Below are 72089 nucleotides of genomic sequence, written 5' to 3' on the forward strand. Positions count from 1 at the left end.
CCTCTTGACAGATTTATTTCTTTTCAGATCAGAAATATTTCTTCTGAGGAAAAAATATATAGCTCTCGTATGTTTTCTGATACTGAAAATTACCAGATGCCAAGCTGTGAACATAAGGAAATTGAAGACCCTTTCAGGTGACCTTAAGGACCACGAAGGTGGAGAATTGTGATATAGCAGCTTAGGCAATCTCATTGTGGCTGCTTAGTTCGTGAAAAATGAGAAATAGGTTTTCTATTACTAAATATAATGAATTTCCTTTCTGTCCTGTCACAAATTGTCAAACTTCATTGAGTGGAAGAAAGATCTGGATGAAACATTTATAGAGGGGTGGTATGAATACCCATGTGGTGCAGAGGGCGAAAGCTCAATGAGGTTACACCATTTTATCCGGGCATAAAATTTTAAATTAATATAGTTAGTGGGTGAAGTCATGCTGGACAATCTGTGACCTATAAGTAAAAATGTTTTTAAATGTCATATAGAAAAATAGGATATGTATTATCTAAAATCTGTAACTGTATTTGCATCTGTATAGCAAGCTAGCTGTATATACATTGCTACATTTATTAAAAATCACATCTAAGTGGCCATGAAGAGGTTAATCATTTTCTAGAAACCCAGAGGATTTATGCCTGTCATTAAACAACATCAACAATTGCAGGCAATTACATAAGAGCCAGTGATCTGTAATACAATGAGGGGAAAGCGATGACAGCAGAGGTGCCAGACACCACAGGATGTCTCCTAAGAGGAAGGACGGACTGGAATTGGATGACCAGCCCCCCTTCCCAGCATGTCTGTGTCACTACGCAGGCCAGCTGTTCAGAGTTCTCCCCTGAGACGTGAGGGAACACTGCTCCTTTCAGTTATGTGAGGAGAAAAGAAGAGGTCCATGAAGCTCCCACGAGGTACCTGGCACATAGGAAACACTCCAGAATTGTGGAACACATGCATTTTTAAATTGAAATCAGAAGAGAAAGGGCGACAATATCCAGTAAAATTGAAAATCGGGCTTAATGGAAGAAGGATAATAATTAGTAATTTTCAGAAATAATAAGCCAATTTGGGTCCAGCGGTGCGCCTCTGTATTTATAGCACTCCAGAAGACTGAGGCAGGAGGACCTGTGTGACAGTCATGGGAGACTCGGAAGAACTTGACGTGTTTCTCGAGAATTAGCTATGCAGTGGATGTAGCATGAAGAGAGTCTGCGAACACACTCATTCCTTCTTGAATAAAGAAGAACATAAGAAAACGTTCATTTGGCTCCACAACAATAGGCTTAGAAACAGAAAAATCCCAGAGTCACACAGAGGGAGAAGAGACAGAGAAAGGGAGAGATGAGTTACAAGGATCAAAACGTTGACATACAACCACAAGTGAATGCATGAGTGAGGAGAAACGGAGGAAGGTCCGGGGAAATCAGTACGGCAAAGAAGGACATCTCTGTTCATTGTATACGCACTTGTAAAAACCATATTTGAGAAACATGGTTTCCTCCAGTCCCCAAGGAACATTCGATATTTTATTGACAAATCGGAGATTCTGAAATTAAAGGCACATGGATCACTCACATGAAAACCAAGATGTAATCAGCTCATCTGCCACCAGGCCGAGCATCATTCAAGGTGTCATCTCTAAATTTCTAAGAAGGTGTAAAGAAAGGTATAGAATTAAAATATATTCCAAGGCTATACTACCATGTAAAGCAGGCCTGTCTCTCCTCCCTCCTAACCTCTGGGGACTCCAGAAGCTGCCAGCTCCACGGCGTCAGAACCTGGATCAGTGTGTGGTCCTTTGGCTCAAGACACAGTGAGAGTCTTCAGGTCTCCACAATGCAAATGGACTACTCAGGTTTTAGAAAATGTTTACTCATTTTATTTTATCACAGTTTCATCCATAGGACACTACGGGATTTGGCTTCTTTGGTCACAGCCTCATACCCAGAGCTCTGAAACTCATGGCTTCATGGCTCGAATTTTCATATTTCACCTTCCTACTTCATCTCTGCAAACTGCCCCATGGTACTCCACAGAATCTCTGCCTGCTTATCTCTGAGAACTTCATGTGCAAACCACAATCCTATCTCCCCTTGGTCCACAGTGTGTCTTTTATTTTTCCATTCAATGAGCTTTTATCAGTCAGCTACAGTGCCAGGAGTTGTTGTGGTATTTTACTATACTTTTTTGCTTTTGTTTTTTTGTACCAGGGATTGAACTCGCATCCTTGCGCTTGCGAAGCAAGTGCTGGAGCCACTGAGCTAAATCTCCGGCCCTTGTTGTGGTATTTTAGATGGTGACAAGTATTAAGGATAATATATAAGCAGGGAAGGGAAATAAAATTAAATAATTGGCACATGATGTATTTTAGATAGAGCTGTCTAAAAGAAACAAGGAAGCAAAGAAGGGAGGGAGAAAATACTGGATGTCTTGTACAATTGACACTGTTGAAAGAGTTCTCAGTGACTGCATAAACAGAAGAAATTTAATTAAAGATTGGAGGAAGTAAAAGCCTGTGTTAGGAGGCATTAGAGGTTGAGCTGCCAGAGCTCAGGAGTGACCCCTTTAAAAATTCTATATTTGTCACTTTCCCATCATTGGGGAAAAAATACCTAACATGCGTAATTTAAAGAGGTGAGGTTTACTTTGACTCACAGTTTCAGAGGGTTCAGTCTGAGGTTGCCTGGCTCCAAGGCAGAAACAGCATGATGGAAAAGCCTGGGCAGAGGTGAGCTATTCACTGCAGTACCTGAAGGAAGCAGAAAAAGAAGGGATAAGCTAGGGAGGAGAATATACCCTGCTGCCTCCAACCCACCTCCAGCCAAGACCCATCTCCTAACAGCACATTCAGCTACAGAAAGTGAACCCATCAATGGATTTAGCTTTTCAATGAGTATATCACCCCCATAATCCGATCATCTTCCAAAGTCCCACATCCGAACACATGAGATTTATAGGGGACATTTTGGATCTAAACCAAAACAGATGGAAACACTGGGATGGAAGCCAGTGAGGCAGCCACCCTGCCATTTCACACCCAGCCTGCAAGCCCTCACATTCACTTACCTCCTTCATATTCTTCTTCTTTTTTTTCCCCCTCAAGAAGAGTGTTTGCCATGGTGCAAAGTAGAGAAGAAGGAGTTACAGGTGGAAGCCTGGATAAGTAAGGAAAAAGAAAGAAATGATTTGACTGTTTTAAATTGGTTTTCTTGGAGGGTTTAGAAATGTGTGAGCTGCTAAATACCAGAAATTGTTGATATGATCCCAAAACACATTAGAAAGCTCTGAGGAACCATCAGAAAACCTTCTATCAGAAAATATCTGCCAAGAGTAAACACATTTTCTGAATGGGAAAAATGAACCCTGAAATTTATTGATTAATTACTCTAATTTAATCATGAGGATGCCCCCTGATCTTAGTAGTAAATGAAGTGTTTGTCAACAGTCATTGAGACACAGCTGGAGGAAAACATGACAAAACTCTCTTTGTCCAGAAAGCTAGACACCTGGTGGCATTTCCCTACTTCTCTTCTGTCTTCCCTGCTGTGATAATCCGAAGGAAACTCCCTTCCTCCAGGCTCTGGATCCCAATCCCTTTCACTTGCTCAGTGGTTCACTCCTGCTGCGTTGTCAGAGCCCACCATTCCATCTGATCTTCCCCAGGAGCAGAAGGCCTGCTCTCCTCCCTTTCTTCCTGGAAAGTGAGCAGAGACTCACCCTGTCACCTCTCCTCACACTCCAGTCCACCCCTTTCAAATTTGGTATAAGGTGATTTAGACTTTTATCTGCACCTTTACCAGCTCAGAAATCTTTTCTGTAATGCCACTTAAAAACAAGAAAGCCAAAATTTGTCGGAGGAATGTCCTATTGCCTTACCTACCGTATCCTGCTCTGGGATTCTTTTCTCTTCTTGTGGACCATCTCAAACTTTCACTGTCACAGTGACCCAGATCTAGAAGGTCTCCTCAAATGTTCCCATTAGGATCACATTCTCCCCCTGAAGATAATTGCTAAATATAGGCATTTTATCACTAGGAAAATATCTCTGGTAGAGGTGGTACACACGAATGCCTATAAGTACACAAAAGGAAGAAAACCATGTAAGTTTGATGAGGAGAGTCTCAAAGGGACACATCTTCTATGTACATTGGAAATTCAAACAGGAGAAGGTGCCCACCATCACAGTCAGCACATGCTAGGACTGCTAAAATTTGAATCACTGTGAATGTCAAGTCTAGGTGAAGAATTGGAGCAAGGAAATTCTTGTGAAGGGATAATGGGAAGTAAGAAACATAGTCATTGTGGAAACTGCTGGACACTCTCTGATGAAGTTAATATCCATTTCCTTAGGCCCAGATAATCCTTTCCTAGGTGTTAATCCAAGAAAAAAAAATTCCTAGTGTTAGTTTTCTGTCCCTGTGACCATACCAGAGAAAAAACAATTTAAAGGAGGAAGGGTTTTTTTTGGCTCAGAGTTTCAGAGGTTTCAGTCCATGGCAGCTGCCCCCATTGCTTTTAGGCCTGAGGTAAGACTGAACATCATGGCAGAAGTATGTGGAGAATGAGAGCTGCTTACCTCAGGACAGCTAGGAGACAGAGAGGAAGTGAGAACAAGGGAGCCCAGAAGCAGACAGGGACCAGATTTCCTACCATGCTTCCAGTGACCTGTGTCCTCCTAAGAGCCCATTCAGCTGTGAACTCATTCACAGATTAACTGATGAGGTTGACACCTCATGTCCAGGCCATACCTCTGAACACATTAGATGGTCAGGGGCCATTTTAGATGCAAACTATAACATATGTCCACAGAGTCTGGTGAAAGAATGTTCAAACAACAATGGACTAGAAACATCCTAATCATCCAACTGTTGGTAACTATATTAACAACCTATTATAAAGCCATGCCATATGATGGTCCTACACAATAAAAGGGGATAGACTACACCTGAGTGCAGCGTTATATGTGAATCTTGCAGACATCAAGGGAAAGAAGCCAGATCCCAAACATGACAAACCGTGCCTCATCTTTATCATGTTACAGTGTAGATAAAATTAATTTCTGATGAGAAAACTAGAATAATGGCTGCATCTAATCAGGGGGTACTTTTCCAAAGCAGAGCTCTAAGGGCCTTCTGGAATGAAAAAGTTGCTTTGTATTAGTTGATTGGGGTGTGATACACATGTACATTCATGTATCAAATTTAAATCTTGGGACAGAAGTATTAATTTATGAGCATTTTACCTAAAACAAAAATTAACAAAGGGAACTCTAAACAAATTTGAGCTCCAGTTAACTTTTCCTGAGGGCATGGGATACCAGTTCTGAAACTTGAACAATGAATAAACGGTGAAGGAATGGGGCCAGATTTCCCAGCACTAAGAAACATGGGAATTGGGAACGTGAGGATAAATTATGCAGGGCCAAGTTGGAATTTTACATATCACCCATCTAGAGAGGCCTAAAAGCCATAGTACATGTGCAAAAAGGAGCTCACTGAGTCACCTTGACATCCCAATGCTATCCCCACAAAAGTGATCCAGTAATCCTGGGAAAAGTACTGAAGTCTACAAGGGCCTAGGAAAACCACAATCAGCCTAAAACATCTCTCAGAAAGTAAAGAAGTGCCCTGGAAACCACAAAGACTTTCAAGAAGGTATGAAGCAGATTGAAAAGAGATCTAGCTGAATCATAAACAACCGAACATCGAACTGAGAATAATAAACTTTAACGCACTGAAAAAATACGTGCGTTAATATTGAAATGGATAAATGAATGAATAAATGAGGGAATGAAGGAATGAATGAATGAGGCAGAAAGGAAAATTCTTCCAAACACTAAAATACCTGCTGATAACAATGGGTAGAGTGATGAAATTAGAAAATCATCAATGAATGTTAAACTAGTGGGAGAAAGTTTAATGTGAACCACAATCTTTTGTATTCTTGAGACATTTTCCATCAAATTTCTCAATAATAACAAAAGGAAAATACTAAATCATGGGGAAACTTAACCAAATCTTTAGCGCTAAATTACTTCTGTTTGGCCAAAATCACCTTAGAAGTTCAGGGGCCTGCTGATCACATGACCAAGAAGGCCTCATATCTCTTCAAAGTATTTCTGCCAAATACACATACACACACAAATTAATGCTTACTTCTTTAAAATGTGGAGACTGATGGGGTCAAAAAGCACTGAGAAAATATATGAGCTTCAGCGATAATAAAGATATGAAACAACTAAATGTGACGTTTGACCTTGAATTTGATCTTGGATGAAGAAAAAACAAGGAGCTCTTAAAAGATAAAGTGAAAACTGGCAATATTTGAATATGGAGTGTATACCAAATGGTGGTATTGAAATTAGTACTACATTTTCTGATGTTGTTTGCTTGGTCGTTGTGTGAGCAAATCTCATCTTTCTTGGGAAGAACACTTAGAAGAGTAAAGGGCACAATAGATTCAAATTACCATTTCAATGATATGATCATATAAATTTAGACAGGAAGAAAGACATGGATGAGATCTGGATAAAGTATATGGAAATACTAGTCCAAGTGTGCCCTCATGATGGTTTTGTGTGTACACATATTTTCATTTCTCTTAAGTGTATAGCCTAAAATGGAATCGCTGGGTAGTATGGTGTCTCAACCGTAACCTTTCGAGGAAACATTTGTCTGGTTTTAAGGATGCTCTGATATTTTGCATTTCCATCATTCAATGTATAAGTATTCAGTTTCTCTAAAGTCCTGCCAAAAGTTTTTGTTTTATCTCCTGGTGATATACCTGCATGGGTTTGAAGTGACGTGTGTAATTTTGACTTGCATTTCTCTGAAAACTAATGGGGTTATGGTCTTTCAATGTGTAGATCGATCATCTGTGTATCTTCTGTAAAGACATATTAAGTCAGGCTCTTTGCCCGTTTCTCAATTGGGTTGTCTTTTTGTTACTGATTATTGTTTATTCTTCTTTCTCTCTGTTCTTTAGATTCTCAAATACCTGACTTTAAATTTGCTGAATCTTTTTTTGCTGGCTCAGGTCTATCAGTGAGCCACATGGTGAACATTTTATCTTCATTACTGTATTTTTGAAATACAGTGTTTCCTTTCACTTGCTTCTCATTTGAGTTCTAGCACTTTAGAGTCACATCCCCTGCTTTATTTCCATCATTACCCTCAGACTTTTAAACTACTTTAAGGATGCCTCCTGTCAGTTGAGCATGTAAGTCTTGCTTTGTGATCCTTGACTCTTAAAACTGCAGCATAAATAGTCTATATGATGTGCTTTTCCCTCAGTGTATGGGTTACACTTTCCATTTCTTTGCATTCCTCATAGTTTTGTGTTAGAAACTTGGCATTTTAGATAATATATTGAAGCAAAATTGGACACTGAATTCTCTCTCTTTCCTCTATGGCTCTTGTGAAATCCACAGGTAACCATGACAAAGTCTGATTGTTTAAGTGAAATTTTAAATATAGAGATGTGCAGCTGTTGTGAAAAGCTTTGTCCTTGATTTTTAAAATTGTATAAGAAGTAGCTGTTGTCACAATAGTGGAATTTGTCTGAGTAAATATAGATTTTTGTGTTATGATATTCTTATGCTTTTCAAAGTAATCTTAGAGCACATTAAATAATGAGAGAGCTGAAATTATATCTACGGCGCATCAGAGATTTCACATTTATAAATAAATATTACTTGTATGTACTATAGTGCCAACTAAAGTTCCTAATAAAAATAAAAGAATGATTCATTACAGAATAAATATTTCTTGGGACTACTGGCAATTAATCAATTACTTGGAAAAATATCTGAGGATATCAATTATACTGTTTTTAGTTTTATAAAAATAAGATATTTCAAACCAAATAAAAATTATCAAGATTTTGTAACTGGTCAAGGGACATGCCTTTGAAAGAGCTTTAAAACCTCTGATTTTAAGAAGTTTCTCTTATCTACAGAGCCCTCTAGTGGAGTAATGCTCATCAAAAATAAATCTGCTCAAAAGTAACGAAGTTTAGAAATTGTCATTTTTCTTTCACATGAATGTAAAATCCAGGCTTGGAACACTTCTTTAGAAGAGGTGTCTAACAATATAGTTGCTTAGAAAGAAAAGCCATTTGGGGAACACAGGGGTGTAAAATATATACATATATGTAATTAGTACATGTCTGAGGTGCAGAACGATTGCATTCATCATGGGAGTCCATATGTGTACATAACACATGTTAATTCTTTTTATCCTCTTTCCTTCCATACCCTCCCTCCATTTCTTGGTCCACTCTAAAATTTAAATAACAGTAAGTGGGGAGACAGAACTTTTGCAAAAGGAAATAGATTCATTTTAAAACAAGAGCTATATTTTATGAACATGTAACATTTTAAAACTACTTTACATGTTCAATTTTTCTATAAATTTCTAAGATGTTTATTAATGAGTTGCATTACTATCTTTCTTTTCTAGAAAAATCATATTAAAATCATTGAGGACATAACAAAGCATCTCTCCTACATTACTGGCTAATAAATATATACTTTTTAATGTTTACAAAACTATTTTAATTTTCTGTTAGATATTTTCTAGTAATTTTCCTTTATTTCTCCCTATTTATCTTAATCTATTTTGTCATATAAAAGTCTTATAAAAGTAGACCCAATTTTCATGTACCCATTACCCAGGTCCCACGGTTACCCACTCACAGCCTGCCTTGCTCCAGCTTTGCCTTCCTCCACTCAACCTTCCACATTAATTTGATGTCCTCCATGACTTGCTCATAAAAGAAGTAATGAAAAAGACTTACTATCTCCCTTAGTCTGTTCTTCACAGTTGAAAAGATAAGATTCACATGTGATTGCTTTGTTAGTTACCCACAGCCAGTTACTCACTATGCTCCCAAAGAGCTTTGTCCAACCTTCCATTGTATCGTGTGTCTTATTTAAAAATAGTAACAAGGGGCAACACTTCTAGAGCTTACTATTGCTAAACTCCACAAAGAGCAGGCAAGGAGTTCCAGGAAGCCCTGGTCTTAAAGTCAGGTTAGTACCCAGAACTTAACTTGAATCCACTTGCTTAAAACCACACCGTGAGGAACTGGGTTGTTTGAAACCATATGAGAACCATAAGAGCAAAACACATTGGCTTTAAATTGAAACTTTCTTGGATGCCAGATCCTGCTTTAATCCAGAAGCCAATCAAGGTAGTTCTTTATTTTGATGCAGTTATTCAAAATCTTCTATGCTTGCCCAGAATTGCAAATGAGAATATTTCAGATTTTGTTTAGAGGGTTGGTTTCCTGAATACAGGTCTAACTTGTCAGGTCTCCCTTGGCTTTGTACTTAGGTATATGCACAGACAAGCACTTTACTAATTTTTTTCAGGTAGTTTTCTAATTTTCTTATGATAAAATTGGCTGCTAAAATTGTTTTTTTATTTATTAAGTGTATAGGTACATTTTCGGTATACATATGATCACATTCATCGTTGGAAATTTGTACCTGCACATGATACATCTTGGTTCTTGTTTGTTTTCCCCTCCTTGTCCTTCCCTCCCTTCCACCTTTCTACCCCTCCCTATTTACAAGAACTTTCTTTCTGTTTTTTCTTCTTTTCTCATATTTTTTTCTTTCCCTTCTTTCCTTTCCCTGCCCCTTCCCTACTTCCCTTTCGGACTTTTTCTTCCTATTTCACATTATCTGTTATACATTTTTGTCCTCTTTTATACTTTCAATTTCTCACACCAGAGAAACTATTTCATACGTATACATGTGTGTCCTATTTATCACTTAAGAGTATGGCCTCAATGTGCATCCATTTAGCTATAAATGTCTCTAGCTTTTCATTCTTTGCTGCTGAGTAGCTCTTCATTTTATTAAAAAAACCACACATCTTCAGGACATTTGGTCTGTTTCCAAGATTTAGCTATTACAAACTGATATAAACATGAGTGATATATATCGCTACGGTATGATGCTTTTAATTCTTTTGGGAAGATACTCATCAGGGGAATAGCTTGGTCAAATGGGACTTCTAATCCTGGTGTTTTGAGAAATCTCCACAGTGATTATACTTGCACATGTAAGAGCCTTAAGAGCTTGAGTTTGATCCCCTGTACAAAAATAAATAAATTTAAAAAATATGGCCTCAATTTGCATCCATTCAGCTACAAACGTCTCTAGTTTCTCATTCGTTATGGCTGAGTAGTACTTCATTTTATTAAAAACACACATTTGCTTTATTCAGTCTCCTATTGATAGGCAATGGGCTGCTTCCAAGTTTTAGCTATTACAAATTGTGCTGCTATGAACATGGGTGCACATATATTACTGTGGTGTGATTCTTTTAATTTTGGGGAGAAGGTATCCAGCAGGAGAATAGCTCAATCAAATGGGACTTCCTAACCTAGTTCTTTGAGGTATCTCCATACTGATTTCCACAGTGGTTGCACCAGTCTACACTTTCACCATCAGTGGAGCAGGGTTTCTCTTTCCCCACAGCCCTGTCAGCACTTGTTATTGATTTCATGATAGGAGCCATTCTTTCTGGGGTGAGGAGGTATCTCAGTGTTGTTTCCATTTGAATCTCTTGAACGACCAGTGATGTTGAACATTTTTTCATATGTTCTTTCATATTGTTCATAGTAGTTTATTTATATCCCTAACAACAGTGTGCAAGGGTTTTCTTTTCTCCAAATTCTTGACAAATTCTTTCACTGGTCACCATTTTTATCGTAGCCATTCTAGCTGAAGTGAGAGGATAGCTCACTCTAGTTTGTTCTATATTTCCCTAATAGGAAGTAAATGCTGAGCATTTACCCCTGTCTGTTAGCTTTTTATATGTCTTCTTTTGAATAAAAGTCTGCTTAGGTATTTTGTCCATTTTTTATTGCATTATTTTGTTATATTGAGCTGAGTTCTTTACAAAGGCTGTGTATTATCCCCTTTATCTTCTGCATGACTTGCACAAATTTTCCCATTCTGCAGATTGTCTCTTTACTCTATGGATGCCTTCTTTTTCTGTGAAGACGGTTGTGATTTTCATACAGTCTCATTTCCTATTGTTGCATGAACATTTTTTTCTGTCATGTTCAAGAAAACATTTCCCAGGCCAGTGCCAACAAGTTTACCTCTATATTTTCTTCTAGTACTTTTACCCTTTCATATTTTACATTTAAGTTTGTATTAGTCTATTTTGAGTTTATTTCGTTTCTATGTGAAATGAATCAAGGGTCTGATTTAGCTTTTCTGAATATGAATAATACCCTGCTTTTCCAACACTATTGACTGAAAAAAATGATCTTTTCCCATTGTGAGTTCTTGGAACATTTGCTGAAAACCAATTGATCCTAAAGGCATAAATTTATATTTGGACTCTTTATTCTGCTCCATTAATCAATTTGTCCATTCTTATGTTAGTACCATCCTTATCTGAATACTGTAGTTTTGCAGTATGCTGGGAAAGTCAGGCAATGCAATGCTTTATATCTGGGTCTTGCTCTTCTTACCCATGATTGCTTTGATTATTCTGGGCCTTTATGATTTCACATGGATTTAGTATTTTTCTATTTCTGTGAAAAATGACACTTAGATTTGGTAAGAATTGAATTGAAACTATAAATCATTTTGGGGAATGTGAACATTTTAGCAATATTAATTCTTACAACCCATGAATACAGGTAATCTGTAAGTCATGTTTAATTTGTTTCATCATTATTTCATAGTTTTCAGTGTATAGATCATTTGCCTTTTGTTAATATTTTATTTTACTTTTTATTTGCTTGTAAATGGGATTTTCATTATTTTTATAGTTTGTTTTAACACAAAGAAAGACAATTGATAATACTGAATTGATTTTGCATCAGATTTTTACTGAGTTTCTATAAATGCCTCTTTTCTTTTCTACACTGTTGGATGAAGATGGCCTTATAGCCTCATCTTCATAAGCCTTATGTTCCTCACTCCTGGAGAATACCGAGTTTACAATGAATTATAAGTCACTTGCTATCAAATAAGCAGATTGTGAGGTGGATAACAGAATCTAGAATTATCCCAGAGTCTTGTTACTGCATCCAACCTCAGCCTATTCTGGAGAAAGTCCTGCAAACTAATGTAAGCCCACTAGATGGATTTCATCACATCTTATAGACTATTGACCATTTTCGATACACAGTGTGACTCAGTCATTCTTAATAAACTCTTCTCTTGTTTTCTTCCAATTGAAGATGAAGAGCATTTCAAGATTGTGGTATGTCAAAAACAGATAACAACAGATGCCAACTCAGACATTTTAGTGCTCATACTTACTGGGTGAACAAGGCAACTTTGCACCTTCAGGAGATGTTCGACTGATTTCTGTGTACATGCAGATGTTGCCAGAATCATGTTTCATATAACCACCACCTACCTGGGTAAGATGAATCAATGCTCCACTGCTCTCCTTTGCTCTTCTTATAAAATTCAAACATTATGGCTTTAAATATAGTTTCCTGAATAGTCACATTTCTGTTTCCTTCTCCACATTAATTTTATATATCTTAAGCAAATGTAATCTTTAGAACATACTCTTATCTGTAGTTTGAGAAGGACTGTCCTATGGGAAAGAACCTATCTTCCTGGGTGTCCTTAGTGGGGACCCACCCTGCTATCTTTCACCTTTCCATTCTTGAGAAAAATACATATTTTGCTTTAAAGCAACATGTCATAAGATCTCTACCCCAGCCTAAACTTACTGCTCAATATAATTAAAGGATTCAATAGTATTTTTGTCAATGGAAGATTTAAGTATATTGGGTTCTGAAATACTTTGCCAGGAGCTTCTAGAACTACATTTTTTTCCAACCCTCACACAATTAAATCATCTAAAAAATACTGAGTACTTAATAACCCAAAATTGTAGCTATTACTGATAGCTTGATCAGTGTAAGATAATTCCGACTAATATTGGTCTTCAAGTATCAAGTTAGGACCATACAAACTGGTTGCCTTGTTTCTCCCCAAACACAATTTTCCCTTTGCATTAATTTTCACTGTTAATTATCAAATACCAGTTACTCTAAATGGAAAACTGATAACATTGTGGATTTCTCTGTTTCTCTGACTCCTGATAATTAGTGACAAAATATTGTTTCCTAAGGTGCTTCTCAGACTGTCCTATCATTTGCATCTCTCCTCAGCTCTTCTTCTAATACTATCTTAGATCAAGTCAATAAATCGCATCTTGTCAGGGCTATGAGAAAAAAAAAAAAACAGTATTTGTTATGGCTCAGCCTCCTATCTTGCTCTTGAATTTTATCCCCAATATGCTGCTAAACTATATCTAACCATGACACTTTTCATTAAATGATTTAGAGTTTCCCTTACACTCCCCTTCTAGGGGCCACATATTGTTCATTAAACTTTGACACCATGGTTAGTCCAACTTACTCCTTCAGTTGCCCTCTCCTCCAAGACCTATTTATATCTGGCCCCAAGGATCATTTTGGGAACCCTGTTATTCTAAATGACTTCTTTCTCTGAAATCTGTACATGTGTTCTCTGGACTGTAGCTGTGTGTCTCTCACTAAGTGGGAATGGAGATGTAAGTAAGGTCAATGCAGATGGGTGCATTCCAGCCCTTTCAACACGTAAACAGAGGTGGTGGTGGTGGTGGTGTTTGTATTCCAGTGGAAGGGAACAGAACCTCTCACCAGAAAGCCCTGGCCAGTCTGGGCAGTTGGGAGCAGGCCACGTGGGAGCTGTGGCTCAGAAGCTTCAGTGGAAGAAGTCACTAAGCACACTAGATCTAGAGTTAAATTCATGGCACCTGGGTTACAGAGAGAGGAGTCCTTAGCAAGATGGAACCAGAGAACAAGGAGAGTTCAATTATAGAAAGACAAGGCCAAGAAGTTCACACTGTGGTCAGTGTCACAAAGGTAAGGAAGTTTGGGAGCTAATGTAAGCAGAAATCACATGCGTTGGATAGTGACTGCTGTAGATCATCACCCATTTCTCTCCCTCTCATACTCTGCCTTCAGGTGAAGATGCCAGGAGATACATCTTCTGGTGACACCGGTGGTCAGGCTTTATTATGAGAGCATGATTGTGTCGTCAGGTAGGTGAGTTCTTGGGGTGACCAGAACTTACAAATCCTGAGCTCCTGCCCTGCCATTCCCTACTGTTGGACTCTGGGGACCCATCTCTGGTCAGGGGAACAGCAGCTGTTTCCCCATTAGTGGGTCACAGCTGCAGCAGAATAACCCTGACTCCTGTATTCTAGCCCTTCCAACAAGCCTGAAAGAACTTAACCCCTTCTATTAAATATGTTTCCAACTTGAGTTGTTTATGCTTCCTGGAATGGATGCTAGTGAACATGTCATTGCTCAGATTTCATTTTAAGGATCACTGTGGCAACAGAGTGCCAAACAGATCAGAGGTGGGTGGGGAAGAAGAAAGGCCAATCAGGAAGTTAATGCTGGAGTCCCATAAAGGAAAATAATCACAACCTGGATCAAAGGTATGGCAGTGGAGCGGAGGAGGTAGATGGATTTCTGGGATGCTTGCAGACAAAATTAACACAAGTTAAGATTGACCAGATGTGAGAATTAAAGGAGCTCTCCTTCTCAAGAATGCTTCCTAATGACCCAAATTAAGACACCAGACAGGTGATATGACTGTCACTGAGATAAGATGGAGAGATAATGAGTTCAGTCTTTAAGTTATTAAGTAAAATATTCTCTTGGGTCTTGGAAGTAGAAATGTTATACAGATGGTACAATATGCCAATTTTTGTAGTTCAGTGGAAGGGTCAATACCTGATAAAAATCTGAGAGTTGTCAACAGTTAAGGGCTAGTCTAGGGGAAAGGACAAAAGCTGACAGAAAAATAGTGGCTGAGGAGCTGAACATGATCAATCAAAACCTATTATTCTCAACCTTTCCTACAGGTTGAGGCTTCCAAACTCCAGGTGGTCATATGAATGGAACCAATGACAAATGTGCTGGATTTCTTTTACTGGAATCCACCAGATCGACCTTGTAAACAGCTCATAACTGCTAAACTGTACAAAATGACTTCTGTGTTGGATTCTGAAGTACCCTGGACCTTCTCCTTTATCCTCTTTGTGAGCTATATTCATAACAATCCTGCTGACCTTATAATTTGGCCCATGCATTCTTACCTGTTTCTTTGGCTTTGTCTCCTCCAGGTTTAAAAGCTATGCAGCTACCAAGATGATAATGCCAGGGGCCTACTGAAGGCCTTTAGGTAGACCCTCTGTACAGTAACTCTAACTGTTGAGCTTAACTACGACCCTCTTCAGCTGGAAGTAGCCAGAGCTATCTTTGCCCTTTGCCCCCTCACAGCGGTTAGGGGTACTTCTTCAGAGGGGGGAATATTGCAGATAGGTAAGTTAATTAGATATCTTATAGGCAGTTAGACAGGGCCACCCTCAAGGACCCAACACAGCAAGGAGCCAACATGGAGGACAATCAAGGCACATTCACTGAAGGCCAGAATTGTAAAAGGAAACAAACTATTATACCCTTGTGCTTACCCTAGGGATTAAATAGCAGTGATTGACAATCGAAATAGGCATCAATCACCTGGGTGAGGAGCCAAGGTCTTAACGCTGCCTTTCAAGGAAATATCCCTGACCCCATCCCAACTGAAAATCCTTGTATAAATTTGCTATGTGACTTGCTCCCCCATTTGACCCCCATTCAATCAATATTACCTGGGAGACTGTATTTGTAATCTTATTGGTTGGTCATAGTTTTGCCCCACCTCATGCCCACCTTGTAATTTTCCATTGGGTTTTATAGTTTATCCCATTTTATACCCACCTCACCACATGGCTTTGCTATATAAAACATCTTTGAAAATTGGATAAGTGGGCAACCCACTTTCTGGGCCCCCTTCTGTCTCTCTTTCCCTCAATAAATTTTCCCTACCCTTAAAAGAAAACCAAACTTATTGCTCTGTTTTCATCTATCTTTATCTCTGCCATCAGCATTCCATACCATTGACCAATGACTGCCATGCTTCTTAAGATAGGTTTTTCCTCCTGTCTCTCCCAAACATCCATGAATACCAAACTTCACTGAGTTTTTGCTCACTCATTACTGAAATGCTGGTAGAGCTGCACTTGGGCTCTGCCTTTACCCAGGTGGAAAGAGGCTCCAAGCCACCAAAAGCACTGTCCCTAACCGAAGCTGGGCTTGTGAGTTTATTCCAACAATAAGAGACCTTGTATCAATGGGGAGACATCTCCTTGAGAAGTGGGCTTCATGCTGGGCTCTTTGATCCAGGGTCCAAGGAAGAATGAGGTCATTATGGACTGAGCATTAACAATAGCTGGGAAAATTATACAGCAAGAAGATCAGATCTGAGCTCCAGTGATGAAAAAGTCAGCACCATAACATGAGCTGGGAAAGATGTGCACCTGGCTATCTCTGTGGCCTGGACAGTGTCCTTGGCCAATCTTTTTCTGTTGTTATTACAGAGAGGCCATACCTGATGCTGAAGTTCTGTGAATGCACCTAGGTTTAACAGGAAAGCCCCAAACCTGGTAGAGACCTACCAGCCCCTAAGCCAAGCACAGGGCTATGTTTTCTTTCACAAGAGCTACAGACTTTCACTGGCTGATCTTATGCTGTGCAAGGCATAATTACCATCTGTATGCTGAAGTGCTTTACATTAAACTGGGATTGCTTTTATAACATCAATTTTGTAACTACCTTCCTACATGATATTCCAAATTTAGTAAGTCCCAAAAGATGGATCATCTGTCAAAGTATAACCCCCAGAACTCCCTTAGACCTGACACTTCTAGTTTTTGGAGTCTTTCAGATACCAGTTCTAATGAGCAACTTAGTTTCCTAGGCTTGATTCACACTTTCAGAACATCAGGGCTTTGTACCATCTTAAATGGCTTCCTGGCCTCCCTACCTGAACTCCTTTGTTTTTTTCTCCAACCTAGTCTGATGAACTTGTCCTATCAAGTTTTGCCACATTCCTAGTCAAAGAGGTACTTGATTCTTTCTCCCAAATTCTATCATGATTCTGAGTTCCTATTTCTTTAGAGCTTACAATATTTGTATGATAGCCTTGTCTACCTTCCCTGAGAATAGGGGCCCTACAGAAAGGGTTGTCTCTTATTTCTGTGTTCTTCCATTTAGAATATTGCCTAGGTCATAGGAAAGGCTGAGTAAAATAACACAAGTGTTCTCCAAAAAAAGTGTTTCTGGTTTCTCATCCAGGGGGTGTGGTTTGTGAATAGGTTGCCCTCTGTCCACAGGAGCCCCAACCTTATTTTGGAAGCTGCCTCAACTCTTAGCTCTGATTTTCAAGCTCCTCCATGAATTTGTCCTGACAGTGATCTGGTTTTGCTTCTCAAAACTTTCTTATATGAACCCTCTGTTTCAGCTACCTTGAACTCCTCTTTATTTCCTCACTCTTGGACTCCCTGAGTTTTCCCAGGATATATCCTCTTCCAAGCCGTCTCTGGCCCTCTGGTATTCCTTCCATTCCCAGGTTGAATGTATCCTGTGTGTCCTGTTCCCTTCTGCATGTGTGGGCACACTTATCTTGACAGCAGACTCCCTCTTAAGTCCTCTTTTCTAAGCAACAAAGAAATAAATTACACCTCATGAGTCCTATTATATTTTACGATGTTTAACCATAATACTTGAAATGCCCTAGCTACTCAAATGCACAAATCTTTGTATTAAAGACATCTCATGTTAAGAATCTTTATATAGCCAGGGATTTTGCTCAGTGGTTCCACCGCCTGCTTCGCAAGCTCAAGGTCTTGAGTTTGAGCCATGCTATCAAAAACAAAAACAATAAGAATCTCTATATAAATTTTACCATTTACATATCTTAAAATATGTTCCACCCTACTTTCTAGCAGGATTTCATGATGACCTTGAGTTCCCTGGAAGATACTGAGGTGTTTCTCAATTATCAGTGCAGTGCAATTATGGTCAGTATATGTGTGGCCTTTCATATTTTTGATGACAGAGTATAGTTATACATTCTTAGAAAAATTAATTAAGGCCCCACTGTCTGAAACTTGGGTGAAATTTTTATGAAACCTAAGTAAAACCCCGATGTCCATCTTTGAAGTGTCTGGGCCAGCAGGTGGCAGTATATTTACACAATTTTGGAACAAAGACCACATTTACATTTGTGTTCAGTTCTCAGTTTATATCGCCTGATGTTGCCTTTTTTTCCAGAAAGCTTCAGTGTTGTTTTTATACAAAGTACAGTAAATTGTCCTAATGTAATTGTGTGGTGGTAGATTATACCCCAGGAGCAGGCAAAGAACATGGTTGTTTGTTAATTGTTCAATTTCCATTTTCTGAGAACAAAATGAAGATTAAAACCGACTTGTACACTAACTTTACAATACTTACCTTTAGTGTCTTCATGAAATCATATTATCTATCAAGATAAACAATGGGACTCGTACATAGCAGGACCAAAGAGTCAGTTTCCACATCTACTTTTTCCATGGAGAAAGATAATAAAAAGCGACCTAGCTACGTGTCATATAAAATCTGGGAAAATAATCATAGACATACATCCTGAGAATCCCAAAAGATATAGATGGACAGTCTTTTTGCAATCATTTGTTATGCTAATGAGTTCTCAATGTCCACATAATCTTGACCAAATATATAATAGATCAGTGAACAAACATTTAAAATATTTTATAATAGTGATGCTGTATTCACAAAGAACTTGCCCCATTTAGACCATGAAATCATGGAATCAGAGAGTGCAGTTCTAGTCCTTCATAGTGGAAACTATATTTTTCTCAGAACTGTGTTGCTCAACTTCTGAGTTTCAGGCAGGGACAACTGTATGTCCATCCTTCTTTCTCAAGTGCTGAAATTGCTCACCCCTGAACAGAGGCTTATGTTCATCTTTCACTTCATATTTCCTCACTAACATGCCTTCCTTGGTAGAACATCTTCCTTGGTAGATTTTATTCACTCCTCTATACCTTGGTTTCCAGCCTAGCCCAAATTGAAAAACAATGTTTTAAAAATTTCCCCAATAAAGTGGTGCTGTTTGTATTGGGTAGGGTTTCTCTGTACTTCTGCTTTGTCCTGTGGTCAGGAACACAAAGTCATATAGTTTCTATCCTGTTATGCAGATCAAAAGCACAATCTGATCTAACTGTTCTAATGTTTCTCTTCCTTGGCTACCTAGCACTTAACAATTTCTCATGTGTTTGCTGAGTATCTATCTATCTATATGTGTATATGCATACATGTATTTCTGTCATATGGAAATTAAAACAATGGATGGAGTAGAATATTAGATACATTGTGGACTAGAAGATAAACCACAGTAAATTTCCAGGACTAAATGCAGATAAAATAAATGGGGAGGTGGGGAGGAGCAATACACAACTGAGGGGTAAGCAGGTCTCAGACCTATCAACCTACTGATGGAGCGAGAAATGGGAACAATGAGAAACAATTCCTAAATCCAAAATTTAGAATATTCCATAATTATTATGAATCTTAGTTTTCAGATTTCTACAAGAGTCTGTGTACTTTGGTACAGCAAAAGAAATCTATAAACAAGGCATTGTAATAAAACTTCAGAAGACACCAAACAGAAGTAAATATCTTAATAACAGCTTGCAAAAAGAATACAGAAGCCTGAGAGCTGTCTTCTCAATAGCAAACTAGGAAATCAGAGGATAGAATGATCCTTGTATCTTCATGACAGAGAGATAAAATAACTGTCAACCTCTAGTTCTGAATCCAAAGAGAAGTGATTTCAGTAAGAGAAAAACAAAACCATTTTCAGGCCACAAAAATGGAGATTGTGGGTGGGTCATTGTTGGCTTACAGAAAACAGGAAATGAGCCTCCAACAGCAAGCCCACGTGCTGGTGGGGCCCTGTCTGTCTGTCACACCAACTGGAAATTGTCAGGGACAGGAAGTGCCCTAGGCTGGCTGAGTGTCCTGCCACAGGAGAGGCAATTCAGATGGTGAGTGGTCACCTCTTCAATGCAAGCAATGCTGCCAAATAAGCCCTCATCAAAACAAACCATCCTGACTCAAACAGAGACGGTGATATTTAATTAGTGAGATAAGAGCAGTATTAATGCATAATTGAAAGTATATGTAGCAGAGGAGGAAAATTGTTTAAAGCTGTCCACTGTGTATACTTGAGAGAAAAGCAAAGGTGTTTTGTGGTACAGGAAAAAATCAGCTGTTACATTTTAAAATTTGCTTTCATGTAAGGCCTAAGAGAGACAGCTGTGTCAGATTTTGAACGGAAGAGAAGCTGTAGCCTGAGTGGGTAGCTGCAGCCAGATGTGTGAGTGGTTGTGGCATCAGACCTGCTTTTAAAAAGCAGGCAAGCAGAAGTAATCCTTCCTTTTAATAATCTTACTATTTTATGTCTTCCTTATAATCACATGTTACATACAGCTTGGGAGATTTATATATGATTTTTATGCTGAAGTTTCCATCTCATTATTTCTTTTAAATTCCCCACTCCTTCTAAGCAGAAGGTTTTGCAGCTTTTGTATTCTCAACAGTATCTCTATAGCACCTCACATGCTAAATACATGTTCTAAATACATGTTTTAGGAACTAACATTAATTTAGTGGAAAACTCTCCCAGAACACTCTCTCTTTTCATAGCAAAATGCTAGAAGTTTGGAGGACATTTAATGAGTGATAGATTTATGGATTATTAGTGTAAGACAAATGGCCTAATCTGTCATGTTCTTAAAAAAAGTGATATTATAGAAGATAAACCATGTGATATTTGAGCTCGTGTGCCTGACTTACTTCACTTAACATTATCTTCTCAAATTGCATCAGTTTTCCTGCAAATGCCCCAAGTTCATCTTTATGGCTGAATATTACTCTCTCATGAATAAATACCGCATTTTCCTTATCCATTCATCTGTTGGTGGACATATACACAGTTTCCAAGATCTAGCAATTATAAATTGTGCTGCTATAAACACATGTGTATGCATGTATTCCTGTAATATGCTGGTTTCAACTCTTTGGGGAAGATACATAGAAGGGGGATAGCTGAGTCACAATTTTTAAAAATTAAAATGATATTCTATCTTTAAGAAACAGTAATATCAATAAAAACATGTCATACTCACATACAACATCTTTGCTTTAAGGCAATCTCTATACGAAAGTGATGATGACAGCATGATGATGATGAGGTTGGTGAGTGCAGTAGACAAGCTGAGGATGACGAGGGTGCTAATAATGGTAAATGGAATAGGAACCCCATGGGCTAGTGGTTCTGGATGTTTCAGAAATAAAATGGGCTCCGTGTGAAGACATTTAGGCAAGCTCCTGCCCTACCACTTGCGCCACAGTTGGGGTGGCACAAAGGCTCTCATCAACCCTTTAATATCAGGCCCACAGAACTGTGGTAAATACATCTCCTTCTTTATAAGTTGCCCAGCTGTTATTCTGAGATGGCCTCACATGATGGATTCAAACAGAAAAAAAAAAAACTATTTCATTTGCTAATTTCATCTTTTCACCAGCTTTTCAGCTTGATAATCTTTGGAAGGAAATGACAAAAATCAGCAATCCCACCCATGTGTAACTGTGGATGAGTCTTCAAGTTTTTGTTTTATTCTTGTGTTGAATCATTGTCTGTTTCTCTTTAGTATTTTCTGCTACTTAGTCTAATGATGCCTTACAGCTATTAAGAGGATTGTTTGTATCTGGATGGGAGGGAACATGGCATCATCATTTTGCAGATGAGAAATCTATGATCGAAAAAAAATGTGATTTGCCTAAGGTCACAACCAAGCCAGAACTGGAATCTGAAAGCACATACATTCCTTGTCATAGAAGCTGCGCTGGGTCGTGGAAAATGGGAGGCCGCGCATTATAGCCCTTTGAACCTATTCGGGATGCATTCCCGCTCTTCTGTCTAGTCGGATCTGTAGCTCTGGGAGATAAACAAGCAATTTGCAAGATGCAGTGCTCTACAGAGATGAGTTTGAATGTCATTTCCTCACGCTCTCATTCTTTTCCGTGTTGAGTGGTTACCTACTTTGGTAATTTCATCTAATCATCTTAAAGTGTTCTTCATTTAGAAAAGAATTTAGAGTTTTGAAGAGAAAAAATTACCAGGTTTAAGGCTATAAACATCTGAGTTTCCTTTCAAAACTTTGCAGTGCTGGTATTTTAGAAATACAGTTGAAGATAAAACTCTATCTCTATATCAATCAATATTCTGTCTCTGGAGCTAAATTAGGTAGCTGGTTGGCATCAACACATCAGTAATTGAACTCAAGGGTCACACCTTCAGGTACCCAAACTCATACTACCCAATCCTAAACAAAAATAACAAGTAATACATAAATGTCAGTTCCACATGCCCAATGTGCCCAATTAAGTCCCAATTTCTATTCTGTTACATATTTCAACTCTGTCAGAGACAATAACAAGATGTCAAGGGTAGTCAAAAAGCAAAAGTAATTTGCCACTAAAAGATTGAGTTTAGTACTCGAATTTCAGTTGAGGCCACCTTTATTTGAATAAAATCATCAGAACTTCTGTCACTCATATAGGTTAGTATTAAAAAGCTTAAAACTATACAATTTCATAAAGTAAAAAATTTGTCTCATATTCTTATTTGAAGATACAAATTTCCAATTATAATTCAAGGCAAATAAAATGAGAAAGACAACCTACCTGGTGTGCTTCTGAACATGAATTCTTTAAAGTCAAAGGACTTTAAAGGATTTGGAAGTATATTTGTTATATATATTAAAAAACTAGCAAATAAGCAAACCAACAAACCCACTGTACAAACATAGATTAATGCACAAACATTAATCTTTTCCAATTTGTTAAAGTCTAAAATGGTTTTTGCCCTATTGCACTAATCTCATATATATTTAAAAACTTAAAGAGGACACATGTATTTATTCCTTTTAAATCTCACATTTGAAGAAGTAATTATTGAATGCATCAAGAAGTATTTGAACACTGCTGAATTCAAAAGTATAAGCACACTGAAACATTTTCTCTTATTTGAGCCAGAGTTTATCTGCATACCTTTTGGGAAGTTTTTCTCACAGTTCCTACTTAGCCAGAAGTAAATCTTACTTCTCTATCTTCAGGAAGACACAGTATCTACCCATCACCACTCATTTTTACTTTTCCAAGTGGTCACAGCTATGATAATCTCACCCTAGTTACAGCATGCATTCCTGAGAGTTTCCCTGTCTAACCCTGGCCCTCTACTGCCACATCTCAGGAGAGCAATGAGAATTGCTTTAGTAATAAGCAATTTACAATACCTTCCTTCCATCCATCCCAGAGGCAAAACAATTGTATGCTCAATGAGATCCAACGGGGTCTGCTCCCATCAATCACCTTTCCTTTTGCCCCTTTGTCTGCTCTGACCTAAAGAGGAAATTTCTCAAATACGCCAAGTACAAGCCTTTTGTTGGAACACTTATTGCCCAGATGTTTGTTTAATTCCTCCTCTTAATTTTAGCTCAAATTTCATGTGCCAGGCCAAGATGTGATCCTGTTTTACCTACTAATGTATTGTAACACCCATAACAATGCTTAGCACATGTAAATATCCAAGAAATATTTGTTCAATAGGAGACTGAGGTGTATATCAGAATAGTCTGTAAAGAGTACCAGTAGATTTTGGTAAAATCAGATTGTAGGATGTAAAATTTCTCATATTTCTTATTGTGCATAACATTTGTCTCTAAAGTATAAATTAAGGTAGAACCCCAAATAGAAAATTTGAGAAGTGTAGTTAAAATCTTTTTTTTGTTTGTTTTTCTGTTTTTTTGAGACAAGGTCTCACTATGTAGTTGAGACTGACTTGGAATTCACTGTGTAGCTCAGGCTGGTCTCGAACTCACAGTGATACTCCTGCCTCAGCCTCCCAAGTGCTGGGATTAAAGGTGTGAGGCACCACACCCAGCCTAAAATCATTATTAATTTCTGTATGTTAATGAGAGTATCACTACAGTGTTCTCTACTGAAAGCAAATTTTAAAAAAACCAGGCAAATAAAGGTTAAATCATGATAGCAAGAAACATGATCCAAGAAATCACACTGTATTTTTATTTCAAGCTCAAGGGATAGATGGATATGATAGTAATCAAATTAACCTCCATAAATATCCCTGGAGGTTGAGATTACAGCCTCTAGATTTGAACAGGACACAAACATTCAAACATAACAATGCAGAAATGCCTTAGGACTTCTGGAGTTGTTGGGATGGAGTGGATATATTTGGCACTCAAGAAGAAGATGGATCTTTGGAGGCCAATGGCAGAATTCTATGCACCAGGTGTCTTCCATGTGCAGTAAAGATGAGAGAAGGATATAAATGGAAAAAGAAAAAATCAAGATGTCTTTATGTGAGTAAATATGTGGGGAAATTAACAAAAAAACTCAAAACAATTACAGAATAGGATAAAGTAAAAAGAGTAAAATTAATGCAAAAATAAGCTTCTGTTTGGGGACATTGATGAAAAGTAAGAGGTATGCTCAGTGCTGAATGAAATGATTCAATAACTAATCATAATTTTAATGAACTGTGTAAACCATACAGTGACCATACAATGAAGAAAAGTTGTAAATGCATCTGAAAGACACAACAGTAATATGAATAAAAAAACAAAGCACGCTTTAGGAAAGAAGATTTATAAAAATATCAAATCTGGAGGAGGGGGTGAAGGGAGGGCAGAGGTAAGGGGAAAAAATGAGAATCAAGACTTGCCATGTAGAGGTACATGATCCCAACAATGAATGTAACTGTACTGTATCCCTAAAATGTACCAATAAACTCAATAAAATTAAAAAAAAATATCAAATCTTGAAACACAAAATATAAAGACAAAATAAAAAATAAAGAATGAGAAGTAGGAAGATTTCTTTTTTGAATGGGAAGAAAAATGAGAAATGGAAGGAGGAGAAAGGCAAGGAAGGGAAATGGATTTAAAAAGAGAAAATTGAAGGAAAAAAAATGAAAGTAGAGCTTTTTTGTATAAGGGGAAGGGGAACAAGAAATGAAGAAAGCAAAGACGAATGGAAGGAGTAGGGGGACAAGAAAAGACAGGTGTTATGTGCATGTACCAATTCCCCACAACGAATGTAATCATTATGTATCACAAATATGTACTACTGAAAAAATTTTTAAATAAAATTAAAAACAAAATCATCCTGGCAAAGTGATATCATATTTTTGTTCTGGAATTTCACAATCATTGAAAAACTCATTTGTAAACGTAAACAAGCATAGTTGCAATAACTTTGGCAATTCTGCTAAATATTGATAATAAAAGAAACCAGCAACCGATTAGAAAAATGTATCAAAGAGATGAGTAGGAAATTTATAGAACAAAGAAATGATACTACCCCTCAAAATTATAGAAACATTGCCAGCCAAATCATAAGACAAAGCAAATTAAAACTGTATTAGTATATAATTCTCACTTGACTGTCATAATCCCTAAACATTTGCTGTTTTAACCCCAAAACCTACCAGGAGGCTCCCTCATCTAAAGCTGCAGTGACTGTGAATGGTCTAGCCCATAGGTTTCAAATTCACAACATACCGCAAAAATACATATACATTGCACCTTTTTTCCAGCAACCTTGCTTTTGAATACCAATCTACAGGATACAGTAGAAAGAATAGGAAGTGACTTATAAAAAACCTACTAATTGTTAGATTGCTTTATTTTTAACAAAATATGAAAACACAGATGCCCACCAATAGGGAGCATGGAATGCTATGCAACTATAAAAAGGAAAAGCAGGAAAAATCTCTTCTCACTGATTGGGAATGACCTTCCAACAAGTTACTAATATAAGTAAAAGACTGGAAGATTATTTCCATCTATCTGTCTATCTATCTATTTACATTAATAATCACAAAAAAGGGGCCCTATCCACCTCGGGAAGGAGAGCCACGCCTGCTCCCGGCCCAGCCGCCATCGCTCAAGCACCAGGAAGGTAGCTGCACGGTGCCCCTGAACCCCCATAAGTCCCCCCCACCACACTCTCAGCCCTCCTGACTGTGCCAGTCTTTGGACCCACTCTGCAAAGGCAGAGGTGGTCATCAAGGGTATTTTTCTGAGTTCCCAACTTTGAACCTCTTTAAAGAAAGGGCGTGGGAAACCTGTAATAGAATGTTGCAGAGTTCAACCATTCAGAAGCATGGGGAACTCAATCTGGGCCTTGCAGCCCGAGGTCAGTCAGCATCATGGGGTTCAGCCATCAACTAACTGAGACCAGGGGACTTGCATCCTCGTTCTGTCTGAGCCATTAAATGGTAAATACACTATGTTGAAATTTTGTTCACTGCAGACATGTTCTGGATGGCTTCTTGATTTCAATTTAATTGAAGTGATTTAAGGGTGATAGACTAGTGACTACCACAGGTGGTCAGTGTTCAACTTGTGCTTGATCTTAATGTGTTGCTAATTCTATCAGTTGGGATAAAGCATTATGGTTGATTTGATGAGCTGTTTCTCTGATGTTATGAAGATGAGAATGTCTGTGGGTCATTAGAGACACAGAAGCTAGGGAGCAAATATATCAGGAAGATTTGGGTGATAACCCAGAGATTAAACCAAGGACAGTCCGACAACAAAAATAAAAATGAGAAAACACTTAAGCAAGACACTAGGACAGACTTCACCAATGGCAAACAGTAGGGCAAATGAGGATGAAAAGGCCGATAGTGAACCACCAGGACACCCTGACCTCAAAGCACAGGAAGTAACCAAACAGATCAATCAGAAAAATTCAAAACAGAACTAATTTCCCAGGTAACCACAGAGATAGTGAGCAAAATGGAAGTCATGATTCGAGACTCTAGAGCAGAAACTGACAAAAAAATAGACAAGCTCAGGACCATGATAGAAACCATGAAGGCCCAGCATAAGAAAGAAATGGAAAAAATAAATGCCCAACATAGGAAAGAAATGGAATCCATAAAACAGATTCAAACAGATATCCAGGAGATTAAACACTCCATAGAAAGTGTACACAACAGAATAAAAGAATGTGAAGATAGACTCTCAGATATAGAAGATAAGATTGCAGTCAGTGACCATGAAAAGAGAGGTCTCTTAAAAACAGTAAGGATCATGAGAAATTGATCCAACAACTCCTAGATGATGCAAAGAAGAATACATAAGACTGATAGGAATCCATGAAGTAGCAGAAGAAAATACAAATGACTTAAAAAAGCTGTTTGCAGAATTAATGACAGAAAAATTCCCAAACAGAGGGGAAGAATTTGACATTCAGATAACTGAGGCATATAGGATCCCAACTAGCTACAATCAAAAAAATCTACACCTAGACATATAATAAGATCCCAGAAATCCAACAGAAGAACAAAATACTACAAGCAGTAAGAGAAAAGAAACAAATCACGTATAAAGGAAAGCCCATCAGAATCAAAGCAGACTTTTCAACACAAACCCTTGGGGCAAGGAGAGCCTGGAATGAGATATTTCAGGTACTAAAATAGAACAACCTCCAACCTAGACTGATGTATCCGGCAAAACTCTCTTTCAAAATGGATGGGGAAATGAGACACTTCCACGACAAAGAACACCTGAGAAACTACATGAATACCAAACCAGCACTACAAATAATTCTAGACAAGATTCTAGTAAAAGACAATGAAGGCAACAACACCATGAGGCCCAACAGAGCAAATCAAATAGGCAAGTCAAGAAATTAAAAGGAAAAGGTGAAAAAGTAAAAAGAGTCAACAAAAGGCCAATAACATGTCAATAATAAGTCAGTACATATCAGTTATAACCAGCAATGTCAATGGCCTCAACTCACCAATCAAGAGAAATAGACTGGCAAAATGGAATAAGAAGCAAAATCCAACAATATGTTGTATACAAGAAACACACCTAGTGCAAAAAGAAGCCTATAGACTGAAAGTGAAAATATAGAAACAATTCTCCATGTGGCAGGAGCCCAGAAAAAAACAGGGGTAGCAATCTTATTTGCAGACAAAGTAAATTTCAAACCAAAACTGATTCTAGAATTATTGATGCAGGATGGTACTGTATCATACCTCTATGAATGTAAAATATCTTATACCTGCTTTGTAATACATAGTAGGGACCATGCTTTATCAGAGCTACATTTAATGATATTACTCTAGAATGTTCTCTTTCCAGATGATGATTAAGGTGCTAATAAAAAAATGGTTCCAGGTACCACAACAGCAACAGAACTTTGCTGTTTTCTGATATTATTCTTTTCTTTGTTTCTTTTTGTTTTGTTTTTTTTAATGGAATGTGCTGAATGTCTATAATTTTGTTCATATGACTGCAGAACCTGGAAAAGCTGTTGCTGCTATTGATGCATTACATACTGCTATTATTAGTCTTTTTATATAAATATAAATATATATATATAAATTGAATTTTGGGAAACTAACGGTGCTGCCAATTTTGCAAAAAATCATCCCAATTTACTGTGTTGACTTGGCATTGTACAGAAATGGACAGCCATATTGGTCTAGAAATGTTAATTTTTTAATTTTTATTTTTTGTTTTTTTTCTACGTATACAGGGGTAACACATCATATTAAATATGTAAGGTGATATCTACGTGGGTTTGATTACAGAAACTAATAAAGTATTGTCTAAATAATGAAAAAAAATAAGATAAGACTATAAGAGCAAGAAGCAATTTAAATATGTTCAGGGACCATTTTCGTCTCCAGAATTAAGGATTATTTTAATGTTACAACATTGCCTTTTCTCTTTTACTTTCATTTTTAGTTTTATTTTAGGATTCCCTTAATGTTCATACAGAGATTTCTTTAACTGAAATACCGAATAGTTTCTTTGGTGTGAAAAACTATAATAGTACACAGGATCCTAATGAGATAATTAATAATGTGAAATAGGAAGTAAAGGGCGAAAGGTGTAGGGAAAGTGGGAACGGTGGAGGAAAGATAATAAGGGAGAGGAAAATAATATGAGGAACTAAAAAAATGGAAATAAAGTGTTTGTAAATGGGGGGGGGGGGAAGGGAGGGCAGAGACCAGGGGAAAAAATGAGAATCAAGACCTATTATGTAAAGGTACAGAATCCCAATGATGAATGTAACTGTATTGTGTACCTAGATTGTACCAATAAACTCAATAAAAAGAAAAAAAATAGAAAAAAAACACAAAAGCAACTACTTAGATAAAGTGGTATATTGAGAAAATGAGTACAGAATACTATTGTTTGTTAGGGTATACACATTTAAGACTGAATAAAATAAATATTAGGAAAGGAAACCAAAACTGTACAGATGTTAATCTATAATGAAAAAGAAGAATGAACCAAACAAAAAACATTATTTATGTCTTTTAATATTTAGAACCACAAAAATTATTGATATATTTTTAGAAATTATAATGAATTAAAAATAAGAGTAAGTCCTAAATTGAAAATTAAACCTAAAACATTGACCAATGTATGGAGTTGGTTACATGATCAATACAAATGGACTACCCTCCAGTGGCCTTAGGACACAGGTTTTTTTGTTTTTTTGTTTTTTGTTTTTTGTTTTTTTTTTGGTAGCGGAGATCTAACTTGGGACCTTGTACCTGTAAGACAGGCAGCTGAACCACTGAGCTAAATCCCCAGCGCTGGACACAGTATTTTATGTGTATATCCATAGTGCAATGAATTCCAGAGCCACAGAGTTGCAAATACCTTTGAAATTTATGCAGTTTTTGTCATTTATAGCAATGGTGATGTATTAGAAGTTGTACACATTTTAAGCAACAAAATTAATATGAAATTATTATAATGCACATATTTAACAGCAAAGTTACTTTAAGAAGGTATAGATATCCACAATATAATTAATGAACACACTCTTAAAACTGTGATTCACAGTTAATGTCTCACACAGCTCTGGCCGTTAATGAGACTTCATCTTCCCATGTTCTTTTTTTTCAGGATGACTTAAAAATAAACACAGTCCACCTGGTCTGTCTCTTATGAGAACAGGGTTTGAATTCTAAAAAAATGTAATGAGCATTTTCCACTTTTCATTCTTCTACTAGTACTTTCATGGGATGCTAGGAACATTACATGATTAGGTGTGTTGCTGGGTATGATAACCAAGTATCCATCCCACTGCACACAAACTCAGCAAAAAGGGAGTCTTCACAGTTCCTACTTCTGCTACGCTCCTCTTCCCACTAGCATGTTCTTTCTCTACATTTGGGAAATAGCTTCAGAATTTCTCCAAGCAGATGACATATTTCTCTTTAGCCTCATTAAAACATTCCATTTTCTATGTTTAAAAGGCTTTCCTCTTAACAGTATCGGTGTCAAAATAGTTGCATGTTACAAAGTTGAGCAAGTTAGGCAAATACAAGTTTCCTGAGATGCAAAATTGGGCTACCACATCAATTAATCAGTGTGAAGTTATAAAACTCAAACACATGCTCATTATCCCAGACATGTGCAACAGGCATAGCCAAGTCAGAATTTACAGTTTAAACACTCAGAATGGGCTTGATCAATCCTAAGTAGATTAAGTTAATACCATCAGGAAATCAAATTTATGGGTAAATCACATTTATAATACTTTCTTTGTCACCTTGCTAAAAACCACCCCAGAAATAATCATGGTTTTAAGAAATAATCATATTCCACAATGCTTCAAGTTAAAATCTCTGAAAAGCACCATGGATGATTCAAATGTTACAGTCCAGTTGGATTTTATGCTGACTTGTGAACTGAGATGCAATTGTGTTTTCGTTCACATCGTAGAAGTTAAAAATTATTTTCTCTGGCCAGCAAACCAAAAATTGAGTAGGAATAAACGTTCTTAGAAGAATTGATTTTTTTTTTTAGAATTAAATCAGATTCTTGGTAATGATGGGGAAATTACCAAGTTGGAAGGAAAGTCAGGTGTAGACGTTTGAGGATTAGACAAAATCAGCTACAAATCTAAATCGATCGAGAGCTTGTGCGTGAGACTCTGTCGACTCGCCCATTTGCAGGCTTTCTGCGTGGTTCAGGTACCAGCGGCTCACGGCTCGCGTCAGAGGCCAAGACCTCAGAGTGAGATCTTCACGGCCTAGACATGCGTCCCTGGTGAATGTTTCAATTTCCTCAGGCAAAAGCAAGTTCAAAAGTAAGTGTTAAATTGGAACTGAAAGATGTACTTCCCCAGCTCGTTCAATTTTATTATTATTTTCAACATCATTTCCAATAAGTCCACTCTCTGGAAAGTGCCCATTAATCATCTGTTCTCTTCTGAGCAAGCTTAGAGCAGATGCCAGACCTCCTCTTATTTTCTCTTTATTTACTTTTTAAATGACACTGAGCCTGTTGCTTTTGTAGACATAGCACTAAGCAAAGGCTAAATTGCAGTAGTTTGATGTGTGTAAAACCTCTATATGTCAAACACACTAATGTCTAGGACACTAATAGCAAATGCACCGAAAAAGTCAAAACAAAGCACCTAATAAAGTAGGTGTTTGGGGAATCTTTGTCAAATTCCAAGTGCTATGAAAGTTTTTCTGTTACTACTTCAATACTATTCAAAAATGACTTTTCAATGCTACAGAAATGTTATATTTCTAATGATATATGTGAAGTTACATAAAACTCCTTTTATAAGTGATCTTTTTTGACAATAAATAAGTGTACTTTTCAGAAAATTTACAAAATTTAGGAAAGCATAAAGGAGAAAAATGTAAAAAATCTTCAGTAAGCATTATTAACATTTTCCGCCTGCCATTTTCCTATGCAAATACATATGTATCTTAATGATATGGTAATCCTGAGAAACAGTGATGAATCATGCATTTCTCATTAAACGCATCCATTTTGCACTGTCAACAAGAGAACATTTTTAGATGATTATTCAGTAAATCTGTATAAGATAAAGAGTCATGTATCTTAAAATAAAATAAAGATATGGTGACTTAACTTTAAATATTCCCATCACAGATGCATATTGGAGAAGTATTTAAGGGTGAAATGACACGATGCTTTGAATTTGTTTAACCAAAAGCATAAAACACAGAGAGGAGGATACATAGATGCGATTACCAGCATGTGTTTAATTGCTAAAGCTGGAAGGTCAGTACACACTCTGCATATTCATTTGCTGCATTTCTTATGGGGAAATAAAAAATCAAGTTTACCATAGGTGTAAGCATTCAACTATATTTACATTTAAAAAACAATCTTCCATTGTTGTTTTCACTTCTGTCTCTTTAATAATGCTCTCTATCCTTCCATATTCTCAAGGTAATTGCTGATTCTTCTCTTGGCTCCATTGAACTCTCCATGTTGGCAGCACTAGTGCAGGCTTGTAATGATTACAGGTTTTAGTCAAGGTTAATCAGATGAAATGAAGCCTCACACATCAATTGCCATTTGCTCTCGAGCTGGTTTCCATGGAGCACTTTCTCATCTTGCCTGTCTCAATTTCCATCTCAGCCAGTTCTTCAGTATGGATTTCTGCTCTTATTTCATATAGGTCGTGCCTTATTGCATTTAGTGTGATTGACGCTGTATCTCTAAAAGGTTCTTCTGGTTAGTGAAGCAAATTGTTTTCTGTTCCCTAGTTTCTTGCAAGCTTTTAGCATGGTGTTGCTTCCTCTTTTCAGCACGACGAGTGGCTGAACTGCTTGTTTTCAGTTTCCGCATAATTGAGTGAAGAGAGCGCCTCTCGTACCCAGGTTTGCTGAATAACAAGCTCTGCAGTTTGTATTCTGTCTAACCCTTCGAATCCTGTAGTTCCGGGCTACCTCTCTGCCCACCACTCACCCACCTGTTGGCCTAAGATGCTCCACAATTAAACCAAACCCCATGTCTCTTTTGACAGTGCTCCTGGCCTGCTGTCTCTGATTCCCACTAATTGGCTATTTCTTATTTCTGACTGGCAGATGACTTGCAACAACCAAATCTCCCAAACTCAATACTGCCAAGTTCTTTTCATTGACTAAACTCTGCTGAGGCTCTTCTGAGCTCTTTCCCAATAAGGCCTCATTTGGGGCTTCTGTGCTCATCCCTGCACTGTCCAGTTTAACTAAGAATCCTACTACATTACTTCAGCCAAAATCACCTACCCTTCATATCTGATCAGGTTATCGTTCTCTACTGATGATGTCGGATCATCCTTCATCACAAATCCTATTAGTTTGGGTTAGCCAGATTATTTCTGATGTTTCCTCCTAGAAATTTTCCAACCACTGACCGCACCAGCTCCTTAGCTAAAAACCCCACTTTCCCAGGCTGTATTTGGAGGCTGACTCCCTTTGTCCTCCCACTGCATGATAAGACATGTTGCAATGGTCCCTAGATCTAATGTGTAGCCACCCCCTGGAATAAAATCTTACTATGTTGTAACAAGATCATAGTGCTTTTTTTTTTTTAAGTATGTCCTTACATTTTTGCTGCAGAGTGTTTTCAAAGAAGCCAAAATTTTAATCAGTCAGAAGACATTTCAGCCACCATCCCGCCTTCCTCCTATTAGTTTCTGGGAGTTGCCATGTTCAGCGAGATTGTATTCATTTTATTTTGTTGTGTAATAGACTATCACAAATTCAACAGCTTTCCACAGCCATGATCTAGCCACCAGCTGTGTAGGTCAGCCCTCTACCCAGCACAGCTGTGGCCCATCAGTATGCTGCCAGGATGGGCCTAGGTGTCACTGGCCTACACCTCATCTGTGGCTGTCAGAAGAACTAGGCCTTGATGAGTGTGGGGCTCATATTTCTGGTCAGCTATCAGTGAGGCATTGCTATAAAAGTCTGGAGGTCACCACATTCCTTGTCCTGCAGCCTCTCCAACTTTGGGCCAGACCCCATAGAATCTTTCCTGTGCTTTTACACCCTTACTTTTGTTGTTTTATTATTATTTTTTTTTTACATCTCCATGAAGAGTTAAAGAAAAGCTATGGAGTAGTATATCCTCCCTAAGAAAAAAGCAGAACATTTACTACCATGTCCTTTTGCGTTTTTCAAGACACTTGAAGAAAACATCATGAGGAGGAAGGGAAGAGGAAATAAGAATAATAAAGATATTCCATGTACAGGAACCCAATAATCCCGATTAATGTAAGCATTTTATGCCATAACATGAGCTAAGGCACATAATACCAACAGGAATGAGAAATGGGATGGGGAAAGTGGAGGAGATGGGAGGGGGTGGGACCCCTGGGAAAGGGATTTTCAAAAAGGAAAGAAACATGCTATTATTTGTACATGCAACCATTCCCAAAGACGACTGTAAACTACATGAAATGAAAAATGTGCTAATAAAATAAAAAAATTTACAAAAAAGGAAAGCATCAGAAGTGTTCCTGGACCCAACTGTGCAGATAAGTGTTGTTTGAGGGACATTGGGAGCTAGGTAAACTAGAAACCAAAGAAAGTGCTTTTATGCCCACTTGAAGTCAGCTCTCCTTGGAATGCTGTCATCAAATGGAACAAAACAAGAGAATGTCACTGCCTGTGTAGTCTAATTTATAGCACCTGCTCCCCTCAGTACCAGGCGCAGAACAAAGAAGTCTAGTGGAGAAGACATTGTGATGGTCCAGCTGGCCACCCCGGGACCCCTGAGTACTTTCTGGCAAAGGCTTGTGTAGTTGTGTATTCTGTCACTCTGGATCTCTGAGCACTGCTGCTGTTGTTGAGCAGCCTTATTCCTGCCTGTTAGTAAGGCCCCATTACCCTGCCCCTCCTTGTTGGTCCCTGCTAGCAGCCTTAATAAACCTTATTCTTACAAGCCATCTCCAGGTGAACTAACACAGCTGGGCTAGGGAAGACATAAGTGGGCACAAGTGTAGGCAGTGAAACAAGTACTTTTTAACATTTTATTTTGAGGTCATTGAAGACATATACGAAGTTCTAAAAGATAATTCAAGAAGATCCCTCCTAATCCCTACAAACCACACCCTGGTCTCCTCATGGATATGGACTCTGACTGGTCTAGATACAGAACATTGCCCCCCAGAGGGTCGCTTGTGGTGGTTTATGTGGCCACACCTAGCTGTGTTCCACTCGGAACCTTTGTTAATGCTGGATACCACTGATCTACTTACTCTCTATATGTATGATTCTGTCATTTCAAGAGTGTGATGTGCATGGGATCACACAGATGTTTACTTTGGCAATTGTGTTTCTTCTCTCCGCAGAACCCTATGTAGAGTCAGCTAGATCCTTGTATGTACAACTAACTCATTGTTCATGACTGAGTATTCACAAAAATGTTTATTTTCACAAATCAAAATGCACCCTGCTTCAGTGGCACATTTGGCAAGCAGATCATTACACTGTTCTTTCATGGTCAGCAAGTAACCTGCATATCCCACAAGCTTCCAATTTAGCCATTGTCTTTATGCCTTCTGACCTCCTCCACCTCAGGATTAAGTTCTAAAGAATGAAGGCTGTTTTCACCTTGCAAACTGCCTCATGTTCAACTAGAACTAGAAGCATTATGCCTGGATAAATAGAATGTACAGCGAAATGGGGCCAGAAAAGACTACTTGAGGAGGGAAAATAATATATTCCTATAATCTGTATATTAATTCTTGCTGCAGCTGTAGCATTTTCAAGACACCCTTGCATTTTCAAGACACTTTTGCATTTTCAAGACCTTTGACAGGTGAGGCTGAGTTCTAAACTCCAGTCACAGACTGGAGTACAAAACCTGGAGAAGAATGCTGTACTGTTGTCACAGGTTAGGAGCTGTTTTGGGTAGCTACACAGAGTTCCTAGAATTCTTTCAATATATGAGTGTTAACATTGTGTTCTAATTATTATGCTAAATTTTACCAAGACTTCTAAAATTAAAGTGAATAAAATCTAACACAAAAGTTTCTTAAAATATGGTCATCTTCAAATCTATTATATCAAGAAAACAGCATATTCTTTTATATTTTTTGCATACAAAATTAAAAGATATGTAGTTATTGATGGTTTTAACATGGGGAATTTCAGCTATAGCATCCTGATGGCCTGTTTGGATTGTGCCTTACCCTGAAAACAGATCAAGCAATGTTCCCCCCTTTGGTCATGCCAGGCACCTTTATAGTGGACATTGATCACCACTGGACACATCTTTTTTAAAAATTTTTTTTCATTAATTTTATTGATACATTCTAGGTATACAATGTGCTGACACTGTACACATCTTGCAGAACAACTGGAGCTACTCACTTGTGGTTTACAGAAATGACCTTCAGCTAAACTTGGGAAATCGATAGTTGACTAATCATGCTGCAGAATTTAAAGATTCACCTGTCTATTCCCATGGAAACAGCCCTGTGATTTTTTTTTCCTTAACAGAATGTCCTACTCCATTTCCTGTTCCTAACACAACTATAGGTGAAATCTCAATAATAGCCACTGTTTCCCTAACTGTTGAACATATGGATTTTATTTTTAAAAAAATGTACCAAAGCCTTTTCCTGAGTAGTCTGAGAGATCTAGATACCTCTCTTTCCATATGTACATCATATTTCCTGGTGTCTAGAGGTCATCTCGGATGGGTCAAATAACATATTCCAGAGAAGTAGCAAGATAGAGAAAAAACAGACAGAAATACAATGAAAACACAGTCTACTTAGGATTGACTTTCACCTTAACGGTTCTGCCAGTGACAGACAATGTCTCCTCTCATCACTGGCTACTGGCTACTAATCCTTTACTGGCTGTATCTCTCACCCATTCAAAAAAAAAAAGAAAAGAATCATATCAAATGCTTGCTCATTTTATATAAAATATATCATCTTTATCAGTTCATTATAATGAAGTCTTTAAAATATCCGAACTTTCCCAAAGAAAGCAATTCTCTTAATTAAACAGGTTGCAGTCCTTATCTATTTGTCACATATTTTAAATATTGTTTCAGATGTTTAGTGCACCACAAAACACAGACAAAAATCTTTAAACTAGAGATGCTAAGTCCCTGTGGGAATGAGTTGAAGTAATCAGATGTTAAGGAAGAATAAATAATGCTGCTAAATACATTAAAAAATTTCAGGGACCATTTTCATCTCCAGAATTAAGGTTATTTTAATGTTACATCATTGCCTTTTCTCTTTTACTTTCCTTTTTAGTTTTATTTTAGGATTCCCTATTTTTAATGTTCATACAGAGATTTCTTTAACTGAAATACTGAATAGTTTCTTTGGTGTGAAAAACTATAATAGTACACAGGATCCTAATGAGATAATTAATAATGTGAAATAGGAAGTAAAGGGCTAAAGGTGTAGGGAAAGTGGGAAGGGTGGGGGAAAGGTAATAAGGGAGAGGAAAAAATATGAGAAACTGAAAAAATGGAAATAAAGTGTTTGTAAATGGGGAGGGGAGGAGGGGGGTGAAGGGAGGTCAGGGACCAGGGGAAAAAATGAGAATCAAGACCTATTATGTAAAGGTACAGGATCCCAATGATGAATGTAATTATACTGTATACCTAGATTGTACCAATAAACTCAATAAAAAGAAAAAAAACAACAATAAACAAGTACATAAATGAACACCACATCTCCACATATTGTCAGATGCTGTGAACATAAAGTAGGGAAATGGGACAGTGGTGGATGTATTATTTCTTGTTTGCGGTCCTTACTTTCCTTCTGAAATCCACACGGAGGGCCAAGGATTTAGCTTAGTGGTTCCACCGCCTGCCTTGCAAGCACAAGGACCTGAGTTCGACCACCAGTACCCCCGCCAAAAAAAAAGAAAAGAAAAGAAACCCACATGGAGAAGGGCCAGGAGGTAAAGTCCCATTCAGAGTCCTAGGGCAGAGCACATGGTGCCACCACTCTCAGAAAGAGAGAGCTAGGAGCATCTGGGGAAAATGAAAGTGGGGTTGGCTGAGCACAGTGAGCAGGAGAGAACACAGGTCCCACAAATCAGAAACATAGGGAGGGACTTAAAACTTGTAAGTAGTTAGGATTTTATTTTAAGGGTGGTCAGCCCCTGGGTTTCTGCCAATGCCTAAAGGGGCAGGTGATAGGATCTCTCTACAAAAGATGTCAGGCTGCTACAGGAAGACGGCATTAATGGAACCAGTGAACAGTGTAAGCTTGGGCCATTGGAGGTAATGACTTAAACTAGGCAGCAGTGACAGAGACCTGCTCTTTCTGTGAATGGTGATGACTTTATTGCCATGAGGCCCCTCCAGCCATACAACTCTCGGCCTCCATCTGTTGGTAAGTATGACATGGAAAAAGTATGCTCCTGTGGTTGCTTCCACCTCAACACTGACACCTGTATTTCTGGCCACTGTGCACGTACCAGACTATAGAACACAGAGTTTGGTGGAAAATCTAACAAGAATCACCAGCCCAAGGATTTGATGACATCCATGCTCTGGAGTTATAGATTAAACACACTGAATAGCACAGTGTAAGATAAATACACACATTAAGCCTCAGAATCAGCCACCCAGCTTATTAGAAGAAGTAGTGAAAAACCAATACTTTTGTTGAAGGAGAGCATATCCATGAAGAATGGTACACTAAATGAATTTGGAGACAAAGTTAATGGAATCATTTTTTTATGGGTGAGTTTTTTAGCACACTTGTAGACCACTTGAAAGCTGTGAGCACAGTCATTTCTCTAGCAGAAGAAGCAGAAAATATTAGTATCTGGAAATTCTCCTGGTTTCTTTCTACTCATGTCCTTGAGAAATATACTTACAGATTAAGAGGAATTGAGTATCAATATTAAAGTTGCATTATACTCTGTAACTCTCTTGGTTACTTCCTCATCTACAGACATGAACAAACAAATCAAAGGAAAAGATTATTTTGTCTCAGAGTTTCAGGAATTTCAGTCCTTGGTCACTTGGCTCCAAAGCAGAAATAGCTTGGTAAAAAGACCTAGAGGGAGAAGAAGTGCTCAGCCCAGAGCAGCCAGGAAGCAGAGTGAGAAGGGAGGAGCCGAGATGGAGATATGCCCTTCAGACCACGCCTCCAGCGACCCATCTCTTCCCTGAGACTCCACCTCCTAATAGCAAGTCAGATATCCAGTTATTTTCCAAACTCCCGCCTCTGCACATGTGAGGCTTTGCGGGGACTAGATCTAAACTAACATTAATTAAACTCCACCTCTAATGGTACCTATACTTCTCCAGGAAGCCTCCTTACCTACACACTGCTCTATTATTTATTAACTATGCTGCTGTCCTCCTGCCAAGTACTCTCCCTTCCTACAGGGAGGGAACTCCACCTGCACAGGTTATTACTGCTTTAAAGCCTTTGAAATTGCCTTGACTTAGCTATTTTAGAATAAACCCGGTTTTTCTCTTTATTTAAGAACAAGCCCCTCCTTCCGCCCCCTTCCCTGCCTCAGAGGAGCATTTTTATATGGGAAACAATAATCAAAGAGTCTTTAAAATATTTTAATGTCTACCAAGGGACCTTCTTTCCAGAAACTATAAAATCTAGGGCTTTCAGAGCTCTCTAGGGACATTTTCTTTTCACTTTCCTGAGGTATTAGGTATTCCTGAGTCCATAGTGTGCCACTGTCTGAAAAAGTGTAAAGGGAAAAAAAATTAGCCCAAGTGCCCATCAACTGGAGACTGGATAAAGATGTGGTTTTTCTATACAATGGAGTACTAGTTATCCATAAAGAATAAGAAACTAGAAACATTCATAGATAAATGGATACACATTGAGGGCATATTCTTAAGTGAAATAAAGAAGGCACACATGTAAACACTGACTAGTTTCTCTGGAGTGAGAAATTAAAAGTGTAAATCAAGATTAAAATGAATCATTGATAACGTGAAATAGGAAAAGTTGCATTAGGGTAGGGAAAAATGGGAAGGGTAAGGGAAAGAAAAGAAGGGAAAGGAAAAATATAAGAAAAGGAAAAAAATGGAAACAAAGTCTTTGTAAATAGGGAAGGGTGGAGGAGTTGAAGGGAGGGCAGAGAATGGGAAAAAAAAAGAACCAAGATACATCATTTAAAGGTACAAGTTACCAATGATAAATATGAATGTATTGTATACCTAAAATGTACCAATAAAAGAATTTAAGAAACAAAAAAAAGAAAGAAAGAAAAAGACATGAGAGCTAACCCAAACAATTTCTGAAATCTTTCTGTCTCTTTTCTGTCATCTTACTTTTGTCCTCATTTTCCAACCACTATGAAAAATGGGTCTGACTGGAGCCAACAAATATGTATGAGTGAATTCTAGGACTTGAAGAAAGAGATCTTGGTGTCTTTTTCAAAAGACATAGAATATCCATGCAGAAGTAAACCTTGGGCCAGGGATTTAGCTCAGTAATTCCACTGCCTGCCTTGATCCCAAACCAGAGTTCGATCCCCAGTACCAAAAAATAAAAAAAAAAAACAGAAGTAAATCTTAACCAGCCCCCAGGAGGGGCTGCATGGGAACTTACAAAAGATGCCAAAAGCAGAATATATGTAAATGAATGTCTTAGTCAACTCAAACTGCTATGAAAATGCACCATAGACTGGGTGGATTGCTGATAATAGAAATGTATTTCTAATAGTTCTGGAAGGTAGAAAGCCCAAGGTCAAGATCTATATGGTAAGATGACATCAAGTGAGTTTGTTTCCTGGTTCGTAGGCAGCTTTCTTCTTGCTATCAAGGCACCCAGGAGAAGAGGAAGAGAGGATTCTAATGTCTGTTACATAAGGACACTCAACTGCTAAAGAAGGGTCTTTATGACTTCACCAACCCCTGAAGCCCCCTCCTCCAAATATCACCACACTGGGGATGCATTTTCAACACAGGACTTTTGGAGAAGACAGAAAAATTCAGTCAATTATGATAAGATACTGCAAGGAACTTTTCCTGTTCATGTATATGCTGAGCTTAAATGATGCTTTTGTGATTATAAAAATAATTTATTATTAAAAGAAAATGTTCTGAAATGTAAACAGAAGCTATCTGTGTGTTGTGGTATAATAGGTGATATATTCTTGAACTGTTTTTGCTTATATTACATGTATTAATTAAGTATATACTATTTTGGTAACCTGAAAATGGCAAAAAATATTTTTTTTATTTTGGTATGGGAGATGGAACTCAGGTCCTTATGCTTACCAGGCAGGGGGCAGAACCTCTGAGCTAAATCCCTGGCCAGGCAAAAAATAAATTTTGTCTAAAAAAAAAAAAATCAGCTGAAAACAATCCTTTTGTCCCTAAGGAGGGATCCACGCCAGTCATCTTAGAGGACCCTGGTACTTTCTGCAAAATCTCACAGGAGAAATGCTGGGAATTTTTGGGAAAAAAGAAATGGACACAGTGTTTAAAGCCAAAAGGATTTGTGACTACAGTACTCGTATCAACAGAAATAGCATCTGCTTGTAGCGTCACAGCCAGGCTTGGCTGTCTCCATAGAAACTTAAACTTAATATACTGCAAAGTTAAGCTACTGAAGCCATTTGGAAGCCAATGTTTGTGTGAGATAGAAGGCACATACAATCTTTCATTGAAACTTTGAGAATTGAAGAAAGCAACCCTTTTCACTGTTGGTGGGAGTGCAGACTGGTACAACCACTGTGGAAATAAATATGGAGATACCTTAAACAACTAGATTTGGAAGTCCCACTTGACCCAGCTATTCCCCTGCTGGGTATCTTCCCAAAAGAATTAAAATAATCATATCACAGTGATATATGCTCATCCATGTTTTAGAGGCACAGTTTATAATAGTTAAAACTTGGAAACAGCCCAATTGCCTATCAACTGGAGACTGGATAAAGAAGATGTGTTTTTGTTTTTTTTGTTTTTTTGTTTTGTTTATTTTTATATATAAAATGGAGTACTACTCAGCCATAAAGAACAAGAAACTGGAGACATTAATAGCTAAGTGGATGCACATTGAGGACATACTGTTAGGTGAAATTAATAGGGTACCATGTGTAAATACCATCTCTGGTGTGATAAACTAAAAGTGTAAATAAGGGTCAAAATGTACAATTGATATTGTGTAATAGAAAGAAAAGGCCTAAAGGTATTGGGCAAATTGTAGGGGTAGGAGAAAGGTAAAAAGGGAAGAGAGAAAAGGAAAAAAATGGAAACAAACTCCTTGTAAATATTTAAGGGTGAAGGAGGGAAAGGAGGCTAGGGGAATGGGGAAAAATAACAACCAAGATATGTCATGTAAAGGTACAAGATCCCAATGATGAATGTAACTGTATTGTATACCTAACATGTACCAGTAGAAATATTTTAAATGCAAATTTTGAAAAATTAGTAAATGAGATCTGAGAAGGAAGTGAGAAATGTCAAATAAGGGCTCCCATTAATTATGATAAAAAACAGTCACAGGAAAGAAAGAACATGAAAAAGAAGAAAAAAGATAAAGAGGAAACAAAATCTGGAAATCAAAGATAAGAAAGAGGAAAAAAGTCAAAAGGGAAAAAGAGAAAAGAAACAAAAAGAATAATAAATTCCAAACACTCCACCAACCCTATGAAGGAAAGGTACAAATAAGAGAAAACAGAAAAATCAAAACTGGATTGAATCAAAATAAAAATTCCGGTGTTATTGAATGAGTGTTTTATTTCCAAGTTCTGTAATCTCACGACCCAGCAAGCCATGATTTTCTATGTTTAGCTTTAGGGCCTATGAACTTTTGAGGTGCCACTCTTACACCAGAGGCCTCTCTGTTTGTTCCCCTAGGCTGTGCTTACCATACAGCCCAAAGCTTCTCTACTCCTCTTGATGGATGAAGAATGTGATCAGCCTGATCTCTGCTGGATGTGGGCTGCAAGATGAGATTTTGCAGTAGGCCTTTGGATTTGATATGTGCAGTTGTGAGGTCTGTTTGTTCCCTCCTTTCCTCAGGCATTGTCCTTGACCAGGATCAGGTCACCGGGTGCTCACCCAGAGCAGGCTGTTAGTTAATTCCTTGCCCTACTTCGCCATGCCATGGGGAAGCCATTGTAGACCTGGCTTGGAGTAGGTGTGTGGTTCCACCCTTGCATCAGTTGCTGTATGAGTCTGGTGCAGCCTGCTTGCTCTTGTGGAGGAGGGGTGCCACCAGTAGATCTGTTCCATAGTTTTTCTCCCTAGAAGTGGCTAATCATCACTTCAATCTTTTCGTGAAATCATAGAAAGATTATCTTTGCCTTTTTTGGCAGTATCCAAAGGATAGCTTTGTGGTGTAGCGGAACAGAATGATAACTTTTGTAAGAAAAATCACTGCTTTTATCTTTTTTTATACTCATGACTGGGGCTCATTCTGTACAATGAGTTCTTTTACCACTGCACTGTGTTTGCACAGGTAGATCTTAGTTACAAAATCTTATAAAACTCTATATTCATAAGTAAAATAGTTTCCACTTCACTGTGAGAGGCAGAGCTAAGTAGCACTTTATGCTCATTTTATGAGATAGTGGTTCAGAGATAATGGCAAACATGGTCTTGTCTGTACTTCCTAGCTGTTGAAGGAGTCCAAGCCTGATTCCCCCTGCTGGAGACAAAGACTGTTGTGTTGGCCAGTGGCTTTTTCTTAGTTTCTTATCTTTATAGATAAGAAGTCTCTTTATAGACTTCAAAGATGAAACTTGTTAAATCACATACAAAATATCCACTAAAAGTGGTTAGTGAATTAATGCATCCTTAAAACTTAATTACAGGCTATAACAAAACATTTATAAGCAAGATCATAACTTGAGAATTTTTATTACAAATCAGAAGAATGTGTACAACTCAGACAGCAGGTATTGTCAGGGCTGATGGCTATCTGAAATCTTTTCAAATAAGCCTCAAAGGGACTCAGGGGTTTAGCTCAGCGGTTCTGCCACCTGCCTTGTAAGCGCAAGAACCCAAGTTCGATCCCCGGTACCAAAAACAAACAAACAAACAAACAAAAATAATAACAAGCCTCAAAGTAACCTTATCGTGGAGGAGCGCCAGCCACTCCCACTTGAGAGGTAAACAAACCAGTTCAGAAGTTTTGTGCACACAAGGCCAGAGACACAGGAGGGCCAGGGTCAAAAGGAGTCAAGCCAAAAAAGGTGAGGAAAATAAGTTAAACACGTGTAACTAAAAAGAGCAGAGTGGGCTGGTGATTTCGCTCAATGGTGCTGCCACCTGCCTTACAAAGTGCAAGATCAGGAGTTTGATCCCGGATACCAAGAAAATAATAAAAATAAAGAGTAGAGTTACACTATAAAACTAAACATTTTTAATAAGAAAAAATGGATTTCAAGAGCTTTTTGTTTGGTTAGTTTTTGAATGGCAAGAATCATCATTTGTATTTGTCTTACAGACAGATAGTTCCATCCAGGAATGTAGCTGTGTGCATACTGACAGCCCACTTAACCATTCATCCAGCACCACAATATCTGGCGAGGAAACACTGAGAGGATGATATTCCCCTCAAACTTGCAATTGTGTAGCAACAGCAAATGTCACACATTTGTTAGAGTGTCATCGTATGTGTGTCTCTTCCCTTAAAGATGAGCTAATTTACAGGGGTGTAAAAAGTCATTGATGCCAATTGTAGTATTACTGATTAGAGGAGATTATTTATAATGTAGCTATTTATTGGTGGTAATTGAAAAGCTGATTGGATTTTTCACTCTGTCCCCAGGTAATAGCATTGTCTTAGAGCTACAGGGAATGCTAGAACAGGATGATTCTTTTTCCTTTCCTTGGGTATTAATGGAGTCTTGGCCTTCTGTTTAAGATTTTGTTTCGAAAACTTCATATGGGAAGGAAATACAGACAAAGAGATAAAGTTTTAAAAAAAATGTGTCTGCAAGGGCCCAATTACTGTCTCTGATAAAATAAGTGATTATCATGGGGCACATTACTCTTACTTAAGCAACAAGAGGCCATTACCAACTAGTGGGGTATAGAGTACTGTGGTTCTATTCATTCCTCATGGAAGCCTCCAAATCAACATGAATCAAGGTGACTTTCTGTCTACTTTCAGAATTGTGTGGCAAGACAGTCCCCTCAATATTTATTTATTGCATTTGATATGTTGTTTTGCACTAGAGTAGCATTCCATCTAAGTGAAATAAATAAGTCACACATGTGTAAATACTGAATAGTTTCTCTGGTGTGAATAAACTATAATACTACTTAAGGTCCTAACGATATAACTGACGATGTGAAATAGGAAGAAAAGGGCTAAAGGTGTAGGGAAATTGGGAAGGGTAGGGGAAAGGTAATAAGGGAAAGGAAAACATACAAGAAACTTAAAAAATGGAAATAAAGTGTTTGTAAATGGGGAGGGAAGGAGGGGTTGAAGGGAAGGCAAGGACAAGGGGAAAAAATGAGAACCAAGACCTGTCATGTAAAGGTATAAGATCCCAATAATGAATGTAACTGTACTGTATATCTAAAATGTACCAATAAACTCAATGAGGAAAAATATTTATTTATTACACTTGATAAGTTGTTTTGCACTAGAAAGTGTGTGTACTTGGTCTTCAGGAACAGCTGCTGTGATTTACAATGAATCCCAGTCTTTTTGGCACATGTAGGGTGATTTTTGCAGAAGTGATAGATTTTGACTGTTTAATTTTTATATTTGAAATAGAGTATGTCTATTACCTAATAGCAGTAATTTGTAAAAGCAATTTGTTTCTTATGTCCCTGATACATCCATGTACTCTTTATGTCACCAAAATGGAGTTTAAATATTGCTTATTCATTACTTACCATTATTACCATTTTAGAAAGAGAGCAGGAAAAAAGCTATTATAAGCTAGCACTGACAATGTACCTAAAAATGCACTTTGACTTATTATAGTTGTATAACATATTTGATATGCTTTTGGCCTATTAGTCTGTTTTTAAATCTGTGTATATACATTATATATAATATACACATATATATAATTAACTTTATAAGGTCTTATAAGAAAAATTAATCAGATGTTGGTAAAATAAAAAGGAGGTGGAGGGAAGGGAGAAAAGGAATTGAATTGTGTTTTATATGTCCCTACAGTGCATGTAATCATTATGTACTGCAAACATTACTGACAAAAGTTTAAAAAAAAAGAAAAGAAAAGAAGGATAAGGATTAGAGATAAAATGATTTGTCCTGTGTTGTTCAGGCAATAAATGTTGTAGAGAATCACACTTTGCATCTTGTCTGACTCTGTCCTTTGGAGAAGCCTACAGTCAAAACCAGAGTTGTAAATATGTCAGCTCTCTGGCTTCCACTAAGAAGCAGGACAGCAAGACACATGCCAATTCTGTAGGACAGTAAAGGAGGTCACTTGGCAACTTGGAAGCAAGGTCACTAGGAAAAGGAGTCTGAGCTGCAAAAAGACATATACCCTGTCATTCCTGGAGTGAAATTTCATTTATTTAAATAGTACTTTTTAAATAAATATTAAAGTACAGCTTGTTTCTGCAATACACAGACACATGCAATGAAGGAAGGTAAATGACAATACCATGAAAGGGCAAAGATAAATCTAATAATCCTGTAAGTATTATAATTATAATAACTTAATAAGTATGAAGTTAGTTATTAAGATAAATATAGTTTCTTACTTTCTGCATCATTGGAGTTATATTTCTGCTATAAAAATAAAATAAAAAAGCCATGTGCAATGGCACATGCCTATAATTTCAGCATTCTGAAAGGCTGAATCAGGATATCACAAGTTTGAGGATAGAAGGTGAAATTTAGTGAGATCATACCTCAAAATAAAAAATAAAGGGCTGAAGATGTGGCTCAGTGAGAAGCCATAGAGTTTAATCTTTAGTATCACAAGATAATTATAATTGTAAGAACTATAATAATATTATGACACAAAATGACAAGAATAGCTTCAAGGTATGAGTACTATTGACACTCCCACAAAGATCACCAAAGTCTTTGTTGATCAAACAAAATTGAGTTTCTTAAACCATCATCTGCTAGAGGAAATGTTGATGGCGATGCTTCCCCAGATGGGTGTTTGTATGGTTCAGTCTCCGTCTCTGCAGACTTCAATGTAGGAAGTAGCACGGATTGGCCTAGTTTGTGGCCTCAGAGAGCAGTGGACAAATAGATATGAATTTTGAGGTGAGTGTCCAGAAGCAAGCTGTCACCCCAATCAAAAAGCTGTTTTCTCTACAAAGTAAGCCTGAAAAGTTAAAATAGATGATTCAGATACAAGTGGAGAAGTTACCTGTCAGTTTGTAGTCTTATCTTTGTCGGTAAGAATATCCTGACATAATCTGCAACAACAGGGGACCCCAGTAGTATCAGGGCCGGCACCAGGTTATGGGACACAGGAAGTTTCCCTCCTGGGGTCCACCAGCATCTGCTGGAAGTCACCTGCTCTCAGTACTGACACTGCTGCTGTCCTCAGTAAGATGGTCACTAACACTGTGGTGGCCATGGCTTCTGCCCCATCCCACCAGCTGCTACTGCCCTGGACCCATGGGAGTCACAGAATATCATGACCTGCATCATAGAGGACAGGAAACCATATAGGAAGCAAAGCAGAGTCTTTATCAAAAATGCCTCGCAACTATAAATAAACAATGAAACTGAGGAAAATTACTGATCATGTATTTTGTGTTATAAGAGATATTTGTCTAAACCAATGCCAGTATCTCTCATGTTCTCTAGAAATTTTGTAATTTTATTTTATATCTTGCATCTGTGCTATATAATAATATATTATTTTTCCATGGAAATGTTCAGTGCAACAGCATTTATTTAAATGGGCATCTGAAATGAACAGACATTTCTCAGACAAAGAAGTAAAAGCAGCAAGTAAATATATGAAAAAATGTTCCACATCACTGGTCATTTGAGAGATGCAGATGAAAACAACACCGCAAAGAATGGCTGCTATCAAGAAATCACACATACTCAAGATCCTAACAGGACAATTAGCCATGTGAAATAGGAAGAAAAGGACCAAAGGTGTAGGGACAGTGAGAAGGATAGGGAAAGAGGAATAAGGGAAAAGGAAGAAAATATGAGAAAATGTAAAAATGGAATTAAAGTGTTTGAAGGCGGGAAGGGAAGGAGGGGATGAAGGAAGGGTGGGAACAAGGGGAAAAATGAGAACCAAGACTTGGCATGTAAAGGTACAAGATCCCAGTAATGAATGTAACTGTACTGTCCACCTAGAATGTACCAATAAATTCAATTTAAAATTAAAAAAAAAAGAAATCACACAATAACAAATGTTGGTGGGGTTGTGGGGAGAAAGGAACCCTTCTCCATTGTTCGTGAGAGTACAAACTGGTGCAACCACTATGGAAATCAATATGGAGATAACTCAAAGAGCTGTGACTAGAGGTTCCATTTTACCCAGCCATCCCTCTGCTGAGTATCCTTCAAAAAGAATTAAAAGAATCATATCACAATGATATATGTGCATCTATGTTTATAGCAGCATGGTTTGTAATAGCTAAAACTTGGAAACAGCCCATTTGCCCATCAGTTGAAAACTGGATAAAGAAGATGTGGTTTTCTATAAAGTGGAATACTACTCAGCCATAAAGAATGAGAAATTAGATTCATTCATAGGAAAATGGATACATATTGAGGAGATACTCCTAAGTGAAATAAATAAGTCACACATGTGTAAATACCAAATAGCTTCCCTGGTGTGAATAAACTATAATAGTTTATAATAATAAATAAGGTCCTAATGAGATAATTGACAATGTGAAATAGGAAGAAAAGGGTTAAAGGTGTAGGGAAAGTGGGAAGGGTAGGGGAAAGGTAATAAGGGAAAGGAAAAATATAGGAGCAAATGAAAAAATGGAAATAAAATGTTTTTATAAAAAAAGATTGTTGCCGGGCATGGTGGCGCATGCCTGTAATCCCAGAACTTGGGAAGCTGAGGCAGGAGGATCACTTTGAGTTTGAGACCAGCCTGGGCTCCATAGTGAGTTCTAGGTCAGTCTCAACTCACATAGTGAGACCCTGTCTCCAAAAAACAACAACAACAAAAAACTTGTCATTTCCCACTGGAGGAGGAAATATTAGAAGTATAGGAAAGCAGATATAGAAATGAAAAAACAATTTATTAAAAAAGATAAATGAATCTGTAGCTTTTTAAAACTGTTCTTTGAGATGTATTTTTTTATAAAGTGAAAAGGAAGATCACAGAGTAGGAGAAATATCTGTAAAATATACATCAGACCAAGAAATTGTATTCAGAATAATGAAACAAATCATTCATTAAACAAAATGGGCAAAGGATTTGAACAGATGTTTAGCAAAAGAAAATAAATAGCTGAAGAGAGAGCACATGGAAAGATTTTCAATGTCATTTTTCATAAGGGAGACATAAATTAAAACTGTAGTATAGCACTACATGTTCATTATTTGGGCCACTTTTGAAAAAAGCGACAGTACTCCTCAATTACCAGATGCATAGCTAGAACTCTCATGCATTGTAGCAGGAATGTAAAATGATAGAACCACTTTGCAAAACAATTTGGCAGTTTCTCCCAGAGTCAAAGAAATACTTGCCATCACATGTAGCGATCTGAAATAAATGTCAGGGATGTACTATGGGAAACAAGAGCAGTCTTGCATTTCAATGTTCACAGTACTGCAAACACAGTAACTAATTGCTGGGGAGTTGAAGGGCCCATGTCTAAAGGAGAAGGCTAATGAGTTGCAGTCCATGTACTCAGCATGATGCCCCTGGGGGGGGGCAGGAACGAGCCCCCCAAATGTGCCCTACCAGCACGGATGAGCCTCAAAGCCTCGGGCTCCATCCAAGCAATGAGCCACAAACAACTGTACCATTTATATCAAATCTTTCTAAAGGACAGATTACACCTAAAGAAAGCAGAAGTTGATGCCAGTGTGAGAAAGGGAATATTTTGACATTTACAGAAATACTTTCTATGTTGGGTATACTGAGGATTTCACTGCCACGTGTCAAAAATCATTAAAATGTGTACTTCAAAATATTTGTTGGCAGAATAAAAGAATACAAAGATAGACTCTCAGATATAGAAGATAAGATTGCAGTCAGTGACCATGAAAAGAGAGGTCTCTTAAAAACAGTAAGAGATCATGAGAAATCGATCCAACAACTCCTAGATGATGCAAAGAAGAATAACATGAGACTGATAGGAATACATGAAGTATCAGGAGAAAATATAAATGACTTTAAAAAGCTGTTCAAACAATTAATGACAGAAAACTTCCCAAATAGAGGGGAATAATTTGACATTCAGATAACTGAGGCATATAGGATCCCAACTAGCTACAATAAAAAAAAAAATCTACACTTAGACATATAATAATCAAGATCCCAGAAACCCAACAGAAGAACAAAATACTACAAGCAGTAGGGGAAAAGAAACAAGTCACATACAAAGGAAAGCCCATCAGAATCACATCAGACTTTTCAATACAAACCCTTGGGGCAAGGAGAGCCTGGAATGAGATATTTCAAGTACTAAAAGAGAACAACCTCCAACCTAGACTGATGTATCCGGCAAAACTCTCTTTCAAAATGGAGGGGGAAATAAGACACTTCCACGACAAAGAACACCTGAGAAACTACATGAATACCAAACCAGCACTACAAGCAATTCTAAACAAGATCCTAGAAAAAGACAATGAAGGCAACAACACCATGATGCCCAACAGAGCAAATCAAATAGACAAGGCAATAAATTAAAAGGAGAAGGTGAAAAAGTAAAAAGAGTCAACAAAAGGCCAATAACATGTCAATAATAAGTCAGTACATATCAGTTATAACCAGCAATGTCAATGGCCTCAACTCACCAATCAAGAGAAATTGACTGGCAAAATGCAATAAGAAGCAAAATCCAGCAACATGTTGTATACAAGAAACACACCTAGTGCAAAAAGAAGCCCATAGACTGAAAGTGAAAATATAGAAACAATTCTCCATATGACAGGAGCCCAGAAAAAAACAGGGGTAGCAATCTTATTTGCAGACAAAGTAAATTTCAAACCAAAACTGATTCTAGTATTATTGATGTAGGATGGTACTGTATCATACCTCTATGAATGTAAAATATCTAGTACCTGCTTTATGATACATAGTAGGGACTGTACTTTACCAGAGCTACATTTAATGATATTACTCTAGAATGTTATCTTTCTAGATGATGATTAAGATGCTAATAAAATAAAAATCATCCTAGATACCACAACAGCAACACAACTTTGCAATTTTCTGGAAAAAAAAAAAGAGCAAGAAGCAATTTAAGTATGTTCAGGGACCATTTTCATCTCCAGAATTAAGGATTATTTTAATGTTACATCATTGCCTTTTCTCTTTTACTTTCCTTTCTGGTTTTATTTTAGGATTCCCTATTTTCAATGTTCATACAGAGATTTCTTTAACTGAAATACTGAATAGTTTCTTTGGTGTGAAAAACTATAATAGTACACAGGATCCTAATGAGATAATTAATAATATGAAATATGAAATAGGAAGTAAAGGGCTAAAAGTGTAGGGAAAGTGGGAAGGGTAGGGAAAGGTAATGAGGGAGAGGAAAAAAATATGAGAAACTGAAAAAATGGAAATAAAGTGTTTATAAATGGGGAGGGGAGGAGGGGGTGAAGGGAGGGCAGGGACCAGGGGAAAAAATGAGAGTCAAGACCTATTATGTAAAGGTACAGAATCCCAATGATGAATGTAACTGTACTGTATACCTAGATTGTACCCATAAACTCAATTAAAAAATTTAAAAAAATTTGTTGGATGTGAATAGCTCGTTAGTAAGCTGTTTTCCATGGAAGAAGCAGCAGCCCTGAGTGAGCCTGAGGCTCTTGGTTTCTCTGTCCACCACTGCAGTCCCAGAAACCCTGTGACGATTGGCCTGGGACAGGAATTAAGCATATACCTTGTTTCACAAAAAATACAGATTGTAGATAAAATAATATTGGTAAAACAATGATAATTTTTAAAGATGAATGGTAAGTGTACACATTATATGATACATTTCTCTATGCTATTAAAATTTTATTTTCAATCTTTTTGTAATAAAATATAAAAATATCGAACTCCTCACCCATTATGTGCCCTTCCCTCTACTTAATATGTGCTTGATTTTCAAGGCTTTCATAGAAGCTTTCCAGTCTAGCAGCAATCTTGTCATCCAAGCCGAGCACTTTTCTCCAAAGGTTTCATTCTGAGCGGGCTTCTGCAAAGGGACCTTACCTGATGGTGTTATTCTGTGTGTTAAGCTGTTTTCTGATGATTCCTCCTGGTCCTCAGAGAGTGAATGTCGTTCACTCACTCATCTGAATATCTGCACTTGAGCTTGGTGAATTAAGCTGCTTATTCACACCACTGATAACCCAGAAGCCTGGAGTGTGGGTGGGGTCATGTGTGCAGGCAAATGATTTGGACACCAGGCTTAGTTTTCGTTATCACCGGTAGCTCCATGGCCTCATGAAGCGGTCTGACTCTGTGTGCTCCTGTAGCCTTTTCTGGCCACTGTGGTGGCCAGGGAAACTTCCTCACCAAGGCGTTGTCAGTGTTAAACAACAGGCCCACAGATATTTGATAGGATATTCAATCAACTAAACAACGAACTACTGAATTTATGGCGACTGGCTTCCCAGGTAGAGATGTCTCCTGTCAGACAAGGAGACTGAATACACAGACAGATATTGCCACATGCCACATGCAACACAGCCTTGACATTCAGACCCCGAATTCAAACACAACTTCAAAACAAGTGGGCAAAAAGGTGGAACATAGTCAGTGACTGATGTTCCTCTTATTTCTGCCCTACTTATAGCTAAAGACCAGTAAAAAATAAAATAAAATCAGGTGTCTTCCTGTCCCTGGTCATGCAGCAGGCTGGCTGCACTTGTGATACAGGTGACTCTTCAGGCCAACAGCCCCTCCTGAGAAGGGGCTCATTATGGAGTCCTCCAGCTCCCCTGCCTCCCTCTGAGGTCCAGCCAAACACAAGAGATGGAGTGAGATCCCCAGCCCGCAGAAACACTGAGCGAACAGTCCATGTTTCATCTCCCCAGGTTGGCATTTGTGATTATCTCAGGATAGGTCCTACCTCATTCTAGGTTGAGGTACACATGTCCACATGAGTGCCCCTCACATCTGTGCTTCAATTCAAAGATGGCTTGCCGTATGAACAGGGATGTGATGAGATGGATATATGATAGATGGATTGGCATGTCTATTAATCTACCACTCTATAGATAAGGCACCCTCCGTGATGTGAGTGTGCAATACAGACAACTATGGCTTTCCAGTATTCCCTACTGTGTTTTTAAGGTCTTCTCTCTAAGATACTCCTGGGAAGAATTCATTTTGAGTTGCCCCATCTGATTTCTCAGAAGATTTTATGTGTAAAAATGATTGCTAGAGCACAAACAAGCGAGAGACTGACCTTACAAAACAGAAATAAGAGTGAATAAAAGAAAGGGGGTGTGAACGCATGGATACTGGGCTCACTCTCAGGCAGAATAACCTTTAAGAAGAGGATATCCTGTGGATGAATACGATTTTGAGCAGTTTAAAAGCTGTTCCCCTCTGGATCTTCGAGAAGGTCTTGACCTGCTCCCAGCTCTGCTCCTGAGCTCTGAAGAAAATGGACTTAGGAGGGGAGTGGGACATAGACATAAATGTGAAGCTGCTGTAAAAGCTCAGGAAGGAAAAGCTGGTGGCTTGGTCTAGGGTATGTGGAAGGACAGGGAGGGTGTTGTGGGAGTCAGAATGTATTTTGAAGTTGTTGATGAAATTAACAGCTTAGGGATTGACTGTGTGGTAAGGTGCAAAGAGAATGAAGACTGTTTATTGTTTGTGTGAGCAGGTGCATAGTGTTGCCAGTTAATGGGTGGAAAAGTATGACACCTGGAAATGTATTTTGGAGAATGAATCAATCATTGTTTCAGTTAGAAATATTTGCCTAGTGTCCAAGTTGGGAAGGTAGATGTACATATTCAGAATTTAGGGCAAGGGAAGTCCATTCTGGATTGCATCACAGTCAACCCATGTGTCCACTGCATTTGAAACCAAATGTCTGAATGGTCCCAACAGAAGAATACTAAGCTCCCCCTCCCTGATGCCCGTGTAGGTCAGAGGTCAGAGAATACCACCAAGGCAGGACAAATGGCAGGCAGCTGGCAGAAGTAGTACCAGGTAAGCTCGTGCCCCGGGAGGTGAAAGAAGTACCTGGAACAAAATGAATGTGGACTTAAATAGAGAAGGAACTATGAGATCTTACAACTGAAAAAAATGAAATGTGCTTGGTTCTGAAGCTCACAGAGATGAAGAATTGTTTGATTAGCCTGGTCCTACCTGCTATGATTTATATTGAAAGGCCCCACCAAAGACTCATGCACTCATAATGGGAGCTTTTGGGAGATGATTGGATTATTGGGGTGTGATACCTACCAGCGGATTACTCCATTGATGAGTTTATAGCTAAACATAATTTGGAAAGGGAGGCCTGGCTGGAGGAGGTGGGTCACTGGGAGAGTGGCCTGGAAGGGTCTTCCTTCCTCCTCCTCTGATCTCTCTCTGTTTCTCACTGCCAAGCTGTGCTTCGTCTGCCTTGTCCCAACACCTTGCTGTCCTGCCATGGAGCCAGTGAACTCTTGACTGAAACCTCTACAAATTATGAGCCAGCCAAAATAAACATTTCTTCCTTAAAGTCACGAGTATCAGGTATTCTGTCTCAGTAAGAGTAACTGAGACAATACCTTTCAGGTATTGTAGTCTGGTGGAGAGACTGATATGCATGAAAGTAAACCATACATTCTCCAGTCCAGGAAGTGCTGCAAAAGGGTCCAAAGTAGCTACTGAGGGGAAAAGGAGTTCCTAATCCTCGAAAAGATTTGTTAGGTTACTTTGGCTATGACCAGGCCTGTAAAGATGGATAGAAAAAATGAAGAACTGTGTCTGTGGAAGAGAAGCAAGCAAAGTCAGCAGCACAAACTTGGAAGTAGGGCAACCACGCAACAGAAGAATAGCGGGAGGCTGGAATATAGAGAGTGACATAGGCCTTCTGTGTGAAATGTCATAAAGACAGGAGTGGAGGCTTCCTTCTCCAAGATTATGCAGCTGCCAGTGCAATACACTCGTTCTTTAGAAAACACACACACACACACACACACACACACACACACATACACAAGTACAAACACCCCTGGGAGGAGGGGAGAAGTGTCAGGGCACTGTATGAAATAGGCCATTACCTCAGTTCTCATATACCTCCCAATTCAAAGAGGTTCAATTGACCAATATATGTGGTTTTAAAATCTTTTCTAGATGTGCATAATCTCAATGAATAACAATCACATATATAACAATCATATAGCAATAGTACATACATTCTGAATTACATTGTATTTTTTCTGAAAGAAAATGGTCAAAAATAATAACAGCAAATTAACTAATCAATTAAATATAGTCCTTCAGGTTCAGGCTTGAACCACAAGTCTTTTTAATGCAAAGATTATTACCATTGTTAATCATAATTTGGCAAGAAATCCCACAGCAACATTCAAAGGGATTTTTGTAAGCTTCTTCAAATAGATCGGTAAGTATTTTTATCAAAATGTGAATTTTAAAATTAGTTCAGTAGTAACTATTGCTTTTGACTGTTTAAGAGACATGGAGAAATAGAAGAAAAAGAAAAAATATTAGTTACTATCAAATAAATCCCAAATCAGCCAAATCAGGATCAAGAAGAGATGCAGAGTTGTGCAGTCTGCTTGGCCATTGGATGAGAGCTGTTTCACTGGATGAGTATAATGACTTTATCTGATTAGAAATGTTAAGGGCAGATAAGGATCAATAGCTGTGGATGACTGAATTAGTATCTCAGTCTTCACCTCCCTGACAGATGATTTTGCAGTTGCCCCTCTGAAGAGGGCTTCGTATCTGATTTAATTTGGGTCTGAATTTAATTTAATGTTGGACCTTCTGGGCTATGAGCAGTTGGAGGACAAGCATCTCTACTGAATGGATGTGTTTTGCTTGCGCCATCACCCAGAAAAGAATATGCTTTGGCAGCTTGTTGGTTCCAGGTGTGACGCTCTCTCACCCCCAGGTTTGGAGTGCACACCAGAGCTCAGCCCTGCCCACCAGCTGGAGTGATTGAACTTGAAGCCCTGAGCATCTGCAGAAGCGGGGAGTCTGAGAATAGATGCGTCCTCTCTAAATAGGAAGAGAAAGTTACTGAGAAGGCACAGTCAAGAATCAAACAGTGTAGGGGAAGTGGGAAGGGTAGGGGAAAGGAAATAAGGGGAAAAAAAACTGAGAAAGCAAAAAAATGGAAATAAAGTTTTCATAAATAGGAAGGGAGGAGGGGGTGAAGGGAGGACAGGGGTATGGGGAAAAAATGAGAACCAAGACCTGTCATGTAAAGGTACAAGACCCCAATGATGAATGTAAATGTACTGTATATCTAAAAAGTACCAATAAACTCAATGAGGAAGAAAAAGAATAAAAGTGTATATTTCTAGGTTAAGTTATTTTTAGGAACTTGTAATTCTTGCAGTTCATGATAATTTTAAATTTCAAAGGGTTTCCAGAACAATGAAATTTTATAAATCTAGGGCAGATCCCATGGGAGAAATAATGATGTGAGAGGGCATGGGCATTCAGTATGCATCATTTTTCATTTTAATGTAACACAAATGGATGTTAATAAAGATAATATGATAAAGCACTCCTCCTAATTCCATAAAAAAACAAAAATTTAATATCAAAATAGTTACTACACTGTATATCAATCTTAAAAGAATGAACAAAACGTTACTCAGAGTGTAAGTCATAAATAAAAAGGATTCTTTTTTTCTGTGGTATGTATTCTGATCCCCAGCTTACATATTATGGACCAGTGTGAACATCATTCTTTAATACTCTCATCATGGCTGCCAAGAGAAATGCAATCTCTTTCTTTTCACTGCTATAATTGGATTTTAACCTGAGCTCCAAAATCCAATCAGATATGAATGGTTGGACTTTAGGTGGCCTGTGAGTACCTCATGATTGCATACAATATTTTTTTCAATTTTTATTTTTATTAGTACATGTTTGCAGTTCAGAATGATTACGTTCCTCTTGGGGAGCTGGTGCGGATACATAACACATGTGAAGTTGACAACATTCATTTCTCTATAACAGGAGTTGATAAATCTTTTCTATGAAGGGCCAAGTAGTGAACTATTTTTGCTTTTGTGGATGTCTTAGCTAACTCAGGCTGTTATAATAGAACACCACAGATTTGATGGTTTAAACAACAAACATTTATTCTCTCTCAGTTCTAGAGACTGGAAGTCTAAGGTCAAGGTGGAAATGGATTAGTTCCTGGTAAAGCTTTCCAACTGTGTCCAAATAGGTGGCCTCTCTTCAGGGCACATGCTTAGAGAGGAAACATGATCTCTCTTAGGTCTCCTTATAAGGACATTGATCCCACAGACCAGGGTCCCCATCTTACCATCTCATTCAATCACAATTACCTCCTTGGCAGCCCCAAGATTGCTTGGTCCTCACCAGAACGGGCTGTGCTTGTGAGCCTCTTAGCCTCCCGTGCAGCACTAGAGAGCAGCAAGGCACTGGAGGTGAGAACCAGGACGTTTCCACACAATGTGAGTCTAGGTGATCTTAAACATGGAAGAGAAATGGCTTTATATGTTCTTAAGGAATAGTCTCTAGGAAATAAAATTAAAATGGAAAGGAAGGCGGGGGATATAGCTCAGCCACAGAGCACCTGCCTGGCAAGTGAGAGGTACTGAGTCCAATCTCTGATACAAAAAAGGAAATGAAATGAGTATACTTTAGGAAATTAAAATGCAGTCTTTAAAATTTATAAGTAAAATCAAATAAATACTGTTATACTGGTGGCATGATTCCATAGAGAAGGATCATTCTAATCAATTATAACGCCCATAAGTTGACAGTTCAATAACCATATAGCTAGCGATCGTGTCGTCATTATTCTGATATTGGTGTGTGTCTAAGGTGGCATTCAAACAAGTGAGTGATTATGGCACAATCAGAATGGAGAATGGAGCTGAAAGCAGGTGTTTGAGGCATAGGAGTCTCCTTTCTTCTTTTGGATATTTTCACAGCTTCCTGTGACTCCTGAAAAGGCTGTAGATAAGAGGCTACCAGCCTTGTGGTGAAGCCAGCACACATCGGAGGCAGGTCAGAGTAGGAAACCCACTCCTGCTCATGCACCCAACCAAAGTACTCAGTTTGCATGTATGTATATTTATATATTTAGATGCATGTGGATATATAATAGTACAGGTGTGATTAACAGCTAAGACATCATTAAGTCTTTGCATTGTACATAATGAAAATGGTAAAATAGTGCTCAATTACCCAAAGGTTGAAGCTCTTCCTGTAACTGTTCATAAATAGGTTGTTTTCAGTGAAACCATAAATAACTTCAAAATGAAATATGAAAGATAGTATGTGCATATCATAGGGTGAAAACTAATCAAGATTCACTATCCTTAAAATTTTAAACTTGATTGGTTTACCTAAATGTCATCAAAGAATAAATGTTGCTGAATTTAAAAGACTAATACTTGTTGTAGTATATACAATAATGAAAATCTGAAAGCCTGTCCTATAGTTAGTAAGTTATTATAAGCTATCAAATTATAATTCCAATTATTGGCATCCAATTTGATCACAAATGTACAAATCCTATTGAAGTCATGATATAGAAGATCTGACAAAAGCAATATAATACAATATTAATTACAAATAAATCCATAACATAAATAATATATTAAATGAATTTTATTATATTTTAAAATAAAAACCCTCAGCATCTTCAAACTAGCTTAATAGATGTCTGGGTCATAGCTCCCAATCAAAAACAATATCTCTATTAGTAGAAAATCAGAAAAGTATTTGATAAGATTCTGTAGCATTCCTAATACAAGTCTATTGTGTTGAAATTGTTAGTCTTTTCATAACCAACGATGCCCATTTGTAGCCACCTACTGATGTTATATTCATAATAAAACACTGCATTTTACATTAAAAACTCTGAAAATATACTTGATGAAATACAGAAGAAGGCCGGGCATGGTGGCACATGCCTGTAATTCCAGAACTTGGGAGGCTGAGGCAGGAGGATCGCTGTGAGTTCGAGACCAGCCTGGGCTACATAGTGAGTTCCAGGTCAGTCTCAACTACATAGTGAGACCCTGTCTCAAAAAAAAATGTAGAAGAGACTATTATCAATAATTTCATGACAGCCTTCACTTTCGCTTAATTTTCTCCTGTGTTTTTTATATTGTTGGAATCCTGTGTATAATTCTGTACATTTCTTCCCTCTAAAATATATCAACAGCACTTTCTGAATGACCAAATGATCCTTACACCACAATCTGGTGGCTGCAGAATGCACCCCTGATGCCCCACCAAGTGGATGTCAGTATCATCACGCCAGTCCCTGAAGGGTGTCATCATGGCAGGACCCAGCCAGGCCGCAGCAGAGCAGCGCGCGGTCCCTGGCAACTTCACAACTTCCAGGACAGCATCCATCCAGTACTGCAACTGCTCCCGGACATCACCGGAGGCTTCTTTTAACACAGTCTTCTTGGGCTGTGATGCTTCAGGGGCAAATCAATCACGACTTGGCATGCTGTGTGACATTCCTGTTATCTTTCCTGAGAAAGAAAGTCATGAGCTGGGCACAGAAAATTGATTGCAGTACTGACTCTGCTATCCATCTGAAGCCCAGAGGTGGACGAGATGAGGAAGAGCCAGATGATTAGTTAATTGTTTTAAATAAGTTAAAACATAATTTGAGCAGTTGCTGTCCATGTATCTATGCACTTAGTCTTCTTACTTAGGCAGTTTTATGTCAGTTATGTGCTTTGTGGGCTGTCCGGGAAGCTGACTGGGCCTGCAGTCTCCCCATTCCCGGCATGGCACCCTAGTGTGAGTGGCTCACATATGGCCTCTGCTGGCTTCTCAGGCTTTTCCCCCAGCTGCCTGGTGAGTTGCAGCAGGAGCGGGCCAAGCCGACCGAGCAGAGGGTGCCTGGAGTCTCTTCGGGATGAATGGCAAACTGGGCTTTGGGGGATCCTCCTTCTCCCTTCCGTACATTGGCAGGATGATGGCTTCAAACCACAAACGACTGCACAAATGACTGCACAAATGACTGCAAATGACTGCAAGTTGATATTTACTGATAATGGATTGTGTGTGGGCCATACAGATTTTTATCACATTTAATACCCCCAAAAAACCTATATGAAGAGTATCGAGTATCATTATCATCATCTCTATTTTACATATACAGAGAGTCTGTAAGTTGTCTAAGCATTCAGTGGTGCAACAACGAGTCCATCATGAGCACTTGGTTTCCAGTCCCATGTCCCAGCTACGGTGCTATATTGCTTCTTGCAAGCAATTTCTAGACAAGAGTTCTTTTATTGAAGAGACGAAAAAAATCAAATATAAGCCAAAGTCATTTTCACTATACTTAATAAAAACTTAAAAAAAAAACCCTTCAGAGTCCAGATGGTCTAACTCTGACTGAACTATGTAGCCATGAACCACATGGAAAGTGTTCAGGTTCTTGTTCAGAAATGTGAACACAATTCCTTCTTGTACAGGACTCTTCTACCAGCTGTGGAAGAGCAGGGAAATACTTCAGGAGGACAGCAGGGGGCAGTGCTGGCACACTATGGGAGCGTTCTGCCCGCAGATTGCACGGTGCTCCTTAGACACTTTCCCCAGCAGGCAGGACTGTCCTACGCAGTAACTGCATCCTCAGACTAGTAACTGGGAGTACACTAGCTGGTTTGCAAAGAAAATGTTTCTCTCCTTAATAGAGAGATATCGGCATACACAACTATGTAGATAGTACAATAAGATGCAATTTTAAGTACTAGGGATTGAACCCAAGCTCTTTGCACTGAGCTACTTCCCAGAACTTTACAATGAATGTAACTGTACTGTATCCCTAAAATGTACCAATAAACTCAATTAAAGATGAACAAACATTATGCTTTTTAAAAATTTTGAGACAGCATCCCATCAAGTTACTATATTGCCCAGGCTGAGTTTGAAGTTGTTGTCCTTCTGCCTCTGCCTCCCAGAATACTGAGAATATAAGCATGTGCCACTGCACCTGTCTCATGTACTTCTTTCCAATTTACCTTTTCCTACCTGCCTAACGAAATATGCTTGAAAATGCATCAATCAATGTAAAGTTGCAATATTCTTGGAAATCAGCAATATTTATGAGTGGCTGTCCAGGTCTAGTAAGAAAATTCTATTTTTCAAACTTAGACAAGACCCTGGAGTAGGGCACCAGGCTGAAAATCGAGCACTGGGACTTCTCACTTCCACTCAGAGGGGACTGGCTTTTCCCTGGTGTGGAGGGTGGGGGCAAGCTCGAGCTCTTCACGGGACAGACACCACCCTCTCAGCTCCACAGCTTTAGGACATTCCATCATTCCAGGCACGGTAATGCATGCTTGTAATCCCAGAACTCTGGAAGCCTGGGGCAGGAAGGTTGCAAGTTGGGTCCAGCCTGGGTCACTGAACAACTTTGAGAGACCTTGTCTCAAAAAATAAAAAGGGCTGCGCATATAGCTCACTGTGAAGGTCCTGGATCCTCGCGAAACACTGTCAAGTATGTAAAGAAACTGGATCACTTGTACATTGCTGGAAGGCTTCTCTCCCCGTTACCAAACAAAATAAGACCAGCCCAGAGCAAAACGTGGCAGAGTGAACAGGAATCTCAGGCTTGCATTTCAGGACAGCCAAGGATAGTTGGGCAGCACAGGAAGGATGGCTCTGGGCCGGGACCATCCATAGCTCCGTCTCACCTGAAAGTGATTTCATCGCCACGATTGGGTGGAGATGAGGACAACCAGACTAGTTCATCTGTCAGTGGGCAATTGCCACGGCTTCTCTTCACTAGAAAGTCAGTCAGCAGAAAAATGAGACTACACAATGACAGCTGCAGGACAATCCATGCCAAACGAAGGCGAAGAAGTAGGTATGGGTGAAAAATAATGTGTTCTATGGAAATTCAGCTCAATCAAATTAGATTCAATTTAGCAAATCTTCCTTGAGGAACCACTGATGGTCAGTGTTCAGGACACTGTAGGCAGAGAACAGAAATGGTAACAACAGAGAACAGAAATGGTAAATGAATGCAAGTTTGAGTCACCAGCCTTTCAAATGACTACTCGTTATACTTACAGTGTGTTTTCTTTAAACGGGGTAGATTAAATGCTTTGCCAGTGTCAAAATCTAGTAACTATAATACATATGTTTGGAAAGGAACAAATATGTTTTTAAAGAAAAAGTTATATGAAGAAATTTGAAAAATAATTTTTAGGAAAATACTAATTTGTATTACTTTAGATATAGTGAAGGGCTTTTAAAATGAAAGGTAGTGTGCTCAGGTCTCAACCTTCCCTGCTTTGACTCCATGCAAGCGGAGATTATACAAATCAGGATGCTGATTTGTCCTTTCCTTCTTTGATTCTTCTGGCAGGAGGAAATTTAGAAAGACAGGATGCTGATTGGCCTTTCCCTTCTTGGACTCCACTCCAGGAGGAAACTGCAGGATGGTGTCTGTTTCACATGAATTCCAGGAAAGGTTCACTGGTGTATTGCTTTAATTCTTCCTGTTTCATCCCTTTACATGACTTAGACCCTGTTTGCTTTCTTCCTGATTTTGTAAATTCACAGGATTGAAGCCTTGAATTTAGAGTGTCTGTAAAATAAAATGTCTGATATTTTTATGAATAGTGTTTAAAATTTGACCATAAGTTTAAGTGTGAAGTAAAATTTATTTATTTTGTGGCAATAATACAACTGTAAAATTTCAAAGTGTAACATCATATTAAAAAATCAGCGCTTTGCTAAAATAACAATCTATGAGTTTGAATTTTCTGGAAATTCATTGTAAAAGATGCAACTCATAATCATGTCCAACAAGTTTAATAGTCCAATCATTAAAATAGTGTCTGTGCTTATAAAAATTAACACATATCGAGACATACACAAGTAAATGCCCCATGATGTTTTTATGACTAAGCCAAAGTTACACTTTGGCAAGTCAGTTGTGTTTTCTCTGTTGGTCCTCATCAAAGGAATATAAACGTATTTGAGCTTCACACTCTTAAATGGATGCATATTGAGGTCATACTCTTAAGTGAAATACATAAGACACACCTGTAAATACTGAATAGTTTCTCTGGTGTGAAAAACTAAAAGTGTAAATAAGATCCAAATTGTATAATTGACAATGTGAAATAGGAAGATGGGTTAAAGGTGTAGGGGAATTGGGAAGGGTAGAGGAAAGGAAAAAATATGAGAAAGGAAAAATGAAAACAAAGTTTTTATAAATAGAGGAGGGTGGAGGGGTGAAGGGAGGGCAGCAGTATGGGGAAAAAATAAGAAGCAAGATCTGTCATGTAAAGTTACAAGATTCCAATGATGAAAGTAACTGTCCTGCACACTTAAAAAGTACCAATAAAGTCAATGAATAAATAAATAAATCCTTAAAGGATTTATTTTGCCAATCAGACTAATTTTCCCACATTGATTTTGGAAAGGACATTGTCTGTTATGGCTTGTAACTAGATGTGCACCCCCAAAGCCTCACAAGGTCTTACATGGAGAGTTGTGAAGGTGGCTGGATTAGGGTGTCTGAATGTAGATTAAGAATGTGGATAATGGAAGCCTCCATCCTCATTTTGATAGAACCAATCAATAGACTTATAGCCTGGATGGAATAAAAGGAAAGAGGGAAGGGCGGCTCGCTTCTACTGTGGCTGCTGCTGCTTGCTGCCTCCTGCCTGATCTGTCATGAACTATTTCTCCTCTGAGATGCGCCTCTGTTATGCTGCCCTGCCTTGGAGCCACCTGTGAGCAGACGTTAACTTTTCCTCCTTTAACTTTGGGTGCCAGCTCTTTTGTTTCAGCAACAAGAAAAAAATGAAGACATTGCCCCAAACTCAAAGTACTAACTTTCTGGGGGAGAATCTGATGCTGGAACCTATAAAATATTAGTCTCAAGGTCTTCACTTGAGAGTGTGCATATGATGACATCTAGCTGTTGCTGCGCCAGGGTACTTGCAACCATGACCTGAGACAGTATCTAAGGAAGGTGTTTAACAGTTAGAGTATCAGCAAACAAATTATTTATCCATTAGGGACAGAGTCACCAATATAATAATTCTTTGTAGATGTTACAACTTATGTCTAGAAGCCTCCCCAAGCCTCATATTTTTTTGAAGTGCTGAATCTAGAGTGTACGATGATGAGATTAAGAGCATGTGATTACTAAACCATGTGAGTGATTGGTTTGGCACTGCCCTAATCCTAATCCGGATGAAATAAAAGGATATAAAGACACTGTTAAGGTCCATGTTGCTTTTGCTACTTTGGGCTCACTGTGGTGTTTGTCCTCTGTGATGCGTCTCTGTCATGTGCCACCCTGCCTTGGAACCAGCCAATTAGGGACCAAAACTTTTATGAATGGCAAGCCAAATAAACACTTTCCCATTTAACTTTGGATCCTGGGTATTTTGTCTCAGAAATGAGAGAAAAGTAACTAATACAGTAGGGAAAGTGTCACATTCAAATCAGTGCTGGGCAAACATAGGCTTTCTCTACAAGCGCAGACAGGAGTTAGGCTGCTGTCACAATTTTCACAAACGAATGACAGGATGCAAACATCTTTTTCAGTCAGACACTGCAAGCTCACAAGTGCTAAATGTATTATTGCAAGAATCAAAGATGAGAAAATGAAGTTGTGTGGGTGAAACATTAACAGCTAGAAAGTATGAAAACAGTCTGGAAGGCTTATGATCGCATGTTGGTGATTTTGGCATGTGTATGATTTGCAAGGTCACACTGAACCTCAGCCAGAATGCCTGCTTGTATCCCACCAGGTAGCACACAAGTCTTACTAGCAGAATTTGAAATAATTTTCTCCATATGGAGTTTTAAAAAATACTTTTCTACAACATTCTTTCCATGGAATTTAGAGATGGGCAGGGTTATGTATTGGTGTCTTCTTTGGGGTTTTTAGGCACAGAATTCACCACACTCTGGGATTTGTGACTGTCGTTACTGCTCATTCAAGACACTAACTTGTTTCATTGTTCATTTTTTCATTTCCAAAATGTCCATTTGGTTCCTCCCCTCTTCCATTTCTTCCCTGATAATTTTAATTTCTTTGCCAAGAATTTGTGTGTTCCATTTATTTTAATCATGTTTGCAGTTGCTCCCCAGAGAATTTTTATAATAGTTGCTTTGAAATACCTGTCATATCATTCTAGCCTCACTCTTCTTTTTTTTTTTTTTCCTTTCTTTTCAGGATGTTCAATATGGCATTGTTTCTGCCTTACAAAAGTGTCTGAATCTCCCACCTTCAATGGAGCAACATACCATTTCGCTTTCCTAGGGTGTTGCTGCCTCTTGTGTCTCTTTTAACTGTGCTCTCAAAATCAAGTTCATTCAGGCTTTTTTCAAAAAGCCTTCCAGAGCCACTCCACACAAATTACTTTTGCATTAATGTCAGAGAAACTCATCTAAGAAATGGATGTTAGCCGGGCATGGTGGCACATGCCTGTAATCCCAGCACTCAGGAGGCTGAGGCTGGAGGATCACTGGGAGTTCGAGACCAGGCTGGGCTACATAGTGAGTTCCAGGTCAGTCTCAACTACATAGTGAGACCCTGTCTCAAAAAACAATCCCCCTGCCAAAAAAAAGAAAGAAAGAAATGGATGTTGAAGTAATTTGTTATTTCATTGATCATGTTTCTATATCTTGTTTCTTAGAATCTATTGTAAGTATTTTTATCAACAAGCAAGTTCTTGAATTTTTCTTGAATTTTTAAAATGACTACATGACCAATATGGCCTCATAAAAATGATCAGTAAGTCTTCATTTAATTTAATCAAAAAACACCCCCTGCCAAAAAAAAGAAAGAAAGAAATGGATGTTGAAGTAATTTGTTATTTCATTGATCATGTTTCTATATCTTGTTTCTTAGAATCTATTGTAAGTATTTTTATCAACAAGCAAGTTCTTGAATTTTTCTTGAATTTTTAAAATGACTACATGACCAATATGGCCTCATAAAAATGATCAGTAAGTCTTCATTTAATTTATTTAACATGGAAATAAAATTTTATCACTGGAAATACAATTTCTTAATAATATGTTATTTTTCATTTTAATAATGTCTCTTCCAAAATTTCCTGAGGATAGATGGTAGCTTGATGTAATGACCTAGAAAACCAATGTATTTCCTTTCAAATATGAAATTATTGAAAATTAAGATATAGACTGATCTTTGTACACAAAATGCCACTACTGGAAATCGAGCCACAGATAGATTTACTTTTGCTCATAACAGGTGAAAAGTTTCCAGTAGGTGTTTCAGAGCAAATCAAGAATAAGACAAAATGAAATTACCTGAGTTTTAAATATTAACTTTACTACAGATACAGGCTACAGCAAAAGGAAAAATCAGTAAAAGAGCCATGAGACCAATGGGGATCCTAAGTGCATCCCTGAACTTGTCCCATCAGATCACAGAAATCTTGGATAGGAAAGGCCACCTTCTGGAAGGGCCACTCAGTATCACAGCTTTAGTATGGCCCAAGTGAGAACAAGTAGGAAAACAGAGAATGGGGAGCCGCTCCCTGCACAGCTTTCTCCTGGAGAGAAAAAAGAACTGCAGCTGCACATCTAGATCATCAGTCACCTTGTTCAAATAAGAAAACACTCAAGAGCTTTGGGGAGCAGTGTAGACACATTTGATTTACATTCTACACACAGTCATTTAGCTATCGCGTGCAGAACGGCCTTTTTTGTAAGGAGTGAGAAGGAAGCAGCGAGATGAGTTAAGAGACAGCTGGGGGAATCTAAGCAGAAACCCCCAGGGGCTTGGGCTAGATTTGTCAAGTGTCTGTGGTGAAAAGATCAGATTCCAGACACATGTATTCAAGATAGGTGAATGGAGAGATAGGTACATTCAAGACATAAGCTATTATGATAATTTCTAAGTTTTTCACTTAAACAACTAGGTGAAAAGTTAGTGAACTGAGATAATATAAATTTGGGTAAAACGCAGAAATTTTTACATTATGTCCACAAAGACCTGGGGTATTTCTATAAATACTCTCCAAGGGCGTCTGGTAACAATAGAATAACCACACCAACACAAACGCTGCAATAAAATCCACACTCAAATTTGTACTTTTTAATCATCTTTTCAGTACTGGACCTCTCAGAAAAGTAGCTTTCAAGAAGATTTACATACCTTAGGTGAGCATGTAAGGCATCAGCCTTCCAGGGATCAGGGATGAGGGTAGGTACTGTGTCATTTTCTGCCCTCAGACTGACTAGTAATTGGTGGAACGGTTGATTTGTTGGAGTCAGCTTTCCTCATGACATTCTTGCCTCCAGCACTGCCATCTCAACAACCAAACTCCCTCGACAACTGAATTCCCTCCACCCTCACCAAACCCACCCTCTCTTCAAGAAATATCTCCAGTATGACTTTCTCTATGAGACTTTCTCAATGCACCCTATACAGGACCTCTTCCTACCTTTCATGTAATTCCCCTATTTAATTTGAGCTGTGCATATAATTTCACTTATCTTTGGTCAAGATCCTTACTTTGGCTAGTGTTTATTTAAAACCTCTTCCTTCAAAGCCCTTGCTGGTGGGGGAAACATTGGATTCATCTTTCTAACCCCTTTATTCCTTCATATACATCCTTATACAGCAATACCCACGTAGTGAACTGAATTTAACATTTGTTCAACAAGTAGGGATGTGGTAGCCAGCTGATGGAATCCACAGGTGACTTAAGTTCTCTATTTGAACAAACTACTCCAAAGTCCTACTAGAGTTACATTGATGTGAAACTATTTAGAGAAATGAGTGTTACAAGTTATGGAAGACTAGTGTCTGTCTTGGGATAATGGTCTGATGTTTATTAAATCACATGATTTATTTTCAGCACTAAATAACCAAATGAGTAAATATGTGTTGTAAATGACATAGATTTATATTCACCATGTCAGTACAAGAGAGAAAAATGAGTATGAGGACTGGAAAATGGCTCTGGCTTCCCTGTCCCACATAAACTCTGCATAGGAAAATTACTCTTAATAACCATGCAGCAGCTGACATTTGCAAACACACTGCTGGCTGCCAATAGGCAATCAAAAAGCCCTCAGACCAGGAAATCAGAGGCCCTGCCACGACTGAAATGGACCCGTGTGACTACTCTACCCTGCAGGACCAGTCCCGCTGATTCTCAGGGCTGCTGCAGCTATGCATCATGACTAGAATCCCATGTGAATGATGCCTCCCTGCTGTGTTCATACATCAGCCCAGCACTGTGAAGAGTTGTGCTTTCATCTGGAAGACACACCCACTCGGGGGTTGGGGAGTACTTGGATTGAGCGCAGGTCCTTCACACTGAGCTACAGCCTGTTTTATTTTATTTTTTATTTTTTATTTTTGGTTTTCTGTTATTTTGGGGGATTTTTTCAATTTTGTATTAGTACTTGTTTGCAGTAAATAACTAGGGTATTTCTTGTGAGGAATTGGTACAGGTATATAGCACATCTTAATTCTTTTCACACACACATGCACACACACATGTGCACACACACAAACACACACACTAGCTTCCTTCTCTCTAACTCTTGATCCCTTTTTCCTTTGTAAACAATCTATCTCCCTGTTTCTTATTATCTATCTTTTACTGAGATAGTTTCTTACTAAATCACCCAAGCTGGATTCAAACTTGTCATCAGTTCTCCTTCCTCAGCCTCCCTGAGTGCTAGGGTTGCAAGACTGTGCCACTATGGCTGGTTGAATTTTATTTTCGTACCTAATTGATCTTTGAAACTTGTCTGAAAACTACAAATCATAAATTCTTCACAAATATGTTTCATACAGTGTGACCCCCAGACTTTTAAGGAGGGTCAATCCCATGCACAGAGATCTACCAACTACGTGCTGCCTCTAGCGGCTGCTGGAGTGCTCAGCTCAAGCTAACTGTGATGGGAGAGGCAAGTCCACGTGAGGATTTGCAGAGCTCCTGTACAATTACAGTGGTGATCATCTGTGGGAACTAAAAAGTATCCAGATCAGAAGGTCATTATTGTGCCTGGTAAACCACTGGCTGGCATTCTCAGGAGGGACCTGGTTCCCCACCCTCCTTTTGTGCATTCATTATAGATTAAATTCTTCTAACCTGCAAGTTTCCCAGGCCTATCTCCTCCCCTCTGTTAGCTTGCCATGCCTGTAACAAATACCTGGGAAAATCAATTAAAAAGGGATTTGGGGGATGTGGCTCATGATAGGAGTACCGGCCTAGAATGTGTAAGGCTTGGGGTTTCATTGCTAGGACCATAAAACTAAAATAAATAAATAAAGTGGAAAGCATAGTTTGGCTTGATTTAGGACGTTTCAGTCTATGGTCAGATGGGCCTGTGGCTTTTAAGTCTGTGGCCAGGCAGACACTCTGGCAGGAAGCACATGGCAGAAGATGCTGCTCATTCCGGAAAAGAGAGGAAGAGCTGGGGTTCCAGTATGACATCTAAGGGCGTGTCCCCAGTGACCTAACTTCCTTCTTCCAGGCCCACATTCTCAGGTTTCATCATTTCCTAATTGAACCAGAGGCCGGGTATAAAGCGTTCAACACATAAGACAGGGCACACTCAAGATCCACACATAGGACCTTCTTAACTCTTCTTTCAGTACAGCCACTGTCTTTTCAAGTGCACATGCACTTCTCGGGCTAGTTCAAACATGTCAAGTTTGATGCAGTAGAATTTGAATTGAAGGAAGAATAATACTAATCTAGAGAGACTGTCTGACAAGTCAATCTAACATTTCCAAGCGGGAAACATGACTTACCACCAGAAATACAAATTGCAGGTTTTATAAGTGAAGGAAAATTGAGCTATCACCGTGTTTACCTTACGGACCTCATTTGCACTTCTTCATCATCACAGGAACCTGGGGCAGGAAATGAAGGGCTCGTTGCAGAATTTCTAAATATATATCCTGCTGCACGTAGTCTTTGGAGATGGTTTGGAGTCATATAGTACATAGATTTAAGATGGAAATCCATTTCTCTATTCGTTGCCTTTCATTGTTAGAATAGGTTGCAATTGTCCTGCATACCGTACACCACCATGCATTTAATAAAGCAGAGTGGTGGCATTCTGGCATGGACATGGCTGCCCATGCTGAGATGAGGAGGACATATTTCAAGTTCTAGCTCTATTACTCACAGGCTGTGGATATGGTACTTAAATGTTCTAGGCCTCGCTTTTCTTGTAATAAAATAGAAATGATAACTACCTTCCACAAGGAATTACTCAGTTACTCAGGATATGATAGTAGTTAATCATGAGTGGAGCTCACTGCTCTCACTTTTATAAGCTCAGATGAAGGACATGGCATAAATAAGCATTAACAAATACTATATGTACTGTTGTTATTCTGCATTACAAGCAACTCCTTAGCTTCCTTTTCATCCCTCCTTCATTAAACCACACTCTTTTCTTTCTGCAAACCTTTCTCCAGGGGCAAACAAAGATAGTGGGTCCAATGGAACCTCCACCATCACCTCTTGTGCACAGATAGAAAGGATGCTGCCTCTTCTTCCTTAATGTGTGAGTGGGATGGGCTAAATACAAAGGGCACTGCTAGGGAGAGATGGCTCATTTATAAAGGAAGATGCTGGGCGGGAGTTGTAGAAACAGCAGATATTGTCTCAAGGACTGATATTCATGTGGCCCTAGCAGAGCTGAATCACCTTATCCTGTCTACCTCTGCATCGCAAATGAGCCAAGTGGCTGCATCAGTTTCACCGTTCATGCAAGAAAGACACAAATATGGAGAATAAACCAGAAAAGCCCAACAGTCTCAGAGGCCTCTGGTCTTCCTCCTTGGCCAGGTGTAGTGTACAAGCCTCTTTAGGAACTGTGTCCAGGTGCAGGCACTTATCTCTTTAGGCTCTAACTTGACACAGATTCCTCCCACCTGCCATTAAACCCCAAAGATATCCAGAAGATTTGCTTTTGTTAATGACTATGGAAATGTGGCAGAGGATTAAGGATGGAGAAAGACTCCCCCATCCCGGTTCTTCATCCACACCTCTTAACCCTTTGGAATTCTTCAGACAGAGCTGGGGGCAATCGAATCAGAAAGCTGAAAAACTTTGCCCTAATTGTACATCCCAACAACAGTCCGGATGATGCCTTTAGACAAAGCTCACCGGTGGCCCCTTGATGCGTCCACTCAGGAGACTCAACAGGCACAAAAATGAATGTGACAGCCTTTCAGGATCTGACACAACTGAGGAAAGACCAATCAGAGAGCCTGGAACATCACAAGAACTGATACGATATTGCTGAACTGGGCCTGAAAGGGAAGAGACTGAAGCTGCAGAGATGCAGGAAAAGAAGTGACAAAGGCAAGGAGAATTCAAAGCTCAAGAAGAAGTGAAGTGAAATGAAAGTGAGAGGAAAAACTCAGCAAAGTCAAGATGGTCGTGAAAACAGCTGGTCAAACTGCAGGCAAGAACCAAAGGGGAAAGGACAGGAAAAGTCTGACTTCCCGCGTGCAGCACACACGGAAGTGAAGCAGTGGGAGTGGCCAGGGATCAGGGTTACAGAATCTCCTCCAGCTTCCTTTCTCCCCCGGTTCAACCCAACATGAAATGCTGCTTGTTTCCCAGTCACTCTGTCCAAGGGAATATGACATATCTCAAAGTAACACCCTCAGACACCAAAAGGAGAAACTGTTTCCCCAACGGCCTTCTCCCTCCCTGCAGCACCCAGAACTGTAGCATTTCACCATTGTCATACATTCTGAGTCGCGGTCACCAGGCCATGTCCTTCATGCCCATCAATGGTGATGGCTATGAACCATGGGCATTGCTGTAAATATCGCCAGATGAAGTATGGGTGACCATGGTGTTGAAGTGATTGAAGAAAAGCTTAATCCAACCTGCGTGGTGTCTTTCCTGATGTTGATTGCTCCCGGGACAGAATTCTTCAAGACCTCTGATCAGACAAGGAGGTAAGAGTGACAGGCAAAGTGAATGCTCTGGGCTTTGCCGTCTGATGGTGTTTGGCTTATGTTCTACTTCTGAGCTATAAAGCATGAGCCTGG

The sequence above is a fragment of the Fukomys damarensis genome, unplaced genomic scaffold, assembly GCF_012274545.1.
Source record: "Fukomys damarensis isolate Sample0158 unplaced genomic scaffold, DMR_v1.0_HiC HiC_scaffold_30, whole genome shotgun sequence".
In the NCBI taxonomy this organism is placed as follows: domain Eukaryota; kingdom Metazoa; phylum Chordata; class Mammalia; order Rodentia; family Bathyergidae; genus Fukomys; species Fukomys damarensis.